Genomic DNA, 72,089 nt, shown 5'->3' with positions numbered 1-72,089 from the left:
CACAGCTAAGGCAAGTTATTTCGTATATAAGATTACTGTGAGAAAGTGAAGGAAGTTTGTCCTTGTTAGAGACAAAATAGGACAGTTTTTTTAGTGTCATAAACAGTAATAATTTTTCTGTTTTTTTATTCTAGTTCTATTTTTAGTGCAATCTTTTATCGGACACGGTAACGTAAAATTTATGTTTCAGAGTTTATTGTTAAACTGTTGTATTTATATGACACAAATAGAAGGATACTCATAAGAAATCATAGTCTACATCGATTCTGCTAAAAATAGTCGTAACAAACAGTTCCTAGCTAATTCGATTGTTCAATGAATCGAAAAACTTTACTGTCCTCCAGCTATTGCCATTAATGTTACAAACAGCTCTTCAGCGTCTTGCCAACTTCTTGGCTGTTCAATGCCAGTATTTTGAAAAATGTAGTTGAAGTATTCTTGCATCATATTATCTTCCTCGTTGAACTGCAAAAGCTTTTCCTGAACAAACTGGATTTGTGATGGAGATACAGCAAGCGACAAAGGCCTTCAGACCGCCTTTAGCTTCTGGAAAATAATAGAGTTCGTCAGGTATTCCTGGAATTGTGTAGTGACCAGAGTTTCGTATTCGATGACTGTTCCACTGTTCTTTCACATAATCAAGGTCATTTTGTATAACGTCCGAAAAACGAAACAAAAGACATTCAAACTCCAGCTCATTATTGGGGTTAAACATCTCTCTTTCACACAAATCTTTGAAGTAATTTATCCACCATGTAGAGCGGTTCTTGCGAAACTGTGCCCACCAAGACTATATTCTCTGATTTGCTGGAGAGGTAGGAAACAAATAAGCATCGACGCTCATGCGAAACTCACATTGAATAGCGGCCATGATCCCGTTTTCAGTTACGCAATCACTACGTAACTTAACAGGGAATCCATATTCCTGTATGCTTTGAAGATAAAACGATGCAGGTATCTCCGGTTTGTTGTTTGATCGTGCAACGCGCAACCATATTATCTTCCGACTCCATCCATCGATACATCCGTGTATCGGAAAACCGTACGGCTTTAGTTTATCGTAGCCGTCTGTATGCCAACAGAAGTTAGGACCTCGAACTCGATATGTTCACCTTCGCAAACGCTTTGCACGTCTTGTTTCGCAACCAACGGGATCAAGCTCTCTCATCAACTCTTAAACAACACTTCTTGGAACTTGATGTCCTTCTGTTCTGAGTGCATGCCACATCCAACGATAACCTCCCAAATTACCAGGACCGTTCAATTTTTCTAGAATTCTGATTGAACTCTGGCATTCTTCTACGTAAACCGTACTCTTAAACCGTACTCTTAAACTTCTTAAACCCTTAAACCGCTTAAACCGTTCTTAAACCGTTAAACCGTACTCTTAAACAGTACTCCTTAAACAGTACTCCTTAAAACGGTTTCGTAACGTTCGTTCCGACCTTTGAACTCCGTGTTTTTTTGACATGAATTTAACTATGCTCTTATATTTGAATATTCTAGTAAAATAATATTCAATCATAGTTCACTCGTTTTCTACATTGTTTGTATCAGATTTATGTGAAGGAATGTCAACCATATTGGCAATATTTTGTAACTTTTATGGAGAAGTTCGGGGAAACAAGAAGAAGGCGAAATGAAGAGAAGGAAGAACTAGCTACCCCAGAGAGAAAAAGAAGGTGAAACTATGATGTGATGGAACTAATGAAGACCTTAATTGAGACAAAGAAGAAAGAAAAAGAACAAGACAGAGAATTAAGAGAAAAAGAACTAAATCTTATGGAGAATCAATTAAAACAGCAAGAGGAGTTGATAAAGTTAATGGTTACCCAACAACAGCAGTTGCAACAAAGCCGTCAGGTTGTAACTATGTCCATCTTACACACTTTCTCTGAAATTACTAAGAAATTAAATAATTGAACACTAAAGATTACATGTTTTGTGTTGTTATTTTGAATTAATAAATTCTCTGTTATTGAATAAATGTAAAATTACCTCATGTTATATGATATTTATATCATTTTATTTATAATAAAAATATTAATATAATATTTTTACAATAGTAATTTACATAAATATTAAGAAATAACTAACAAAAAATATATTTGTACATATATCATTAATATATTTTGTACACATGTATGTATAAACAGTTCAATTTCCAATATTAATAAATGTTCAATTCACGAATAATTCACATGTTTCATTCACTGCAGTGTGAATGAAATAAGAAAATAATTAATAGTGAAATAAAAACAAATTAAGGTAAAATGATGCAACAGTAAAATGAAGCATCATATTGATGTCACTTCAAAAGCAAGGCCAATTGGTATATGCCAGTAATCAATGCATGACATTTTCTTTTTGGAATATGGTTCGAAAATTACGTGCATATTTATATTTTGGCCAAACTAAGTTGAAAGTTGCACACTGTTAATTCACACACTGAATAATTGTGTAATTATAACATTTGAAAGTAATCCTGCAGTCTGGGTAGAAAAACTCCAAAATAGGAGCTTGTAGTCGAGCCATACAGACAAGTTAATGCATTTATCAATAAGGCACACACAGAATACATTCTCCCAACTGCACTTAATCAAATTTTTAAATTCTTTTTAAAATCCATAAACTTAAAATAGCTCATTATGTCTTAGGTAGACAGAAGGAAAAAAACTTACCACATCGAGGGGCAATTCCACTATGCCTTCAATTTGTGCTTCATAACGTAGTAATGTTTTAACATGCCGGCAGTGCCAAATTATCTTGTATGTTGTTTCCGACACCATTTTGTTTAGCATTTTGATAATCTGTAAATTTTGTGTCAAACAGTGTTTTAAATCAAACAGTGTTTTCCAAGTAAGAAGAAACAAAGCAATAGCCTTTTTTGAAGAAAATGTTTTTGACGAACTTACTTAATGAATGGATTTTTTTGGGTTAGAAACACACATTCATGTTTGCGATTTTCATCGAGAGAAGGCGTGGAACGAATGGATTAATAAGCGCAGTGATGGAACCAGGTTGTTAGGCTCCAGCGCTCGTTTGTAGCCAAATATGGTTTGAAAAGTGGCCAAATGGCAACAAAAGAGGCCAAACTTGTTTTCTGAGCCCGCACTGTTTATGGCATGCGGTTTTAATAAGTTTTTCTAATTGCTTCTTATAGTCTATATGGATTTATCATAAATATATACCATACATTGCAAATCTAGCGATGCCAACGCCTAATGTTCACATCAAAGGACATATGGGAAGAGGTGAATACAGAACGTAAGACTGAAAAGTTATTCGCTGTTGCAAAAATATAAGGTGCTTGTTGACGAAATGAAGAGAAAAATGAACTACACGTCCAAAATTTCTTGATAAGCATTACAAGCTTAAAAGGCCATGTCAAAATACAAAGTGAATAAACTATTTTATCTGTCTTTCTATAAGATCTCGACGTGCATAGTTGTCATTTTTACTGCTCTCCATATATACAGATTTATATAAATATTTATGCATAGTTCTTATAATGTTTATTCTACTCACATTCATACATGTGTTTAGTGGCAAACAGCTCAAGCATTCGCTTAGTTACCTTAAAGTTAATGCAGCAGTTCCCGGCAAAGTGTAGGCTGGAACGAATACGAATAATGGCATTTAGCAGTTCTAAGCTCATCCTATTGCGTTGTTTGGTCTTCACTGATGTCACCAAGGAAAAGGTTCTTTCAACCACTGCATTGCTTACAGGATTTGTCAGGCAGCTTAAGGCGTAAGTTGCCAATTCCTTGAATGGTTTGACCCCAAGAGAAGTTTGGAACTGGACTATCTTTGACCAAAATGCAACTGCTGTATCAGGTATGATGCCGTTAAAAATTTGTTCCTCTTTCCAATTTCGGTGGACGATCTTCCTGTACTGCTCCTCAATTGCATAATCTTGATCCTTTCGTAGATTAGGAAACGGCAGTTGCTCAAAATCGGCTCTCGTTGTTACATCAAGAACTTTGCTTGGATGCAGGGCGCTTAAACCTTTAAAGATATTCCGGACAGCTGGTAAACGTTTCTCTACTTGATTTACAGCTTCCACAAGAAATTCTAGACACCTATTTTTCACTTCAGAAACTTCAGCTTCAGCACGTCGTTTGTCTTGTTGGGAAGAAATGTATTTCTTTGCTTCTGACAAGAACTTTCCACCAAAGTCAACTTCATAAATGGCTAGATATTTTCCTTGGTGGTCGAAAACTCTACCATATAAACTTTTATGGTGTACATTTCTTCTGGATCACCATCAGTTGCCTGGAAGAAGGCATTCACCCTGTCGAATTCTGTGACCAGAGGAGAAACGAAATGGAAATAAAGATATAGGACTGGATCATTGAGCATGTCCAGAAGAATACGAGCCTTGAATCTTGCTGCCTCCGTCGTCTCTGGTTGTGCTGTTCGAAGTAAGCTTGCAGCTCAAACCAATTTGTGAGAATGCGAAATATAACTTTTCCTCTCACAAGCCACCTCGTAGTTGAGTACTTCTCAAACGGTGCATCTTGCACATCATCTGGATTCATCACTTCGTAGAGCGTCTTGTATGCTTCTCTTCTAATAGCGCTCTTTGAAAACCATTTCGGAATTTCTGCCAGAAGAAATCCTACACTCGACGGAAGTTTCTCAAGTGCATGCTGAACACAAAGGGGCAACGAATGGCAAATACACGTCATCTTGATGCAATGAGGAGCAACAGCAGCTATTCTTGTCCACAGCAAATTGTGTTCCCCAACCATCACTGAAGCACCGTCACTAGCATCGCCAACACAATTCACTAAATCAAGTTTAATTGTGGCAAGGCAATCTTTGATTGCATTAAAAAGATCATCTGCTGAAGTGTGGACAACAGGAACCAGGTCAACAAACGCTGTAACGATCTTATTTTCAACTTCGCTGAAATACCTTACGATAATGCAGACCTGCTTCGATGTGGAAATATCAGTAGATTCATCCACAATTAACGAAAACTTCTTACCCTGGACATCAGCAATCAGTTGTTCCTTCAACGCTGGACTTATAACTTTGGTCAATAGTTTTGAGCATTTGTTTCTATGCATTTTAATGTTCTCAAGTTTGCTTCCATGAGCATTTCGGGCTATTATCCCTCCGAGATGATCCATGGTCAAGATTGCCGAATGGCAAGCCATTGTAACAGCTAGCTCGATCTCGGCGACCTTTACTTCTTCTGCAACTTTTGGGACACGTACGACTTGGATGGGCCTTGTAGTAGATACTTTAATGTGTTTGATGTGTTTATCAGGTTTTTCGTGTTTGGTTAAGTTTGCTTGTTTGGGTCTGATTGTGGCACGGCACAATTTACAAAAAGCATCTTCACTTCCGTCTGAAGCTTTTGTGAGCCAGCTAAATTTACTTTCCCAAGACTTGTTATATTTTCTTCTGCTATCATACGCTCCTTTCCATTTTGATGCCATAATATTGCAACGAATAACGTTTTTATCAGTCTTAACTAGTATTAGTAGTGGTCGAACGTGCTATTTATAGCTAGATGTCGGACGTCTACGAAGACAAAGCTGTGTGCTTGCTTGTGATTAGCTGGTTAAATTGCATGACAATTGGCTGAATTATACTTAGCTGTGATTGGATGAAAACAATTCAATGCTCAATTTGATCCTTATGATCATTTTTAGTTGTATTTCCATGGCATTTTGTACATTTAAGAGATTTTTACAAATAAAGCTCAATAAAAATTTTAATAAAATTGTTTGAGTAAAAAGAGGCCAAAAAGTAGCCAAATAGCCAAAAAAAAATTTCGAGGCCAAAGAAAGAAAAAAAAGGCCAAAATCAAGTTATTTGGCCTCAAAAAGGCCAAACTAACAACCCTGGATGGAACGTATCTTTACAAACATGAGCTATTACAACTGCTGCGAAATATTGCAAATAGCACAAGTCAAATCGCATTACAGAAAAACATTGATGTGTTGAAAAACTGCCATCTGTGGAAAGAATCGCTGCAACTGCAGAAATACTTTGATGAATTTTGGGGATTACACTTGCAGGTATTAATCTCTTCTATTTTATGCGTTTTAATATCAGTACGCTAAACTGCTCAAAACTGATACTACCTATCTAACCTATGCGTGTTTATATAAATATATACATTAATTTTCTAGAAATGGGTCCGTTTTTACAGGAATGAATCGTTGCCCGTTGTCATTTATACAAACAACGGAGTGGAAAGGCAAAATAACTGGTTAAAGCATTCATATTTAGAGGGCAGACGAAATCATTCGATAAGTGATCTTGTCAATAAATTACTAACACAGTTCTTGCCTGATACCTACAAAAAGTATTGTGCATACTGTTTTTTTTTTACAAGATGTTAGCAATCAGTGAGCTTTAACAATAATCAAAAAAGTATAAGTGTACTTACAATTTTCTCTTTACAGATATAAGGAACAGAATATCAAATCATCCGATTCGTACAAGTCTTACAGCAAACAAATCCCAAAGTTCCTGCACAATAGACCAAAGTATGTTGTTTCTCATATTATTCAACGGATGGAATCTGACATTCCAAGTAAAAACATCAAGATGGAAACGACAAAACATTTCACTATCATCAAGCTTATCATCCAATTTCTGGGATCAAACGACCAAATGCCTTCCTGCCAATGTCTTGATTACAGGAGTCGGAAGATGCCTGGTAAACACATCTGTGCTGTTGTTCAACAACCAAATGTTGGGTGGGAATCAATTGGAGTGAAGTTTTCCAGTCATCCCCTATTTACTTTAGATCCCCGTATAATTCAACCAAAAGCCAATATAAGCCCAACTCAGACTGATATCAAACACAAGTCACTGTCAGGAAACTTTGCACAATGTCTTAATTATGAAAAAACTCATTCTTCTGACTATTTTCTTACCACAACAGATTATTGCTCAAACTCAATCCAAAATGTTAGAAATAAGTGTAAAAGTCAAACAAATTCAGGATAAGCTTTACGTTTTGGATGATGAGAAAGTTTTGGACAAAACCCTGGGGATGTTACAAGAGGTAATACAATACACAAGAAAAAATCATCCTGAGGAAAATGGAATTTCATTCAAAAACAAGTCTTTATCTCCAAAAAAGAAACAAATTTCAAAGTGTAGGTCACAACCTGCTTTGCCAAAACGAAAATGCAAGAGGTGTCCAGGTAAACGAATGGGAAGAGCAGCTGATTTAAAATGTGAAAAGATTGAAGTATTTGAAGAGAAACTTGAAAAAGAAGAGAAGCACGAGAAACGCAAATTACAAGTAATTGAAAAGCAACTAGCAAAAAAGATGAAACTGAACACAATGAGAAAATTGAAAATTCTGAGGAGTGTTGGGTAGATATTCAAGGAATAAAGTTGTCATATGCTCAGAAAGACATGCTTCTAAATCTAAATGGATGGCTTTCAGATGACCATATTGATGCAGCACAGAAATTAATAGGTGATCTTGGTACCGGAGTGGGAGGTCTGAACACAGTCGTAGGAGTCACATACAGTAACAAACTCATAAATATTCCTGAAAATATCACCCAAGCAATTCATTGTCACAATATTGGTCACCGCTGGGTGGTTTCTGCATCCATAACTGGTGAAATAGTAGTCTTTGAATCTATGAGTACCAACCAGCTTCACTTTTGATTGCAAACATCTACACTGTAATTGCTCAAATTGGAGCCCCTTGACAAATCATGTATGTATATATCTGTAAATAGTATTAAACAAAATTAACATTTTCTATTTGTGAATCATGGACATGGTATTTATTTTTACAACTAAATGGGGACATATGACTAATACTGTCTAGAAAATGTAGAAATAATAAATTTACCTTATAAATTTTACACAGTTGTGTAGCGAGCCCGGAAGATCATTTGGTCGTGGTATGTAAATTTGATATTATTATCATTAAACATTTCTTTAGAAATCTGTTGTTTTTACAGTTAGTGAACAAAGAAATAATTGTACAGCAGAGCTAATTAAAACGGGCTGGATACGCCACTGTTACGTTCATTGTATATTGTTCATTGCTTCTTCGAGTATCGTTATGATGATTTAAAATCGTTGAGCATATGTCAATATATGTAAAATACTAAGAATACAAAACAATAGATGTGTAAAAAAGTAAAACTGTCCAAACGTGAAATCGAAAAAAGAATTCTCGTCATTTAGCCGCATATCGGTTAAATACGCATATGAAACTTGTTATTCTCAATGGTTATTCTATATTTTAGTGGTTTGTCACAACTTATTAAGAATAATATGTGGGCGCGTACGTTAGTTGACCATGATCTAGTGCCGACCACGTTTACACGCTTGCACCTGATCCACATAGTTTTCACATTGCTGCTTAAGAATTGTGAAATATCAAAGGCCAACTTTTTTCAAACTCTGACCTATGATTCTTTCCAAAACGCACAGCTTCATCAAGATTGACTTCTTCTAGAGCAATTTTGACAGTTACGATTAAAATAAACTCTCACAATGGCCTTCTGGATTTAGTGGATCAACACATAATTGCAGATTTTCTCTCAATTTGTCTTTATCGTTTGCAACCGAAACTATACTTTCTTATGGGTTGCTATGCGGTTTAATAATGACTCTTCATCTTTCATTTCAGATATGCATTTAATCAGATGGCTGCAAGTATGAAGACTGAACTCCGAACGAGATATTGCTGAAGGGTTTAAAGTTATACCAATTAAGCCGCCTGGCCCATGGCCATAACGCATAAACATTGTTTTGATAAATATATCCGACCAAATTCCCTTCCATCAACCAGGCTTATGGCAGATTACATGCTCCCCTTTCATAAATCTTTCTCTAAGTTTTACTTGCATTCATTGAAGATGCTCCATTGAATGCAAGTAAAACAAACCATATCTTGAATAGTTAAGATGTCAAGCTGCTAAAGAGTAGGGCATCATAACCTCCACTGCTCCAAGATGTAAAGGCCAGCCACCTCTCTATGCTCAAACAAAAATCATGATGAACAATGGTTTAATGAGGTTTTCTACCCAAATTTTGGTTTTTCTACTTTTCTCTGCCTTGCCTTTTCTTCCATTGCCAACGTCAATAGCATTGCTGAATTTGAGGGCCATGAAAACTTTGAACTTGAATGTCATGTGGTATGCTATCTTTCATTTCTTGTTTCTTGAAACGGTGGATATTCTGTACCCTTATGCTTTGATCAGTGAATTGCATCTGTGTCAGCAGCATTGCAAGAGGCTGTGTAGATAGCTGGCAATTCTGGGATGACATTTTGGCATCAAAATTATCTGCAACAACCAGGGGCGGATCTAGGATTTTTCAAACATCAGTCATAAAACATTGGAGGCGCTCCGCACCTGGTAGGGGGTTCTGAGGCATTCTCTTCTCCCCAGATAAATTTTGCATTTCAGAGCCTTGAAAATGCCATTTTCAGCGTTTTAGACCAGTAATAAATGTATTTTGTGGGCATCACATAAAAACAACACATTTTGCTTACGCTTTTTTCAAAAAAAATGAAGTGAACAATACTTGAATGTTTTGCCTAATATTTAGGCTCATTATCATGCCAAATATATGGCTCATTAGCATGTCTAGGAACGTAAAATTTATTTTACAATAATGCTATTCAAAAATAGATATAGTCTTTAAAAATTTCTACTAAGTTGTCAGGCATAGACCCCCATTCAAACCTCTATGTAATGAGTTAAGTTAGAAATTTGGTACTACAAGTGACAGTTCATAGATCTAGAAAAGCTCAGACTTCAAACCATGCAAGTTTATTGTAACCCTTTACCCATCTCCACATCAGTGCCAGCAAATTCACCTTTTGAGAAAAAACTCAAAATTTTTCTCTGCCAAAGATTAAGCAAAAATTATCAGAGTAAAAATTACATAGTGATCATGAAAAATAGTTTGCTGTTTTGCCAAATTTCAAGGTTTACCTGCATACATAGAAAGACATTTTTACTTTATAGAAAATGCTTTTCATACATTAATAGCCCTTTGGAATTTATGGCAAACAATCTGGTATGAGCCGTAGATTAACACACCTTTACATCTCTGCATCAGGTGTTCAGTTAGAAAAGGGGACAATATGTGACATGGGACAATATTTCATGTACGTTAAATACTCAGGTTTAATACCATTCTAGTCAAATTGTCAAAATAAAAAGCTTCATGGATCAGAAGATTCAAAATCACAGGTTATAGTAAACAGCTTCTCATGTAATCAATGTTAGTTTTCTTAAATCTTAAACAATATGTAGTATAACTGTCCAATGATTGAATGATCAATGATCATAAACTGAAAAGCCCCAAACATTTGTTTATGATAAAGTAAATAATAGTATGGCACCTTATGGTTATAGATTTTATGTCCATTGAAATATATTTGCAGGAATGTAGGATTTCGCTGCCATATAACGGCCACGATTCCCCAAGCATTACAGAAATCATAGCCAAAAGTCCTTCGGCAACAACAATTTTAGAAGCATCAATCTGCTTACCATTCGCCATATTGACATAAATCGCATCACACACTCGCATAAATTGACTTTGATATATTACATTCATGCATACACTTCATTTGTCCTTTACTTACGATTTTGGATGTAAATTTCTGCTGATAAAACTCAAAACAATGTTGGCTTTCTTTTGAACATCAATGACTGAAATGTCGCTCGCGAGATCACAGTTTGGAGAGCAGCATTCATGTCAGTATATGAATTTGTAAAAGATTTCCATAAATTCCATTGTAGTTTAGTTTCTATCATGCTTATAAAAATTACTATGAAACGATCAAACATTTAATTCAGACAGTGAGCTTGACTATGTTAGTTCAGTTGGCTATCAGTCAAAATCCGTCAAACCAATCACAATAAAATTGAAATGAACCAATTGTAAGATAGCAATTGGATTCCTTATACGTCGGGCCACCCTCTTATCGGTCGAGACCATTCCAGACTGCCGACTGATCTGGCCATTGACCAATAAAATAAGCGTTTTGGCGTTCATAGACCACTTTATCAGTGGAACCAGTCAAGCCACCCCGCTTATCAGTCGGTTATTTTAGGTGAATTAAAATTCAACTGATCTGGTTACCAACGAGATATTCATTGGATTAGTCATTAGTTTTCAATAATAAATAAAGCTGGATTCTTATCACGAAGTAAATGCGATAATAAAGTAAGAATAATTAATGAATTTTTAATTAATGTGAAAAGGTAATTTTTGAATTTCAAACATCAGTTGACGGAGTTGACATACTATAGATCTGCCCTGGCAACCACCTGGACAAGACTCGGGGAAGCATCTGAAATCTCCATCATTTCACAATTGTATTCACAAACCTCAAAATTTCATGATATAAGCAAGTGACCTCTAAATCATACAAATTCGATATGATGGATTTCTCTCTTGCAAGAAGACCGGGGGAAAGTTAAAGGGAAGTTGGCAGGTTAGCAAAATAGCTAGTTACTATGTTGCAAATAAGTATTGCAGGTAAAGTGTTAATGAGCGTATTGGAGATACAGGATAACAGATGCAACAACGTAGAGCTTGTTCTTTTGGTAGCAATGTTTTTATCCACAGACGTCTTGTAGGTTTCACTATCCGTTTTAAGAGTGCTACACTCCAAAACTATATGCCTAGCAATAGCATTTATAATAGCGCTGCCAATTTCCTCCTCCTGGAATGACTTTAAAAAATTGTGAAGCTTTCTCACGAAAAATTATCATGCTTGCAACTCCAGGAGATAATAGGATTAACAAATTTTTACCAAAGACATTGTTAAGATTCTCCAAAGAGCCGGTTGTGGCATCAGTTTTTTCTTGACTCACGATTTGAAATTTTAAATGACGCTTTATGTGGGTAAGTAAAGTATACGATGAAACACATGACTTATCACGTTATATTTGAATGTAATGATTCACTTCAAGCTCTTTTTTTAACTATTCATGCAATATTTATCAACATAACAGGCAAGAGTATTGTACATATACCGATCTCTCGCTCTTTTTCATGCGTGACACTCCCTGCATATTTGCCTTCATTGTATTTTCCAAAGTTATAGAAGTATTACCAATATCGCAAATTACAAAGATATAAGGAATAAGCGACTCAAACATGAAGTTTGCTATAAAGTGAATAAAACAGGATTGTTAACATACATACCATATTCCCGTTTTTGTGTGGCATGTTCATACAGTCGATTTTGCATCTCTTAGTTTTACCAATGTAAAGTTTGTTACAACCAGGGCAAGTAATTTGATATATGACATTAAAACCAGAGAAGGGTGAGATTTTGTCTTTGTTTGAAGTAAAAAAGCGACTTTTTTGATGTCAAAAGTAATATATTTAACTGTTTTGATGAGACATTTACTAATTTTTCTAAGACAATTATGAATAATTTTTGTTCTGTGTAAACCTTCATAAGGTAATTTTTCCAAATTTTGGGTTCATTTTTGTTGATGGTTGAAGTTTGTGAGAAATCATTCAATCAACTAGTGAGATTGTATTTGTGTTTAAGTTTATTAATAATTGAATTTCTGACAGAATTAGGATAGCCATTCCACAACATAAATGTTTTAATGTTTTTAAAGGGGTTATCAAGACAGTATTTAGTGCTACAAATTTTAGAGGTGCGATCAAAAAGCAATCAAAGCGAAACTTGAGAACTGGTTGTATTGTTCTACGTGTGTGTCTACTACATTGATAAAACTATGAGATGCCTTAAAACTTGACTTCACGAACATGCCACACCATATGACCTTGTACCAACAACAAAATAATTTACTTGAACGAAACTTAAACACAAAAGAAACTTTTACTAATGGAAACCCTCTTTATTAAATCACACCAACCGGAACTTAATAATGTAGTTAAAGCCAGCATAGAACTTTCACCATTTGATTTCATAGCCTCAATATCACCTAATCCCTCCAATCAGATTCCATTTCCGTTTAAATGAAATGACATACATATAAGTAGAGCATCATTTGATGATAAATCTGTAAAAAATTTGAAATATAACTATTCAAGTAACAATTTGTCTAGTTCCATTCTCAAATATTGAGTTAAACATGAACTATTCATTCGGAGTATGCTTTGTTTTGTAATATATTTCTACCTCATTCTTCTAAACACTACAAAATTGTGCAAATTCTCCTCACTCTTAAATTTAAACTTACATGGTCTCCCTAATAAAATGGAATATTTTATGTCTGTATTCTTTTAAACATAACAACAAAATGAATTTTCCCTTATAGAGACTCTGTAAATTTAAGTTTAAAATAGTTAAGGGAATGCTCAAGATGTTTTATTGCTTAGACGATTATATAAATATGCCAAAAATCAATATCAATATGCCTTACAACCAAGGTTGTATTTGCCGAAAACTGGCATATTTGTATTTCTATGTTTTTCTAGGCGATACAACACACCTTGAGCATTCCCTTCGCTATTTTAAGCTTAAAACCCGCCGGGCTTAAACTTACAGTGTACCTCTATGTCAACATTCTTACAACCATGGTTATGAATGCCGAAAACTGGCATATTTATAATGGTATTTTCTTCTAATTAATATACGTTAACAATCTCTTCACTATTTTAAACTTAAACTTCCAGTGTCTTTCTAATTCTACATTTTTACGACCATGGTTATAATTGCCAAAACTGGCATATTTATATTATATTTTTCTGAGCAATACAGCACCTTGAGCATTCCCTTCACTATATTAAACCTAAACTTACAGTGTCAAAAACAAAATTGAAGCTAGACAAAATTGAGCAACTAACCGAAAAATTTGCCAAAGATTTGGAAAATTATTTCAAAAAAAACACTAGGCATGTTCAAACAGAGCGATCTGAACGACATGTTGAACTATGTAAGGACAGAACCCAAGCCTCCAAAACAAATGAAATGGAATAATGGGTTGTTCAAACACAACAAGCATGCTTTCCTGAACTTGTCCGAAGGGCAATATTATGATGGCAACATAAAAATGAATGACATAAACATAAATGTTTTCAGCTCACAAACAGAATCAGACATTTTCATCATACTGTCGTCTTTGATGGAGTTGCACCCACAAAAACAGGATAAAAAATACTAAGAACGTTTGGATTAAGCTAAACAAATGTACACAGTTGTGAAGAGCAATGAAACAAGAATTGCAGGGCTGATGACATTAATGACTGGGGAGATACCATCAGTTGGCCAATTTAACAAAGTAAAAGAATTATTGATGGCCAACGATCTTATGCTAGCCCCTCTGGAGCTGCATGTGGGTGACAGAGAGCAAAAAAGCTTCATCACTTTTGTGAAGATGACGCACAGGGATAAATTTATAAAACCGACACCAAACTATTAAATGCCCAACAATGATGCCGACTTTTACCAAATGACAAAAGATACAAGTAATGTGGCCAAAGCTATTAAACAAACATCGATTCGATGTATCCGTGGTCGGATTTTTTTACAGCTGCTGTGATTGAGGCTAGCAAAAGACCAAATGACAACACATATCAGATATACAAAGCCCTAATGAAGGTGATAGATCCAATGAACTCGAACCGCTATACAACGTTGCAATCACTAATGTTTTCCAAAGGATTCATAAACAACGAGAGTAAAAACATTGGGACAAAAACAGCTGACCAAAAAACGAACCTCACTAGGTCTATACTTGGTTCAATACACCCCATTTTGAAGTTGAAATACAACGATTTTAATGAGCCTTGCAAATTGGAGAGGGTGCTGGCATACATATATATTCATGATGATGGATTGTGGAATAGATTAAGCAACGGTTGCTTCAAGTTGCTTGGGTTATGCATAAGTGCAAAGTTAGTGACACTGGAAATAAAAGAAGGCGTTAATTATCAAAACTTTACTCCAAACAATACCTTGTTAAAAACAACACAACAAGGAGAATTCACAACCAATCAAAACCTCAAAATGTGGATAGAAACTTTAGACAACGCATTGAGGCCTAAAGTTGGGAAAGAAGTCATGAATTTGGTCAAAAGGAAAAACGGCATACTAAAAGAATTGGTAGGGTCCGCAACAACGACAACAAAAGTTTGGCCTAGGATTTGGATGAAATGTTCCTTGCTCTGGTTATGTTGACCAAAGTCAATCATAAAGAGAATTTGTATGAATCTTTTCGTTGTTTTCGCCGCTACAAACCAAGGCACATATATATAAAGTTATACAGGTTATATGAGAAACATCAATATGGCAAAACATTTTGAAACAATAAAGAACAAATCAGGCTCGGGAAGAGCTGTTAACGCGTTTTATCTTGATATAGACGCCATGCAAGGCGAGTTGGTCCAAGAAGACCCCAAAAATGTGGTCTCTGCAAACTTCTATGCATCAAAGTGGTTCAGCGAGAATGAATATGTGCAAAATACGGTAACTTTGTTCTAAACAGCTGGGGCTAAAGAAGACTTAAAACTGTGTTGAACTATATTCTTAGACCAAACAGAGTACAAAAAAAAGCCCTTATGTCGATTAGAACAAAGGAATATTACATCTGTTGTTGTCATCATTTGATTCGATACATAATAATATATAAACTTGTTGTTTAATGTGTTGGTGAAACGATGTCCAAAAGTATGATAAACGAATACAACCCTTTTGAACACATTGGTAGTACACATTTCAACAAAATAAGGACCATGTTGCCAGAATTTGTGATCGATAGGTCTGTGAAGCTTTTGTTGTCTGTTTGCATGAAACCAGTTTCTGCAGGACAAAAAAATTCTACCATTACCATTCTGTATTCACCTGGTGGTGTTTCAAGGATACATAGGCAAAACATCCTGACTGAGTATAACAAACTAAAACACACAATCAACGTGTTCTTTTCCGAATTGGAAATAAAACTACACTTTTCTACAAGTGACATCATGAAGAGTGAATACCAAAATTTGCAAATTTATGGCGACAAGTTGATTGACAAAGTAAATGTGCTCGCAATTCTGAGTTTGATGAGTCCAAAGGCACTTTTTGGATGTCGAAAAACGAACTGTCAGGTCAGCAACGATGTAAGAAGTGATAACATGGATTGGTATTTATTCAACTAATATGATAAACAAGTGCAAAGTCCATAGTAGCAAATTTAGGAGAAACGATACCAACCACTTGCTCTTTGCAAAATACTTTGTTTGATGAATAAGGGTGAAACACCATACAAAAACAATTTGAATGGCAATTTTGGTATGATCGCTATAGGATACCAACTTTTAAGCAAGATGAAAGAAAATTATTTTGACAAAAACATGAAGATGTCAAAGGACGTTCAGCAGAGTAGTTATGCAAAAGCTTCAGTCCACAAGTTTCAAGATCTAAATCCAAACTTCAAAGAATTATATGTTTTTGTTCAGTCGATTGGAGGGGCAGTCGAGGACTTTTTGCAAACAACACTAATGGATTTGGCTTTTGCCCATGCACTGAGCTTTGACTTAGGGTTTCCACGTTTCCTTGTTTTGATTGTATTCACAGAAGAAAAAATTCTCTCTACATCAACATTGTAGAATGAATTATCTTTGTCGCGAATCTCTAAACTAGTGTATGTTCATAGTAAAATACCTTGTCCTTTATAACTGATAAGTTCATAAAAAGTTTTTAATTTTTAGTAAAAGTTCATGAAATGTTCAAAAAATTCTTTTTGTTCACAAAAATTCAAAATAAAAATCAAAAGTTCATAAATCTATGAACTTTGTTCACAATCTGGCAACACTGCGTTGGAACTTCAAACATATATAATATAATGTTCAGCTATTGGACTGATGCAAAGATCAACATGACAGATTTGGCAATACCAATGTTTAATTGCCAATGCTTTATATATAGCTTTGACCTCTGGCACCACCAAAAGTGGAATAACATTGTTGCTGCCATCAGCAACAACGTTTCTTTATTACATTTGAAACCAACAGAAACACGATGATTGGCAAAGTAAACATTTACAGCAAAACACAAGCCCAATATGCAAACCCCAAAAGAATTTGGGTTTTCTTGAAAAACAACAAAAAAGTAGAGCAGCCATACAATTATAGGAACTATATGCTCAATAATTCATGATTTTACCCCATTCTGGATTTGGCCCCAATGAGCTCGATAATAGGCAAGGATTTAATAACAACTTCAACAATTAGCTTAGTTAGGGGCCGTTTATGGTCTCGGGTACTAGGGTTACCCTACTGCCCGAGACAAAGTTGTCTAGCGTTTACATGAGAGATTGCACGCTCTCTTTTTAACTCGTTCCCAGTTCACTCTACACTCAACAAAATCCAAGATGGATAACGCAGAAATTGTATTTTCTATATGCCCCATAATTTTGAATATAGTGTTGGTTCTTTCCATGTTAGACGCATGTATTACATTGCTTACTGTGCACCAGCAAATGCAGCAAGATATTCTCCTGTGCTTGGGCACAGCTAAGGAAAATCCTCATGTTTTGCAAGCAAAACGAAAAATTACAAGTCGACGAGGAAGATTTCGTTCATGCTGGCAGAAGCCCGGTAGGACAGAGCGATGGTGGAGTAATCTCTGGCTCGGTGAACTTGATCTCCAGGAGTGGAACTTGAATCTTCGCATGAGCAAAGACGATTTCATGAAATTGGTTCAAGAACTCGAACCTTTTATTAAACCAAATTTTGCAAGTCCTAATTGGACAGCAGTTTCAGTCGAAAAAAAAGTAGCATTAACTTTACATTTTCTTAAAGATACTGGCTCTATTCGAATGACTGCAAACTCCTTTGGAGTTGCTACACCAACTGTCTCCAAAACTGTCAACGAAGTCTGTCGAGCAATCAGCAAATATCTTGGTCCCAAGTACATCAAGTTACCACAATCTTCTGAAGAAATGAGAGAATTGATCATAAGGTTTGAATCAAAGCATGGTTTCCCTCAAGCCTTTGGATGCATAGACGGCACCCACATTGCTATCCAACAACCATTAGAGAACTCTCACGATTATTTTTCTTACAAGATGAAATATACCTTGAACATCCAAGCAGTTTGTGACTATAGAGGGTTATTCCTTGACGTGGACTGCCGATGGCCAGGGAGTGTGCACGATGCTAAAGTTTTTAAATTAAATGAAGAAATGATCTTCGCACTTTGTTGGACAATTTAAGCAATCGTCTCAGGACCTGAAAAAATCAGGTGACTCAACGGGATTCAAACCCATGACCTCTGCGAAAGTTTTTAGAAACTCTAAAATAAACAAAATGCTGAGAGAAAACAAGTTGCCTAGCGTTTATCGGAATTTAGTTCCAGGCCACGACAAGGTATCATCTCTGCTTCTTGCGGACCCAGCTTATCCATTACTGCCATATTGCATGACTGAGTTTGAATGTTGCAAGAGTAATGAAGAAGTCATTTTTTAACAATCTGTTGAGATCCTCAAGGAATCAGATTGAGTGTGCCTTTGGACGATTGAAAGCTAGATGGCAAAAACTTAACACTGTACTAAACCTGAAGAATGAAAATGTTCCTTATATGATATATGCATGTTTTGTTTTACATAACTTTTGTCAATTACACGGAATTCACGACGATGATGATGGTGTTTTGAAGCAAATTAAATATGATAGGGAAGTACAACCAGATATTCAGCAAGACTTGATTTTCTCTTGTAATACTGCTGAAGGAACATCTACCAGAAAGACAATAGTTGCTTTTCTAAAGGAACACACTGAACTCAATTTTTACTTGAGTTTTAATAGTGAATAAAGCTACCAAAAGTATCTGTTTTTAATTTCTCTGATTTGATACCTGTACAAGTCAGCCAAAATCACATTACATAACAATCATAAGTAGTAACTGAAGTTTTGTTTCTGTGCATAAACAATACAATAAATTTATAAACTAGTCCTCATATAGCTATTAAACAAAATAATAATCTTCCCAGCTAACATATAAGTTACTGCAACTAATGCAATGTTTCATGAGTTTCACTTGAATAAGAGAAAGATGTGTTTGGGGTGGAAAATGACAATGGTTGATTAAAATCATATGGAAAACATGAGGAATAATTTCTTCTAGGTTGGGAGAAGCTATTTGCAATAGACAACATTGCTTGGGTCATTCCTTGTGTCATTTCTTTCAAAGTAGAAGACATGTTTTCAATTGCAGGAGCTGTTGTTTTAGATGATTCCTTAAAACATTCAAGCATTTCTCTTCTCATTTCTGTGTCTTCCTTTGCGGCGTCCATCAGCTTCTGGTGTCGTTGTGCTGCTGATAATCTCTTCTCTAGATTTTTACGCTTATTGTCTATTAGCCGTGGCACATTTGAAGATGATAGATCAATTTTTCTTTTTTGTGCAAAAGCACAAGAAAATGTAGAGCCAATATTTTCTGCATATAAACTATCCAACTCTGATTCACTGTTTTCTACATCTGCATCTAATGTACTCAAAGGTGTTTCAGGGCGAGAGCAATCTATTTACAAAAAATAAGTAACCACATAAGAAAGGAGCACTACATTAGATTAGACTCTTGCACAAAAGAATGACTGGTTTTTATTGAAAGTTATACCTACCACAGAAGATCAAATTTCTGTATTTTGTGACGACAACTGAACAGAATCTTGTAGCAGAATATTTAAAATTGTTTATTATTTATTACCTGACTGTTCTTTCCCAGAATAATTGATACTTTGTGTATCCACTCCAAAAGATAGAGAATCTGTAGAAGGAGAGCCACTCCAGATTATAGCAAGTTTGTCAAAATATTCCAAAACGATTTTCCCACTACCACTTCTACGGCCGCTAGTAATTGCTTTCGAGTAGTCTTGTCTAATACTTTTTATTTTCTCTTTTATACGGTAACCAACTTTAATTTGGTTTAAAACCAACTTTAAGGTAACCAACTTTAATTTGTTTTAAATCCAAATCATGGCCTGCCTTATACTGATCGTATTCGTCTTTTGTCATTTCTTTGACAGGTTTTTCGGGTTCACACGCTTGTTGGGGACCAAAATCTTCTTGATATGATTTGGCAAGAATTTTCCTCACTTCCTCGTACAGACGTACTTTGTTGGCATTGAAGTCAATTGAGTTAAATTCGGACATATTTTTATATTCTTGCAATGCACTTATTAATGCATCAATCATTTGGGGAGACCAAGACCATTTTTTTGACTTCTTACTTGAAGAAGCTTTGCTTGCACTTGCTCCGTTATTCCAGTTGCTCGTATTCGCCGCCATCTTGCTGCAATGTTTACATTACTTTGCGCATGCGTTATCCAAAACTTGTCCCTGGTGCCAGGGCCAAAGTGTTTATATGACAGAAACTTGTCGCGTCAAGTAGGGTTACCCTCTTTCCTAAACAGCGTAACCCTACTCCTAGGGTTACCCTGTGCGAAAGAATTTCTCATGTAAACGCTCGCTGCTAATCTAGTATAAAATTATAATAACTAAGCCCTCCCAGGGTGTCTCGGGCAGTAGGGTAACCCTAGTACCCGAGACCATATAAACGGCCCCTAAATGCGCTTTTTGGTTTTATAAAAAGAAAAAACATCCAGAGACAACAACAAAAAAATGAACGACAAAGAAGCTTTTTCTGTGTTAAATTAGTCTTGGATTCAAGAATAAACAAACCATTTTTTTTCATCCTATACAACACAGTACACTAAAATGGCCGATGCTTGGGTGACTCTGAAATTTCATGATATATCTGTTAAAAACACTCACACCATGCTTGAGTTAATAAACATAATGGATGCCAACGTGGCTCTTGTTTATGAATCAAAAATAAACCTGTTACAACCAAACCTTTTTCGGTTGAACAACAAAATGTTGGATTATATAACTATATCAAATTGTCGAGAACCAATTAGTATGTTTTCCAAAAAGTTGCAACAGAGTTGTACAAAGAGGGCTTGAAAAATGCGCCCTAAGCATGCGAAAGCATGTTGAAAAAGATTACCAATCAAGTTGTCACCCATATTTGTCATTGATCATTGTAATATACATGATGGAACGCAAGTTGGTTTTGTCTATGGGGACGTTTCTGTTCTGGAAACACCACAATATACAAATGACAGCTCCAAATTTTCTGTATTATGAGTTTGAACCAAACATGCCCAAATAATACATAATTAATGACATGAACATTTCATCATTTCATTATAACAAAAATGATGATAAACATTTTGGTAATTACAAAAACATTTTAATAATTTCACAAAACTGTAAAGAAAAATACAAACTTGTAAAACTCAAACAAGTAAATTTGTCAAATTATATGACCACATCTCCTATATAGGCCTTTCAAAAAGAATTTGTGCCAATTAATGCCAACAATAACATGTCTTCAAAAAGTTAACAATAACAAGATTATTCTTAGGAATTCCAACCTTTTTGGATCCAGTCCTAACCCTAACCCTATAGCTTTTAAATCGTTATTTTTCTGAAATATATTTTGTAAAATTCATCCGTCCAATCAACCATTGAAATATCATTTAGATCAGCGGGCTTAAAACAATCATCCTCCCTCCTGATCAGCAACATAAACCAGTTCCACTTTCCTCCAAAACATGGGATGATTTTTGGTTTTCAAATTAATCTATTTCCTGAATCACGTTCCAAAATAACGCATTTCTCATTACATGAAAACAAAAATTTCATACAAAATTTTTCCATCTTTATTTTTGCAATCTTATTCAACACATTTGCCAATTTTTCACATGATTGCAAATTCATTTGCAACTCATCTTTACAGCACAATCCATCGTTGTAAACAGATTTTGAAAGAAAAACATAGTTTACTAAAGCAATTAAAACTGCATACTTTATTTGAAACGATTGTTTTTCCATTAGAACAGCTTTGTAAAACTGTTACCAAATCTCTAAAATTTTTTTGGTAAATGATATACTCTTGAGTCATTTCTTTTTCTTTTCCTTAAAAACTTACATCGATGTGTTGTCTGAAAGTATATGAAAGCAAATTATATAAAACATGAAAAATAAGATGAATATATACCAGACAATTTTTATTTTACAAAAGGAGATTTTTTAACAAAAATGAACAAATTTTTTATTATTCACATTCCATTTTTATTATATTAAAAATGGTCCTTAAAAATATAATTCTTTACAAATATTTTTTTCTATATATTTTTGTTCATTTATATTCATCTATGGTTTTTAATGTATGATTTATATTTTAAAAGAAAATTAGTAATTTTTTATCAGTAATTGTAAATTTCTTAGTCTTTGATTAAAAAGTCCACAGCATAATTTTCAGAAAAAGTTTTTTTAAAAACTTTTTCATGAAGTTGAAACAAATAAATTCTGTTAAAAAAGCAATGAATTGTGCCAATCCCAATCATCATCACCACCAATGCAGATAATTTCTTTAAACAAATATGCGCCTTTTATAGATTTCTGTATCTCACGAATTTTCTTTTCTTGGTACTCTATTTTTTCATAAAATTCCCTTTAATACTATAGCAATGATAACAAATATACCATAATACAAATACCTTACTTGTATTGAAATTCGAGTCGTACTCATTTTCGCTCAGCTTTAAATTCGCGCGATTTAATTTCGCGCACTTTGTTGACAATTATTCGCGCAGCTTTAAATTCTCGCAAGTAGTTTTAAACTAAGCTCTTCTTTAATTTGCTTGACATAGGGGATAAGAATGCGATTGACTAATTCAATTGCTTTCGTTTCATTTGACCAATGATTTTCCGTGTTGGTAACGTGGAATTCTTTTGGAAATCTGAATTTAGGGTGACACGGGTCTCTTTTTTACCCTGGTAGATTAGCTGAATTGGCAGAAACTTTCCCCACGCGGTGACTGAGAATGTTCCAGTAATTTGGCGATAATCGGCGCTATCACTGATCGGCAAAAACTTCTCGTTAGTTTTGTCCATTGTATACTTGCTGATGAGGACAAACGGGAGAGGGGTCTGGTCAATGTTTATAATGAGATCGTCGGGAACGTCATAAGCGGTAACCACTTCCTTAATAGAACGATGAAACGTGAAGCGAATTTCTTTTAAGAAGCCAGGTGATACGGGTTGTTTTGCAGTTGTTGCTCTACGTTTACTGAAACCCAATCTTCTGAAAATTGACTGGCACCATGTATAGTGGAATTCTAGGGTTCCTCCGCTTTCTTTCAACAAAGACCGATCATTAGCCAGTACTATCCCCTTCGCTATGGAAACAGGAATGTTGTAATTGACAACACAACCGGCCGTTCTCATGCTCTTGATCATGGCGATAACTTTCTCATCGATGTTCTCGGGTAACAAAGTTTTTGCTCCACGATGTTTTCTTTGCAATTGTTCGAGTACAGTGCGCTCTTTTCGTTCCTTATTGTACGATTTGACAAGTCCACAAACAGTTGACTCTGGTACGGAATACTTTCTTGCCGCCGGTCTTATTCCATGCACATTCCCCATTTTGCAATTTCTGCTCGTTGAAAAGCATCATATGCTCCATATTTGCCCCTCTTTTCTTTGGTTCTGGAGCGTCAAGAAATAATTGCTGTTTTACTGCATTTTCTTCGGCAGCATTTAATTTGTTGTCAGACGACGCGACCGAAATATCGTCTTGGGAAACCTTGACGATATCACTTGACATTGGGCCATTCCAGTCGACTCCATAAAATCCTATACAACAAAAACGTAAAGCTTTCTATTCCATAGGAGTAAACAAACTGGAATCAGCTTCGGATCTAGGTTAAATGCAAGTTAACTGTGGTTAACACTAATTATATAGTTACTTCTGCACCATTTAACGTATCTGTAACATCCTTCCCGGCGTGCCTCATTCCGTTTTTAATGATCAAATTCCCCACCCTTAGTGGAAGAAAAATTGTCGAACGCGCAACATATGCCTAAAGGGGGGTATGCTAACCTAAATCGACAATTGGCTCGTTATGTGTGAAACTGAGAATATTGTACTAACATAATATTCAGCTTGTCATAATCACAAAATATGTACATCTGTTTGCCAAAGATCTCAAGCAATTCTGTTACTACTGTTAGCTATTTGAAGAAGACCACTTATCCATAGCTGATTTGGAGTAAGATTACTTTCAGTACTTATGGGATGAAAATTCCATCCTTCTGTAAAGGTTTTGAGAGACTTCGCTATTCTTGGCAAATACACATAGTGTAAGCAAAACAAATCGATGTCATCATCAGGATTTAGTATACCAGACTTTTCTAGGCAATAAATCAAATTATAATACATATGGACACAACCAGAAAAGAGATCTCTCCAAAGATGTTCTATTCTCTGGTTGTGCACACTCTTGCCAGTGATCATACTCCCCCTTCCACTTCCTTGTTCAGGATGTTCCAGTAAATATTGTGCAACAGCTACATTCTCTCCTTTATCAGATCTAACGCGCGAAGGAAGTCCATGATGAAGGACAGCAGAAAGAAACGCATTCAAAACTGTGTTTGCATAATTATTTGTATGGCATTCCAGGTAAACGATTTTTCTCGAAAATCCATCAATGCGTCCATGAATCACAAATCTCCACCTAAAAGAAACCATTTAAAGTATCACATACTTAAATTTGTGAGTGTTAATAACTAATAGTGAAGAAAATTTCTTACCTGATCAGTTTGTGATAACCATCGATGTGCCACAGTGATAAAGGAGACTTCACATTATACCGTCTCCTTTTAATGACATTCAATTCGTTAGCTCGTAATAAAACACCTTCAGGATCTACTCTTCGCAGTGCTTCTCTAACATGCTGCTGTTGGATGTTATATTCTCTTGCTCTTAGGAAACCTTGAAGTCGTCTGCTACCCACATTTGGAAATTCATTGACAATATCTCTAACAACAGCATCTAAATCATCATTACTTATTAAGGAAAATGTAGTGTTTAAAGAAATGTTGAACTCGTGAAGCCTTCTTTCTATAGTTCGTTTTCCAACATTTAGTAACGTTTTTCAATCAGTGGTACATTGAACCCTGATGAGACCAAAAAATGAAGTTGATCCTTTGTGATATAGTATGCTGGGCGTCCACTCCCACCAGTTTTCACAGTTGGTGCAACATATTCACCATTGTCACCATCTTCAAATGATTTCAGTATTTCAAAAACCATGCTTAAGTACTGATGAACTTGAGCAGGTATACTTATTATATCAGAACAATAAATTAAAACATGTTGGAGATGATCAACTCTAAATGATAAGCAATCATAGTCCGGGAGCTCTTCAGAATTGTTTTCTAAGATGTGCTCAATTTTCCGCATAGACTGTTGTAAATGATTAATGACTATCTTTCTACTATCTTCCTGTTCAATAGAAACATAAAATTTTACTCCAAACAAAACACTGTAAAAGATGAAACATTACATAAATATGGTATTAATCACTTGTATTATTTTTAAATGTTAATTTAACAAATACAAACTTACCGTTTCAAAAAATGATTTCGAGTTTCCAATTCTAACTATTTGTATTAATATATTCACCCGTGTGGGCAGGCATTGCGGATGTCCATAGCCAAATGAATTTTCAAAAATGTCAAATTCAACAAAATTAGAGCAATTAAATGACAATAAAAAAACCAGAAAAGCTGAAAAATAAGTATTACAATAGTGTTTGAAGCCAAGTTTCCAATTTTTATTGTCAACTTATTTTTATTCTTAATCAGGACATAAAGTATTATCTTATCGTTCTTTCTCCATTACAGCTGACTCAAAGAACTTTGTGTTCGCATTACTCATGTTACGCATATATGCTGTACATAATCACCGTGTGTTCATATGGGCTCATGTTCGCATCGCCGAATGTCATGTTCGCATCGCCGAATGTCATGTTCGCATCGCCGAATGTCATGTTTTAATTTTGGCGGTAAATGAAAGTCCTCAACAAACACATGTCAAGAAAGTTTCTCGGCACCTTGCCACAAAATCGACAAGCCCCAATAGTTTCAAGACAAAGGTACTGCCCATAACATTGCTTCCAGTTCCGGCAATGAAAGTTTGCAGATTAAGTCAGTCAGTTCTCAAGAGAAAGATACACCCCATTCCATTGCTTCCAGTTCCAGCGGTGCAACAATACGCATGTCTCTTAAAAACGCACTAAAACAGAAGTCAGGTGATGAATTGAAATATTGTTATCTTTGTCAGAAAGAGGTCTCATATGGACACCAATGCAGTGAATGCAGAAGAGTTATTTGCACCTTTCCATCCTGTTGTTCCATTCAGGAAACATCAAATAGTGTACTTCATAACTGTAAACTTTGCAATGCCGGAAGTGGTATTCAGAATAAGTCAAAACAAAAAATCAGCAACAAGAGAAAGTTGAAGAATCTCAATGTAGGTACCAGCAAAGAGAAAAGAAGTGAACATAAGAGCACTAGTATGGACAAAATAAAGGAAATTTCGTCTGGTGCAAGCAGAGATGAACAGGGCATTGGGCCAATTAAACTTTCCAATATTACAATCGGAATGTATTGTTTATCGTGTATGGTTTACATCATCAAGAGCTAGCGGTTCAAAGATATTCTGTGGGATTATACTGAATATAGACCAAGAACTAGATGAAATCGAGGTAAAGGCTTCTGGCAACGCATTCTATTTTATTTGGCCGGAAATCGACGACGAGTGCTGGATTAATATTGTTGATATTGTAGAAATTTTAAAATGCCCTGTTACAGACAGTAGGGGACATTATCACTTTTAGTGCTTCATTTACAACTTTTGGTGCTCGTTACGGTTAAACATAGTTACGTATAAGTAATGTAAATTTTACCACATGGCACTGTTTAAAAATAGACCAGTTTTACCCACTAGCAATTTGATAAAGAATAGTTTTGTTTGTTTTATTATATCCCGCAGAATTTGTTATTTTGGTCGTGGAATTTGGATTTATAGCTGCGGAACTGATTTCAAAAATTCCACGGAATTCACGTTTTTTTTCCGCGGAATTCCAGAATGCCTGATACAAACAATCTTCTGTGGCGATGTTTGTAGTTGAGCTCAGGGGCGGATCTAGGATTTTTTAAACATCAGTCATAAAATGTCGGAGGCGCTCCACACCTTGGGGGGTCTGAGGTATTCTCCCCTGAGAAATTTTGAATTTCAGAACCTTGAAAATGCCATTTTCAGCGTTTTAGAGCAATACAACACATTTTGCTTACGTTTTTTTAAAAAAAAAAATGAAGTGAACAATACTTGAATGTTTTGCCAAATATTTAGGCTCATGATCATGCCAAATATATGGCTCATTAGCATGTCTAGGAACGTTAAATTTATTTACAATAATGCTATTAAAAAGAGATAATTTCTACCAAGTTGTCAGGCATAGACCCCCCTAGAGACCCCCATTCAAACCTCTATGTAATGAGCTAAGTTAGAAATTTGGTACTACAAGTGACAGTTCTCGTCCATACGCAGTTTAAAAAGAGATTTGACTCGACTCCAATCCCTGTGGCCTTGGTAGCTCAACAGGTAGAGCGGCGGACTAGTATCCCGAAGGTGCAAGTTCAAATCTCGTCCAAGTCACATGTTTTTCATGTGTGTGTAAAAAACCGTGTTATGATTAATATATTAAGTATATACTCTGATGATGGCTTTTGAATAAAGTCGAAACACTGTGCCATCCAGTAAACTGCTATAGTGGCGAGAATCTCTCGTCCATACGCAGTTTAAAAAGAGATTTGACTCGACTCCAATCCCTGTGGGCTTGGTAGCTCAACAGGTAGAGCGGCGGACTAGTATCCCGAAGGTGCGAGTTCAAATCTCGTCCAAGTCACATGTTTTTTCATGTGCGTGTAAAAAACCGTGTTAGGATTAATATATTAAGTATATACAGTGACAGTTCATAGATATAGAAAAGCTCAGACTTCAAACCATGCAAGTTTATTGTAACCCTTTACCCATCTCCACATCAGTGCCAGCAAATTCACCTTTTGAGAAAATACTCAAAATTTTTTTCTGCCAAAGATTAAGCAAAAATTATCAGAGTGAAAATTTGCAATTAAGGACAGCTTAATGCCATAAATGTTTATTAGGCATTTCACTAGACTATTATCTTCTGTAAGTATATGCAAGGTGTGCTATATAGCAATCACTAGTAGCATGAATGTTAAAATTGGTTCATGTGTCATGCTTACTGGTTATGACAAATATCTTTTCATATGATCAAAGCTCGTTTAAATGTAAATCTTAAATAATTTAGTTTAGAAAGTATAATGATCATCAGAAAAATTACCTGGTGATCATGAAAAATACTTTGCTGTTTTGCCAAATTTCAAGGTTTATCTGCATACGCAGGAAGACATTTTTACTTTATAGAAAATGCTTTTAATACATCAATAGCCCTTTGGAATTTATGGCAAACAATCTGGTATGAGCCGTAGATCAGCACACCTTGACATCTCTACATGAGGTGTTCAGTTAGAAAAGGGACGATATGTAACATGGGACAACATTTCATGTATGTGAAATACTCAGGTTTAATGCCATTCCAGTCAAATTGTCAAAATAAAAGCTTCATGGATCAGAAGACTCAAAATCACAGGTTATAATAAACAGCTTCTTATGTAATCAATGTTAGTTTTCTCAAATCTTAAACAATGTGTAGTATAACTGTCCAATGATTGAATGATCAATGATCATAAACTGAAAAGCCCCGAACATTTGTTTATGATAAAGTAAATAATAGTATGGCCTTATGGCTACAGATTTTTTGTCCATTGAAATATATTTGCAGGAATGTAGGATTTTGCTACCATATAACGGCCACGATTCCCCAAGCACTAAAGAAATCATAGCTAAATGTCCTTCGGCAACAACAATTTTAGAAGCATCAATCTGCTAACCATATGCCATATTGACATAAATCGCATCACACACTCACATAAATTGACTTTGATATTTTACATTCATGCATATACTTCAGTTGTCCTTTACTTACGATTTTGGATGTAAATTTCTGCTGATAAAACTCAAAACAATGTTGGCTTTCTTTTGAACATCAATGACTGAAATGTCGTTCACGAGATCGTCTTTGCCAAGCATTTACAATTCATCCATAAATTTTTCACCCTCTTGAAAAAATTCACAGTTTGGACAGCAGCATTCATGTCAATATATGAATTTGTAAAAGATTTCCATAAATTCCATTTGATTGTAGTTTAGTTTCTATCATGCTTATAAAAATTACTATGAAACGATCAAACATTCAATTCAGACAGTGAGCTTGACTATGTTAGTTCAGTTGGCTATCAGTCGAAATCCGTCAAATCAATCACAATAAAAATTGAAATGAACCAATTGTAAGATAGCAATTGGACTCCCTTATACGTCCGGCCACCCCTCTTATCGGTCGAGACCATTCCAGACTGCCGACTGATCTGGCCATTGACCAATAAAATAAGCGTTTTTGGGGTTCATAGACCACTTTATCAGTGGAACCAGTCAAGCCACCCCGCTTATCAGTCGGTTATTCCAGCTCAATTAAAATTCAACTGATCTGGTTACCAACGAGATATTCATTGGATTAGTCATTGGTTTTCAATAATAAATAAATCTGGATTTTTATCACGAAGTAAATGCGATAATAAAGTAAGAATAATTAATGAATTTTTAATTTATATGAATAGGTAATTTTTGAATTTCAAACATCAGTCGTGCGACGGATTTGACATACTCTAGATCCGCCTCTGGTTGAGCTGTAAAATTGGAGGTTTGATTGCTCTGTTTGACAGGTAACACAGTATGAACATAACTCAACAAGTCTTTGCCTTCTTTATTTTCTATATTTATGAAAACATGGAGTTAAAACTCAAAACTGTTTAATAATTACAAATATAATTAGCTACTGTACCTTGATTTGCGGCGGCATCCATCCTAATATTATGAAATTTTATGAATGAAAAGTAAAACTTTGATCCCACATGCTTAGTTTACTTTGCTTTACACCGTGAACTCCATATGTTGTTTAGTTATTGAGTTCACTGGCTTTACACAGTATTGCATGCATTGTAATTGGCCAAAAAATATATTGAGAAACAAAAGATTTTCCACTTCCGTTCCCAGGCTTCATGAGGGAAACAGGGGGATTGATTTTTTAATCGGCATATTGTAAGATTAAACACATGAAAAAGTTGAGAAAATGTTTCATAAGCAAAAAAGTGAATAAATGGCGCATTTATTCATTGATGGTAATTTACATGAAGGCGATGAACATTTTAATGTTCAATCCAGAGGTAAGCAATGTGCTTTCAAGAGTTTATCGGAAGTTTTAAGTGCTGAAAATATTTCAAATTGCAGAGTGATCTAAATCAACATTAGATAATGTGTTATTGCAAGGAGACAAATTGTATAAAAAAGCTTTGAATAGCCGTTCAATAGTTTTGGAACCTGGTGTCGAATTTTTGTCTGTGGATGACTTACCTACAGTTGTTAGTGTGGCATGTGTTGGGAGCATGTTTTCTTAGAAAATTGAATTACCCATTTTGGTAACAGAAAGGAATCAATCCATCAATGAAAACAGTAATAAACTACCTGTCGTGGAAGAGCCCGTTAAGGCGCATAATTGCGTTCAATTACCCATAATGGTTGACCCTTCACAAAATAACACTCAACTACCTATTGAGGTAGTGCTTATTGAGATACAAAATAACACTCAACTACCTATTGAGGTAGGGCCTATTAAGGCGCAAAATAACACTCAACTACATATTGAGGTAGGGCCAATCAAGGCATCCAATAACACAGAACTTCCTGTTGTTGCAAAAAATATTGAACTAACGATGGGGTTAAAAACAACAAAGTACCTATTATAGTTGAGTCGTTGATAAACTGATTTGGGTTATAAATTATGAACATGAGCTTCAAGGTCTTGTAATAACTGATGGTGAAATTGAGTCTCACTACTATGAAATTCATTTGGCACTTTCCAATACATTCATCAAGCATAGCTATGCTATATTAATATTAGAAGGCTATATGATGGCAATAATAAAGCAATCAAACTATTTTTACTTATTTGATTCTCATGCCAGAGACATTAATGCCATGCCAGATCCTAATGGCACTGCAATTGTCCTAAAATTTACAGGTATTCTGGAGTTAGAGCAATTTTTGTGTTCTCTTGCAAATAACTTACATGTTAATGTATTTGAAATAGTACCTATTCATGTTACAAAAACTAATGTAAAGCCTATAATAGGTAATGAAACTGACAGTAAGCAACAAATCAGACTTAGAAAAGTGAATGATTTCATGAAAAGAAAGCAGTCAGAGGAAACTGACTCTGCTAAACAGAATAGACTTGAGAAAGATAGACTGTCTAAACGACAAAAGAGGTCAGTCGAAACTGACTTAGAATGGCAAGCCAAACTTGAGAAAGATAGACAGTCTAAACAACAAAAGTGGGCAACAATATGGTCACAATCTCAACAGAGAATAAATCAACAAGATTATTTGATTATTTTTGACACAACTATGTATGGTTGTCTGGAAGAGCAACCTTGGGGTAAAGGTAATATGGACAATTTTCATAAGTCAGTGCAATAGATTTGGCTGTAATTATCATCAAAGTTAAAGGCAAGGACAATACCTTTGAAGATGTGATTGTAAGAAAAAAAAAGTACACAATGCTTTAGTGTGGTTGAAGAACAATAACCCATATTATTCTGAAATATTAATCAATAATCATGCAATGAGTTTGTTGCCTGCAAATGGTACACCGCCAGAGCTTATGACTGTGGAGACAGATGATATTACTTCTGAGATTAGCTATTGACCTGATATGGGTCCTTGTACTGATAATTCTTCTGAGGATATTGTTTACAATGAATCTACAGATATGAGTAGTTTTTTACTTGTTGGTGAACAGCAACAACAGGAAGTTCAAGCTGTCAAAAATAAGCTTAATCCAAATGACCCAATGTTATGGCCTATAGTTGAAAGTTAACCAATAAATGAGTATCAAGTATCACATTTAGCCACAATGGCTTTTCCAACGTTATTTCCCCATGGGAAAGGTGATTGTACTAATGAAGAGATTTTAAGAGAAGTTCCTCTAAAATAACGAATAAAGCATCTTTTAAAGTTTGCTGAAATTATTGATGGTAAATGGGTATACCATTTTGAAAATCACCCGAGATTTTCATATTGGGCTTTTAATATGCTTCAAAGATAACAAATTTTACAACAAAGTGGAATTTTCCTGAGCAAAATCCAGGTGAAGCTCATCTCACCATAGATGAACTGCATGTAATGGCTGCCAGTAGCAGTGCTAATGTTTTATGTCTAAACTTTCCAGATATGCTGGGAATATTGCAGTTTCAAATGCTTACTGGAATAGAGTTTAAGAGGAGCTAAAAGCCATTATTACAAGTGTTGGATCATCAACATTATTTTTTACTTTCTCCTCGGCTGATATGCATTGGCCAGAGTTCCATGCATTATTTAATGCTAATGTTCACCAATGAGACAAGGCGAGAAAATGTTATAAAAAATTGTCATCTTGTGGATTGTTTTTTACACAAAGATTAGAAAGCTTTATTAAACACTGGCTTTATGAAACACTTTGTGCAAAATGTCACTAGTTTAGATATGAGTATCAAGGTAGAGGTAGTATCCATTGTCATGGAACTGCTAAACTAAAAAACGACGCAGGTTTGTGTCAACTTACTAAGACTGCCTTAAAAGGTTTCTTAGCACAAAAGTTTAAGGAAGAAAATGATTATTCTGATACAACAGAACTAGACCAGGACATTGAAGCTGGACACAGAGCTGCTGAGACTGTATGTCAATATGTTGATTGGTTATTACAAACCATCAATCCAAATCCACCAGATGAAGACATTTGGATAAGACCCAAGGTTCATCCATGTCAGCGACCTCATAACGATATCCCTGAATATGAAAAACAATCAGATTATGAAGATCTTGTAAACATGGTTCAACAACACACTAAATGTAGCACAAGTTTCTGTCTCAGGAAAAAGGCAAACAAAGAAGAATTGAAATGTTGCTTTCATTTTCCATTAGAACATAGTGCCAATACAAAATTAGAATTTGAAAAAATTCAAAGTTGTAAAAGACAAACTTGCAAAGTTGCTATAAATTGTTGTACCAAGAATATTTCCAACATATTCTCTAAATCCAAAAGGTCAAAACTTTGGACTCCATTGCAAGTACCAACCATGGAGAAGGTCTCAAAATAATGCCTGGGATGTTGAAGAAAACTCTACTGATGAGACTTAACCCTTGGCAAGATTTTTCGCAAACACCTTATGCACAAAAAAATGTTCCTGATTGGTTTGAGAAGTTACAAGCTGTCATTCAAAGTGAACAACCGGAAGGTAAATGTTCTGAACAACCAAGGGTAACTCATGAGGAATGCATGATTATATCAGACCTTCATACACCTTTAAACCAATCTGATGAAATGCCAGAATTTGTGAATGACTGGCATGCTGACAGTGATAATTACTCTGAAAAACAAATCCATGAATTGTCATCATGGTTAAAAACAAACATGAAAGAATTCTCTGTGGATGAGCAATATGATGATGTTGATATTGACACTTACAGTGAAATGCAAAAAATGCCTATGACATAGTCAAATCTCATTTTTATGATACAAAGCTAGATAAAGAGCCATTGTGTTTGATTATAAATTGTGTAGCAGGGACTGGTAAGAGTTACCTAATCAATGGAATTCGAAATTAATTACAAAGCAAGTGTGCTATTGCTGCCACAACTGGAAAAGCTGCGTATAATATACGAGGAATCCATTCCTTATTGAAGTTACCAATTGGATCAGGAGTTAAGAAAGACCTAACACGACAAAGCTTGTGTAGATTACAAGAGAATTTGATTTATATACAATACATCATTGATGAGTATTCTATGCTTGGCCAAGTTACTTTGGTTGGATAGACAAACTTTGCAAACAAGCAACTGGTTGTTATGCTGAAGTATTTGGAGGAATTTTATTATTTTTAACTGGCGATCCAGGTCAGTTACCACCAGTGGCTGATAAACCTCTTTATCATGCAAAACCATCTAACGCAGTTGGTGAAAAAGGCTTTCAAGCATATCAAATGTTTGATAAAGTTGTCAAACTTACAGAGAATCAACGAGTGCAAGGTATGGCACTTGCACAAATCAATTTTAGAGAGTTATTGTTGAGACTTTGCTTGACCAACCAATTGCACAAATTAACGCTCGCCATTTGTCAGAAAGGACAAAAAAATTCCTTCTGATGACATGTCTGGCTTAGAACCAGTTGTTTTCTGGGTAAAGGTGCCAGAGTTATGCTAACCATGAATTTGTGGTCAACTGTAGGCCTGTGTAATGGAGCTACGGGAAAAGTTGTTGATATTATTTTTCACAACAACCATCAACCACCAGACTTGCCTATTGCAGTCATAATTGAGTTTGATAACTATAGAGGTCCTGCTTTCCATGTAGACAAACCATTTTGTGTTCCAATATGTCCAATCACAGTCTCTTCACAATTAGAAACTGGATTTCATGAGAGGCAACAGCTGCCTCTAAGACTTGCTTGGGCTCTAACAATACACAAGAGCCAAGGACTAAAACTTCCTAAAGCGTGGATAGATATTGGCAAGTCTGAAAGAACTGGAGTTTCGTACGTTGCAATAAGCAGAGTAAAATAATTTTATCTTGTGTCATTGAACCAATGACTTATGAGCGATTAACAAGCTTGAAATCATCAGCTAATTTACAATACAGGATTGAAGAGGAAAACCAATTAGATAGTAGTTTAGCAAAGACTTCTTATAGCAGTGCATTTTAATGAACAAATTTTACGGTTACTTTACTTAATTTAATGAGTAATCAGTCCTTTACAACTAATCAATTTCATGGCCATAATCACTGTGTGTATAATGTATGTAAGTAAGATCATCAGCAAATACAATAAAGGTAAGTTATTTTTTCATGCTTATTATCTTGCTTTCTCATATTCCCCTTTTTATGATAATGCAAGAGTTTTTAAATACTATCTTTTTTGTAGATTTCTACATCTGTGTTATTAATTGAAGAATCAACAACAGACTTTTACAATACTACGATTTACGCTTTCAATAATGGAAATGCCATGAATAATGACCGTAACGACTGTACCATTCAAGTTTTTATGTGTATAAAAGTGATTCCTCGGTAAAAACAACTGAGTAACATGAATCCAGGGGAAAACAAACGATATACTAACAAAGATGCACAAGGAGAGTGAAGAGATACATATATGACACCATATAACTGTTATTATTGATGGATGTGTTGATCTTGTGCTGTTGGCAACCAAGTGAATAAAATTCTGAAAATTTCATCTAAGCTCTGGTTAACATGATTTAATTGTTATTGGCTGAGTTCTAAATGACAATATGCAAATTTTTGTAAAAATGAGCTTTGGAAAACTGTTCATCCAATTATTCCATTTTGAAATTGGCATAATTATACATACATACAGTGTTACTTCTTGCATGTATTTCTATAAATTGATTTATATGAGAATTTGAAAATAAAAGATGACACAATTAGCTTGTCTTTATGCAATGACAAAGTATACAAGTTATTGCAGTTTCTTGCTGTGTTTTATTTTGACCATTCGGTATTGTATTGTTTATGGCAGATGATAAATGGTGGAAAACATGCAATAGCAATTTGGAAACTGTTTTAGCTTACTAGGTGGAGAGAGGGGCAGCACTTCCCTTGCGATAGTAACTCCTAGTAACAGAAATATATATCACAATTCTTTATATCGTGACTACTTCAACTTTCATGCTAAATGGCCCCAGGCTGGAAAGCATGTCTTCTGCACAACGGAGATTTTTTTTTAATAATATTATTGCACACCAGGCATATTTGGGCGTGGCAAAATTACGCCATATTTGTGGGCGTGGCAGGGTAATTCAATGATACATGCGGTGCTGAGTATTCCTGAAATAACGCAGTAGTTAACTTTGTTTAAGCTCTTGCTTGTTTGTTGAATAGTTTGCAATGGCAACAAGCATTTACAATTACAGTGTACATTTACAGTGTACAGATAATGTAAAAACTAAAAGATAAAATGTCGCATTTAAAAACTATAAATCCTTGAGTGAGTTCAACTCCGTCATAATTCACCAAAATAATTTTCATGCAAAACATGTGGACATTGAGGAGGCTCATGCCTCACTCTATCCACAACTTTGCTCACTTCAAAATTTAAAGCTCTGTCTTCTTTAAAATATGGTAGCCGATGGTTTGGTAGCTTATAGTCTTCATCACCGTTTGTATAAATTTCTACAATGGCTCTCATGGTACGAGGACATGAAACGGGATGGGGAACGCACCAATCTACTATAGATCTATGAACCAAAACCTCAATAGGTTGGCCTCCAGTTTTCTTGTGAGTACACATAAGACTATAAAATCCTTCTACTATAGCCTCACAACCACTTGTGGAAAGAGCTACGTCAAGGGCAATGTGCATTTCTTGGCCAATTGACTTTATTATATCTTCATTTGTGTACATGCTGGTGTACACAAATTCTTCATTGATCCTTGCTTTCACTGCCTTTCCCGAAGAAAATTTCAGAGTAAACCACAAATCTAGTGCAGGATCCTCAATGCATTTAAGGGAAATTAGCTGCTCCTTTTTAAATTCTGTCACTGGTTGGTCCTTTTCATTGATGAACATATACGAACAACAATTACCAAGACCTTCCCAGACCATTCTCATTACAGTTTCTTTAAATTGCTCCAAGACACTATCATTGTTATGCGGCAACAGTTTCAGTAATGGTTGGTCGTCTAGTTGCTGTATGACATGAGGCAATTGGCAAACATACCTAAAACATGAAGATGTAGAAAGATTAGGTAAGAGTGTCATGTGATAAAGGTATTACACATAGTAAGGCCAAGATAAATATTCCCAAAATATACTTGAAAAAATTGGCTAACATTCTTTTCCCACGAAGATCTCAAAGATGTCTTTCAGCCCTGCTGACTTTGATCCGCCCATTCGCGTGAGAAAAATGACAAAGAAGCTTTGTTAGTCCCTCAATGTCATACACAGCTTCTAACTTAGTGATGTTTCCTATCTTAATGTTTTTGTAGCGAGATGCCAGACACATTGGAATGTATTCTGTGAGTTGATAAAGACCATCTAGGCAATCATTTGGTGATCGTGCCTCCCAAGTTATAGTCTTTCTCTTATGTTGTTTCCCAGTCTTGTCTGTGGACGGTCCTTCAAGGAGTTGCTCACTCTCATTGACTACGAGCCATCCTTAGTAGACTTGTATTCCTTGAAACGAACATTCTTCAACTTCTTCTTTTGTTAATTCTTGCCAATGTTTTGCAAGTCTTGGCAACAACTTTTCAGCTGGTTTTACAACATCTCTGTCCTTAAGTCGCTTTAATTCTGTCCTGACATCCTCCAAGATATCAATGACTCTCGGAAACCAAGCAACAATTTTCCAGGGAGGCACGTTTAAGCTCTGACATTTGATCATTAACGAAACAACTGGCTGAAACACATCAACTATTCCACATAGATTTATCGCAAAATCTTGACCTCTGAGTTGGTATTTTGTCTCCTCACAATCATCCTTTTTATCTTCTCGATTTGCACTGTATGCCGTAACCAAAGCAAGATAACTATTGTAAATTTTCTTCCATTGATCGAAAGCAGAACTGGAAAATCGCGTGGTTGCATATGTCACAGTTTCGAGCACTTTTAATCCTTGACTTTTGGAATACGTCTTGTACTCAGCATGTCCTCGACCACCTCCAAATAATGTGTGCAAGCGGTTAGAGCGTTTGATAAGCTTGATAAAATGTACTTGGAATGTACTCGCTTGGTACTGTCCATCAGCATGAACACCTAGAAGCAATTAGAAAATGAAAGTAAGCAAATGGAGAACATGTTTAGCAAATTACTCACACATCGACTCAGTCAGCTCTCATAATAACATCCTACCTCGCAACAACCTTAAATCCGAGCTAGTTAGCTGCAATGGTCGTTTTAAAATTTCAATTACTTGTACAGCAAGATCTTCTCCATAACCTCCTGTAATAGTGTCTTCGTTATCGGAATCTGCATCTCTGTACTCGTACACCAGTGGAGCATCAATTGGCATCGCAGTGCGTTTACCATTCACCGGTAAGAATATCATTATAGCCTGATTTGTGTCTCTGTGAGGATTAGATTTGTCTATTGCGACCGAAAAGTGGGGGGGCAAGCCAGTATTTACCAAAGGTTTTTGTAGATATGATGCCGTTTGCTTTATGACGTGGATATATGCAGCCTTTATTTTATGTGGAAACTGCTTTCTATAATGTTGGAAGATAGACAGCTGATATTGATGACAAAACACCTGCGATACAAAAAAACCCCTGCGATACAAAAAAACCCCTTGAAATCAAACCTTCCATGTCTGATAGTCCCAACATCTACTCCACAAAAGGAAAGGAATGCTAGCATTGACTCGTACGATAAAGCCTTGATCTTACATATTTTATCCCTTCAGACACCAGCTTAACGTTAGTGTCAATGTTTGCTTTCGTTGTTTCTGACTCAAATGATACTGTAAGGCCTTCATATTGAATTGACCAGCATTTCGCGTTGAACTACAGTTGACATGTTCGAGGATTCTGTTCTTAAAACTGTACCATTCTTGGTTGGATCCTTGTGAGTACTTTTCAGTCCGAGCAACATCATAGATCAGACCAAAGCCCCAGGATTTGTTTTGACCATTCCTAAAAGTTAAGGAAATGTGTTAATCAGATTACATCTATACACTTTGTATTCTACAATTAGCAATCACTTGCATTTTCAAAAGAGGATTTCCTTTGATATATTCGTGGCAAGGAACACAGGTTACGCGACATCCATCTGTCAGAATATCGACTTGTATTTGTTCACAATTGGACAATTCCACCAAATTGGCAGCCTTCACACCAGCATCGCTAACAGCTTCTATCTCAGTTGTTATGGGATTTTGGCTTGATTTTCTTCTAACATCTCCATCCATGTTTAATGCCTGTAATCTGACTAGAATTTGGTTGATACCATCCTCAATTCTAGCAATAGGATTGTCTGATACGTCATAAATCTCTTGCGATTCTTGTTTGTCAAAAAAATCTGCTATCGTGGATTGTATTTTCCCTGCTGTGTTGCTATCCTTAGTTACCAATACATTTGGAATTAAATACATACATTTGTACATAATACATTTGGAAATATAACATTCCAGTATAAGAAGTACTGGTCTGAGTGCTGTCATCCTCATTTGCATATACCTCATGACCAGAAAAAATGGATCGTGGACGTGCATGACGATGACAGATCTGTATTGACTGTATTAACAGTCTCTTCATTTGCAATCTGCTCTTCCCTTTGTTGAATCTTTTTTTTATTTTAACAATGCTTGAGCCTTCACATGATGTATTGGCACAATGACTGACATATAATTTCCTTTCTCTCCACTATGTTTTCTTGCCCAATGCCTTTGTTTGTACGACTTGGATCGTCTTGTCAACTCTTGTGAACAAAGCAAACATATGTGTGGATCACATTGATCCTTTTTCACCTTCTTCTCCGGTGGAGCATTGGCATTCAGAGATGGTGACAGAGGCGTAGAGGGGGGCGCCAAGGTACAGGGGCGCCAAAATGAAACTTACAAAATTTTTACAACTGTAAAAAACCGGTCACAAGCAAGATTGCAGCAGCGGCTGTGGCAGACGCAGTGAACTCCACATTTAAATAAGTGGAATGATAACCGAAGCCCAAAATTGAAGCCAAAAAAATATTTGTCGTCATCATTCGTCATCACACGTCAGGCTGTAGTCTCTCGCGTGTTCATTTTATTTTTTTTAAATCATTTGTTCCTTGGTAATGGTAGAGTTCGGAACTTGATCAGAGCGTAAAAATAACGAAATTTTTGGAATGAAAAGGTTCACGGAAAGTGAATCAAAGTGATAAATCAAGAAGCAAGGTGATGTGAACTTAGTCAATCTGCTCTTACGCTGCGGTTTTCCTTTAAAACATATCAAAGTCTTTAAGGATATTCAATTATTGATATCGAGATGACAACCATTTAGTATTTCAAGCACTATCAAAATCGATTAAAAATACAATCGCTCTGTAAAAAGTAAAAATGCGAGTTATAGACTCAATATTTTTTATTAAACTGGATATTCAAGTTTCTTTTTCTTTGGAAAAACAGATCTTTAAATCCACTGAAATGACAAAAAAATACAAACACTGTCTGATACCATTTGAAAATTTACCTTCCGATGTAAGAAAAATTTTTGCTTGAATATTTTCTTGTCATATTTTCTTATTGTATTCTCTGTTTAGCATACAGTGTAATTTTCAGTTGGCTTCCTCGTTACAAGTTGTAAGTTACAACGAACTCCCTGTATTAAATTTTCAGCTGTAAAAAATAACCTTTTGCAAAGAGTTGGCCTCGTGTGTTGTTTGTCGTGATGTTGTTTATATGTTTATGCTTTTGCAATTTTTATTCAAATTTATATTAGCCGTGTATGTTTGGCACTCAGGGAATGAAACTGACGTACAAACCGAGTAAATATTCGACTTTGAAGGATTGGAACTGACGTACAAACCGTGAAAGAGACCAGGACATTGGCTTCAATTTTATATCTATAAAATGTGTTGTCGTTACCATTCCAGACATATATATATTTGGAGTTCTCTGGGCAGACGTCATCTGATACGCTTGCCCAATGACTCTCTCTCTCTTGGCTTCGCGAACTAAGATTTCATGAAGGGGGCTGTCCACGTCGACTACAGGCACGCTCGTGGCTGACAAGTCCGATGCTAGACTTGAACGTATCCTTCGAGCCTGCGCAGATGAGTTTTAAAGTGAAGTGCAGTGTGCGCAGTACTGGCCCCACCCTTTACACCTGGGTTCTCCTGTCATGGCCTAGCGAGCTGGGACGGTGACAGCGAGATCCACGGGTCTTACATCAGACTGTCCTTGTCCTAGCCTCTGGCTCAAAACTCTACCTCGGAGGCACAAGGATATGATGGCCGTTGATATGGCCGTTCTGTGCAGCCGTGGGCGAAATTTGAGATATTCACATCCAATTCAAACGGAAGTTATGCGTTGAGAAATGACATTTTTATAAACAGTAGCTTCCGATATTTTAATAGCAACAAAGGCTTACAAAGCAAGATTCAGTCTCTTGCAATATCACACACTGTATCATCAATATTCCTTAAATTACTATTTTTCCTTCCAAAGATTTTGCGATGTACAACATGTTTGACACAACAAAACACTGAAAACAGCCTGTGTACACCGAGATTAGCGATACTTCGTATATTAATTTAATATTATTATGCTTTGATCGTCATATGCGCACTAGTGCACCATAAAATTTCTTTTGCACACCAGCACACCAGTAATTTTATAGTGCGCACTGGAGATCTCGTCGAAAAACGACATACTTTCCAGCCTGGCTAAATGCAATCATCAATCATCCGGTAACCACATCATCAATGCAAAAAAATATAAACTGCAAAATATCTAAAACTAAATAATAAGATAAATCATTTTAATCATTATAAAACTATAGTTCTGTTAATCACCGAACTTATGCACACTTCATAGAGATGTTTATAGGTGGACAAAAAACATTAGATATTTATTTATTTATAATACTATGCACAATAATATGTAATATCATTAATATATTTTATGATATATATATATATATATGTATAAAAGATTAACGTTTCTCCGATGAAGGCTCGAAGCAACGAGTCGAAAGCTCAATAAAAATCATTTAAAATCCGGAGAAACGTTAATCTTTTATACATTCAATGCCTGGATTACAAATTTTCAAACTTATATATATATATATATATTCAATAGGAAGTTTATAATTTATGATTTTCCGTATAAAACAGTACTCGATGCCCGAGAGCAGAGCGTAAATATGTGTAGTGGTGTTGAGAAAAATCACAAAACTACAGATTCATCTCGACAAGCCTGTTTCGTGATTGCTCACTCTTCAGGGGATTTAATGAATAAAATACTTAAATGCTTAAAATATATATACAAGATGACGGAAGTTAGTGTATTAATCAAGGTGTATAGTTTCAAGTTAGATGAAAGTTAGAGAATTAATTAAGGTGTATGGTTACAAATTACATAGGAGTGTTTTGGATCTATGGCGACAAGAGGAAACAAGTTTGTTGCGTTTATTGAGGGATGATTTGGATGGTTGGTAGAGGATGAAGAATTTTTCTTTGAGGCAAAGGTTGCATCTTTTACTGGTGCTGTTGTATGGTTTGCTGTGTGTAATGATGTTCCATGAGATGTCGTGGTCGATATTGCTGTCTTTAAGGGTCCAAATGTGCTTACTGAGCTCGGTCGAGTTTCGTAGTTTTTTGTGGTGGAAAGAGGCTGTGTGATTTCTATGTCTAGTCTTAAATTCGTTTTCTGTAAGTCCAATGTACGTCTCAGTTGTGTTATTGTCTTTGCGTTTTACAGTAGCTTGGTAAACAACGGATGACTGCAGGCAGTTTCCGTTAAGTGGGCAGTTTTGTTTTTGTCGGCAGTTGCATGTTTTGTAAGTGTCTTTTGTTCGCGGTGTTGTCGTTAGTTTTGTCTGATGTTCTCAGTATATGTTTGTTATGGTTGTTGATTATTTGTTCGATATTGTTCATGCAGCTGTAGCTGAGTTTGATGGTGTTACGGTTGAATATTTTCCTGAGTTTATGGTCTATGGGGAAGTGTTTGTCGATTAATGAAAGGAATTTGTGGCCAATGTTCGTGTAGACGTTTTGCTGAATGGAGGGTTGTACCAAAGTATATTTTGTCGAAGTCTGTTTTTCCGTTTGGTAGTAGCGTCTGAGTCGAATTTTAATGTGTATTGGTATCCGTTTTCGAGTGCTTTTGGTATGGTGCAGTTATTTGGTCAAATGATGCTTTGTCGGATGATAGTGAAGATAGACGTTTGTTGATGGCGTCGGGTATGTTCTTCGTTATGGTTGGTGGAAGGTTGCTTTCGCTGTGGACGTATTGCAGAGAAGTGTTGGGTTTTGTGTAAGGGCGATATGAAAATTGTTAAGATTGAAGGTGATGTCAAGGAAGTTGATGATTTTTTTGTTTGCTTCAATAGTTATGCGTAGTCCATTGTTGTTGAATATCCGGCATATTTCCTTTTTAATGTTCTCTGTTTCTCGTGGTGTGGTGTTTGAAATGGCAAGTCCGTCGTCTCAATACAGTCCTATGTCTGTTGTGATGTTTTGTAGTTGAGAAAGGAGGTAGCTTCCTACGAGTTCGTATTGTATATATATTCAATATATCTTTATTATATAACTAAAATTTAATATATATTGTATTTTATACTTTATAAAATATAGGTACTATATACTATATAGTTTAATATTATAAAAATATGAGAATGCAAAGCTCACCCTGTTGAGGACGCCATAAAATTTCTTCGGAGGATTGGCTGGGATTAGTACAGCGTACACACTTCACAATCCTTAGCTATATTCTTGTTGCTAATAGACATCCCCTCAACTACACCTTCAAGAAAACCAGCTGAAGACAAGTTAAGAAAATCTCAACAGGTTTTCTTTTAAGAGGTAAAGACATTCCACCTGAAAATATGCTCATTATTGAAGAAACAAGTGAATCTAAAGCCAAGACAATGTTTGTCATGAAATGATATTTATGTCAGTACCTTTCTCATTGCTTTTGCTGAGCCAAGGAAAGTTTCCACCAAGAAGGTCTTCAGTGGAAACACATTTGCCAACCATATTCTCTTTTTTCACAAATCTGTTAAGGGTGTTATAAACTTTGACAGATTTTTTCAAACTTTTCTTCTTGGTAAAATCTTTTTTGAATAATTCTGAGTGCTGCTTTGACAAATCAAACAATTCAAAACAAGAAAATTTTAATAGCTAAATGCTCTAAAATGCTGAACAATCTGAACAATTTGAAAACTAATTAGTATTCATGTGTTTTATTAGTAAGCTGTGACACAACCAGTTTGTTTTATGGACATAGTATAGTGTGCAGTTGTAAGCTTCTGTCAAGAGATGCCCAAGCTGTCAAAGCTCTTGAAAAAGTAGCTGGAAATTGAAGAATAGTTTGCAAGCAATAGAACTTCACAAGAATCTGGAGGAGGTAAAATGTAAGATTTACCAACTTAATGCCTGGCATTGGCATTAACATGGCTAGATACAACTTGCCTCCTAATAAAGATTGTCTGTAGAAACACATCAAATGTGCCAATTACCAAGCAGCAATATGGAAATTGTCACTGTGCCCCACCAAATCTGTTCAACCATGTATGAAAATTGCCAAAAATAGGTCTATCTCCATTGATTGGATAGATGGCATTTGTGCACCAATCGATGTGCTAAATATTTACAACTGTATAAACCTAAATGCACTGCTTGTTGCTCAAAAATAGATGTTTTGTAATTGCATCCATTTTTGCACTGAACTCTGTTAATGCCTTTCTTTCTTTACAGAAGAGTTGGAAATGGATGTGTATGGAGAGGTTTTGATGCAAAATTACCGACAAAGAATTGTCAAGTGACAATGAAGTAAATGAACAGTGAAAATCAACAAGTAGCATCGTGATTTCACATCTTTCTTAATTGAACCTTGTCTTCGTATTAAAACACCTTTTTATTAAATAATTCGTAAATTGATTTGACCTTGTGGCAAGCATTCTGTCATCTTGTATAATCTTTCTTACAAGAAAACTGTGTTTTGCTTTGTTTACCTCTCTAAAGGCTTTTCAAGGCTTTTAAATTTTCATCATGTATTGTTGCATTTCATGGTTTGGCAACCACAACTTTCCGTACATGGACGATTCTTATTCCTACAATAACATCGGCTTGTAGCACATTTTCCCTTGCAAAGACATACTGTGTCATTTATTTTATCGTCGGGCAAAGCAGGCGTTGTAAATCTACTGTGTCTGCGAAGAATGACTTCATTTTTTGGCTGTACTATTTTTATGACTATACTATTTTAGAATAGCATTATTGTTAAGTAAATTTTATGTTCCTAGGCATGCTAATGTGCCTTATATTTGGCATGATAATGAGCCTAAATTTTTGGGAAAACATTCAAATATTGTTCATTCCCAAAAAACTTAAGCAAAATGTGTTTTTTTACGCAAAAACAATACCCACAAAAACTTTTTTATAAATGTTAGGAGAAAGAGCATAAAACGCCGTCAGACTGAACAAGAATTTGGCTCAACTTCAACTTCTCTAAAACACTTGGAAGATCTCTACCAGGTTAAATTTGTCAATTAAAAATATATTATGAAAGATTGTTATATGCAGTGCAGTGTTTGAAATTGAATGAAGATATAATCCTCGCACTTTGCTGGACAATTGTCTCATTAACCTGAAAAATTCAGGTCAGTCAACGGGATCAATAAAAAGATATTAGAACATAGACTTATACCCAATCCTCTAGATATCTAACTGCCGTTGTCACGGTGAGGCAAATTTTATTCGCGGGAGCCATCTTGAAAGGTGGCAAAAAACATAACACGCAATATACGGTAGTATAGTTTACACGTCAAACTGACTCAAATATATGGTTGAAAAACGTTGAAAGCAATCAATCTTAAAAACAAACACAGGTATAACATCCTCAACTCTAAAACAACGTTCAAGAAGCACATTTTAGCTGCAAAGCGCGTAATTTTCGATTTTTCATGGTCAAATCGTGCGCCGCGTATGGATGTACAAATCGCTTTTCGAAAGAGAGTAACATAGCTTTTCACAAATTTCCCATTGAAAATAAGGACCTCTGTAAAAGATGGGTCATTGCTATGAAACGAAAAAACTTTACCCCAAACGCAAGCAGCTTTCTTTGCAGCGATCATTTTTTGCACGTTGATTATAACACTGAAAATGCCTATAAACGCAAGTTAAAGTTAGACGCGATACCTTCAGTGTTCGCTTTTCCGGAGAGACTATTATCTAAAAAGTCAAAAAGAAAGCCTCCTGCTAGAAGAGAGACAGAAACATCATCACCAAGCGCTAAAAAAGCTAGAATAGATTTGCTCGAGGAAAGTCTAATAGAAGAGACAATACCAATGCAAAATGCTGTAGCAAGTAGTCCCAGGAAAAAAAAATTGCGAAGAAAAATAAAAACTCTTAAGCAAAAGTTACGACGTAAGGAAACGAAAATTCAGTCGCTAAGTAGTTTGGTGAAAAAGCTTGAAAAAGAGAAATTTATTTCATCAGACGCAGCTTCAATTCTCGATAACAACTTTTCAGGAGTAGGTGGGGAAATTTTAAAATCAGACCTAAAGAACAAAAATCGTGCTGCTACAGGCCGTCGATACTCAGACGAAGTTAAAAAGTTTGCATTAACACTTAATTTTTACTCTCCACGAGCGTACAATTTTGTACGCACGATTTTTACATTGCCATGTCCAAGCACTATCTCAAACTGGACTTCCAGCGTAAACTGTGAACCAGGTTTTTTTGATGATGTGTTTTCATTTCTACAAGAAAAGCAAGAAATAATCCGGAGTATAGGGACTGCGCTCTTCTTTTTGATGGTATGTACATTAAGTCAGGGGTTGTTTACAACAGAAGTAAAGGAAATTATGAAGGGTTTGTCAATTTTGGTGCGGATGTTGTTGCTTTTGATCCAGACAAGGTTGCTACTGAAGCTCTTGTGTTTATGTTAGTTGGTTTACGAGGACATTGGAAATGTCCTATTGGTTACGTGTTATGTAGTGGAATAAATTCTTCAAATTTGAGTGCACTGGTTAGCAAATTGTTTCGCTTAGCATCTTCACATGGGCTAAATATGTACAGTGTGACTTGTGACGGTACTGCCACGAATTTTTATTGCATGAAAGCCCTTGGTTGTGAGTTTGGATCAAATTTGTCTGACATTAAATACTCTTAACTATGAGTCATATGAACACCACTGTTTTTGTTCCTGATGCTTGTCACATGCTAAAACTGGCAAGAAATGCATTGTCCAATCTTAAAGTACTGGTTTCGAGTGAAGGTAGTTTGATCAAATGGGAGCATATTGAAGTGCTGCATAAAGTTCAAGAGGGAGAAGGGTTAAAATTTGCAAATAAGCTGTCCACTGGGCACATTGAGTTCCATAGGCACAAGATGAATGTGAAAGTTGCAGCACAAACATTCAGAAGTTCAGTTGCAGATGCCATTGAATACCTGATGCTTTCTGGTCATCCAGCTCTTAGTGATGCGAGTGCAACAATAGAATTCATAAGGATTGTTGATCAACTTTTTGACATATTAAACATACGAAGTCCATTTGGCAAATGTTTTAAAACCACTTTTTATGTGATCACAACACATGGAAAAAAACTTTGGAAAAGTCAATTGAATACCTTTTTTCCCTTAAAACAAACTCTGGTGTTCCTCTGATCAAACATAGAAGAAAAACATTTGTTCTCGGTTTTGTAGTAGCAGCATCGAGCATTAAAGAGTTGGCTCACATTCTCCTTACAAGGGAACATGATCCTTTCAAATACATTCTGACATACAAAATGTCCCAAGACCACCTTGAGCTGCTGTTTGCATGCGTACGTGATAAGAATGGCTTCAACAATAATCCAGATATTGTACAATTTAAGTCCAGTCTACAAAAAATTCTTTTAAGAAATTCCATCATTGGTTCCAAGCATGCAAACTGTTTGACTTTCGAAAATGAATCTGCTGGTTCTATTTTTTCATTAAAATGGAATAAAAGAAATGCTCCAGCCTTTGAAGTAGAAGAGATGACACCAAAGGACACACAATATGTCAGTAGTTTAGTTTCTGGATTAGAATCATGTTCACTGTCATCATACAAAGAAGCAATACTTGGATATATTGCTGGGTTTGTTGTAAAAAAGATAATCAATAGAATCACCTGTACTGAATGTGCAAGAGCTCTTTTGCTTAAGTCAAAAAAATCATCATCAGTTCATGATCATAATTATTCACACTTCCAAACTACTACATCTTTATCTTTAATCAGTTTGAAGAATCGTGGTGGTCTTGTTCTCCCTTCTAATGGTGTAACCAAAATAATATTTGCATCTGAAAGAGCTTTTCAAGTCCTCATTCATGAAACTCGTTCAAAAAAACAAAAAATTTCCAGCAGGAGAAACTTGAAGACTATAATGGTTCATCTTATTAACCAAGAGCTTGCAGAAAAGAGCTTGTTTCCTGAACTCAACGAGCATGATGTTGATCATGAAGCAATAACTTAAGATCTACATTCATCACAGCTTATCAAACAGATCGTTGAAAAATACATCAATTTACGACTTTCGACCTATGGTAAGCAATATAATAAAGATATCCTCCACAAAAACAAAATTGGTGTTCGCCAGCAATCTACGAAGCTTGTTTTATTTCAAGGAATCTAGTCGACTTCGATGAACATCCACACCACAACCAAGGAAATGTAAATCCTAAAAAAATAATTAATTGTGGTTTTATTGTAAATAGTGAAAATAAGCGCATTTTACGATGCAGTCATATTGTTAATAGATCTAAAATTATGTTGTTCAGGTAAAATAATTCATTTAAACCGTAAACGTTGTGTTCAAATCAAAGTTCTGGATAGCTGTTATGCGATTTTGTCGCTTTTTTCTGTAAATATGTTTTGGTTTACGATAAAAGCATAGAGAACAGCAAAGAAGATGTAAATTAATAAATACTCACGATTAGTAGTTCATACTTATGTAACTCTCAGCCTTTAGTTTATGGTTGCAAAATACACGTTAAGACCGCTCTATCTCAAGTATTTAAAAATTTTACACATTTTAACAATATTAAAGAAATTACTCACCATTTTAATGCAACTTCAGTATAACAGCATCATAAAACGCTCTCAAAGTCGATTTCTCTCAACACAGACTTATATTTTCAATATATGAATGTCAAATATTTTCAATATATGAATGTCACCTTTCACTCTCTTCACTGCATTCTTTCCTGTCAAAGATATAGTTTTCTATTATCGTCAGGAATTTTCTTCACATATCCAATAGAAACATTTACATGAGACATTCAATTTTTTATTGACCTGATTGTAGTTGCTGGCTTTTTTCTTCTAGTCGGTCTCTTTTCAGATGTTTGCTCAATAAATACATAACTATTTTGAAAAGTTTTGCCAGCTGTCAAACTAAAGTAGCCTATTCCTCCATTGTCCATAACTTGGCATAAACACGGAAAATAGATATGGAATAGTTCAAACTGGGGACTCCATATTTCCAATGACGCACGAAGTGCTCCAGCAATTCATTGAACATGCGTGTTAGTAAGGGTAACCTCTAAAAAAGGGAATAATTTGCTTGTCATGTAGGTTTTCTAAATTTGTTTAATATTAAAGAATTTTCTTCGTGATTTGAATTTTGAGAATGTTCACCTTCAGTGTTGAAATCTCGTATTTCTTTTATAATTTCTTCATTTAAAATTGCTTTACTTGTTTGTCGTGAGCTAGAAAAGATGTGTTTCTTTTATAAATAAAAAACTTAGAGATTTACAGAGCAAAATATTACTGGATGCCAAATGACATTGATGTGCAACTCATTATAGAAATGAATCGAGTTGAAGTCTATTGGGATCAATGCTTAAAGCGTTGAAAATGTCTCCAGGACAACTTGTGTTGTAATCATGTGGAACGCCCATGAGGTCTTTTTCGTGTGACCTACTCAAATATTATTAAGGAATCAACAAATTGTCATTTAGATTAGAACCGTCCAATCAGTCAATAAACATTAGCATTTCATACTTTAAATTTTTCGTAATAGGATGTTGATGTGTATCAGCTAAGTCCAACAATTCGTAGGCTGTTTCAACATATTTTAGGGGGTCTTTTAACATTGCGCGAACAATACAAGCTATTTCTCTCTAAAATGGATTGTGGTATCGTTTTGAAATTTAAAAAAATAAATGTGAGTTTCTAAAAGTTTTCTTACTTTTTCGTGCATGTCTCTCATCTGTTGTAAATGCACTAATTGTGTATCCTCTTCCTGATGGGTATAGAAAAAAACGTTCATTTTTGGTACGCTGTTTTTTGTAATTTCCTGGACGTTCATTTACCCTTTCATCCTCTTTTATGTTATTTAATGCAGCTTCGTTATCAACAAATTTGTTTTGAAATCTTCTTTTCTCGCTCTCATCACTTCTTTTATCTTCTTCGCTTGTATACGTATCTTTTCCAACATTCGCATCTCGATTAGTTTTCTTGGGAATAAAAGCAAATAGCAGTTCGTGTTTAAATGTTCTTATATTATTTCTTAAAAGATGGTTAGTGTGTACCTCTTGTCTTCCTTGACCAAATGATTGTGTTGTCTCTTCATTTTTTTCATGTCCAGTAAACTAATTAAACAAAAGTTAAGAGAAGCAGTGAGTTGTCTTCTATATACTAAATCTACAACAATAATACTCACTTCATGAACGTATTCTCCATACGATAGAGCGATCTCTATCAGTTCTTTCTTATTTAAAATTTTTCTCGAGCGTTCTGTTTTATCATCAAATTCTTCTTCATCGTAATCATCCTCTGAGAATGGTGTACAATATGTAAATAAAAACAATGAAAATATTGAAGATTGATTCACTTGATTTACCTGAAGGCTGATTAATCCTGGCAGATGGCGAAACAAATGGGATGTGAGGAGGCCAAAACAACGGTTTCTCTGCTTTAAAGGACATGGGACATATATATTTTCATGTCGCGATATCATTCATTGCAGTTTAGTATTCCGTAAAACATTATTTTTCCGGTTTGAAAATATATATTTAAAGCGCAATTTAGAATGAAAGTTTGCTTATTTCAAGGGCTGTTCCGCCATCTTGAAATGAGCAGCCAAAATAATTATATTTCATATGTGACGTCACAACAGGGAGACTTTGTCGCTGATGAATATTGTTTATATTGCAAATTGACAAGCATTCTCATTTATTACGCAAAGTTTGGGACTTTACACTGCTGTTACTGCACTCAAAATGGAAAATATTAACAAAGATGCTATGGTTCAGTCATATATGTTTGAGTCAATGCCAGATGAATTTGTAGAGAGTGAGAATTCTGACTCAGAAAGTTCTTCGTCGAGCGAAGTAGATGATCAGATAGACGAGGAGTTTGAAGCTATGTATAGTTGGCGTAAAACTTCACTCAGTTGCTGTAAATGCGGCCATTGTGAGTTTATGGCAAAACGATTGAATGCTTTTGCTTTCATGAAAAGCGGTTGAACATGACGAATATGATGGCAAACTTAAATCGGCACAGGATGCAGGCTTGTCTTGTGACTGAACTTGCTTTCTTCAATCAAAACATATCGGCAAATGTCCTTGAAATAGATACTTGGCAGTATATTGAAGAAAACAGTCCGTTAGGTGATGACGAACTTGCAGTCATACAAAAATATACCGTCATGTTGCGTGATCGAAGATGTTCGAGATGGATTTTCCATATTCTTGGCAAGAAATGTCGAAGGCCATTTCCATCTTGCATGTACAAATGCATACGAGGGAAGTATTGGTCATCTGATGCACTTTACACTCATTTCAAATATGCCAAGTAAATTGAAATTGGATTTGAGGTATTTGCGATTTCAAGGCTTTTAAATTTTCATCATGTATTGTTGCATTTCATGGTTTGGCAACCACAACTTTCCGTACATGGACGATTCTTATTCCTACAATAACATCGGCTTGTAGCACATTTTCCCTTGCAAAGACATACTGTGTCATTTATTTTATCGTCGGGCAAAGCAGGCGTTGTAAATCTACTGTGTCTGCGAAGAATGACTTCATTTTTTGGCTGTACTATTTTTATGACTATACTATTTTACATCAACATAATATCCGTTATATCTTATAATCTATAATATGACACAGTCACACACTACACAACATAACATTACAATTTACAACAAAATCTGCTGTCTACAAAAATACAATTCTTAAAACTTTCTTTTATTTGTAATCATCTCTCAGACTTTGGCGAATATGTTTCATGAAGCTTTAGCTGTCATATTTGTTGATGTTTTTAATCGTCTACGATTTCCTACGAGTGGAAATGAACATGGACACGAACAAGCTCCGATACAACCATACAAAATGTAGACTGAATATATAAATATATAACTTATTTTTCTTTATTTATTTCATTATATATATTGCATGTACATGATGTAAAAAAAGTGTGAAAAAACGTTTTTTTAAGAATAATTCACAATGACTTCATCAAAACACATATAAAAGTATATTGTGTTACCAGATATGCCTCCCAGTTGTGACGTCATTGCATAAATCTGCATATCACATTATATTCAAAACAAATCAAAATGGCCATGGAACTTTTAAATTGGAGTCAGAAAATCTTTGTTACATGAAGACAAAAACTTTGGTTGAACTAACAAAGGTATATTATAAGTCTATGCTATATTTCCCGTTAATTAAGCCTAACTTAAAATATACGTCCCATGTCCTTTAAGCCAAAAGTCTCTCACTCTAGCCACTTTCCACTTCCGTTTTCCTTTCTTGTCTAAAACCAATCTTGAATTCACGAGGTCTGCCGTTGTATATCAGAAATTAGTTACTCAAATATACAAAAATAGTTTTACCGATGTCAGCTGTTCTTGGGAGAACCATATTTAAAACCAGTTTCCGTAGCTCTTTGCACGACCAAGTCCCTTGTTTTATTTCTTCCAAAGCATCAGGATCAACAAGATCAGAGCGTATCTCCTGCACTTGATAAACGTCTTCACAGCTTTCTAATATAAAATGATACAGACTTTATTGCAGCATTGTGACACCTTTATTTGTTTTTTTATACAATTTAGAAACAACAAAATAAAAGTTAGTACTTGGGGAGTCAGTTGTAATCAAAGAATTGTCTTCAACATATTTGCACACGGCATCTCGGGAAATATTCAAGATTTCTCGACGAAGGCCGGGCGTTCCTTTTTAAATGAATTGATTACATTACTTCTATACCGACAATCGTATTTAAACACTAAAATAATCCAATTCAATTCTTAACTTCTACACAAGTCTAAAATATTTTTGATAGAAGAATTACCTGCAGCTTTAACCGTTCCATGTCCATCAAGATATAGCAAAACCATCGGATTGAGGCTCTACTCCGATGACATTAGATCAATCTAAAAATATTTATAGAGCATGTGATTTATAGCTGTTACATTTCAAATTTAGTCAATATTTTCTGCATTAATCAAAGAGGGTACAAAAAGTTTATCATTCTTTTACCCTGTCTGCAATACGTTTTTTCTTTCTGTACACATTGTGCGCTTCACTTTGAGAAATCGATAGCTCTTTTTTCTTCAAAAATAAACATGACGTTCAGATAGAACTCTGGTTGAGAATTCATTTACTGTCAACGTACACATAATCTTACCGGTCTCTTGCTTTTTAGAATAAACTTTTCACCTCGTGAATTTACTTTACTTTTTATATTAGAAGACATCTCAACAATAATTTGAAGCAATTTTCAGTAAATAGGCGACCTAATCAAATTCTAACAAACCTTGCAGAAATATTAAAGCAAATGTTTTCGGTGCCAAGTAATTTATAACGGATTGAGATGCAGCTATTTATTTATCCTGCGTCAAAGAATTTAAGTGTGATCTGTCACATTAGTGTTTTTGTAAAAGGAAATGACAAACTCCGTGACACTATTGTGTAAACCAGGTGAGAAAATTAGTAAAATTTCAGATATTATAAAACATACCGGAAAATGGTATGTATAACCATGATGAAATGATGGATAAAAAACAAGTAAATTTTTACGAGGACTGAAAATTTCGTGTTTGTGTGTCACTATGGTGTAAACCAAATGAGAAAATTAGTAAAATTTCAGATATTATAAAACATACCGGAAAATGGTATGTATAACCATGATGAAATGATGGCTAAAAACAAGTATATTTTTACGAGGACATAAAATTTTGTGTTTGTGCGACACAATGGTGTAAACAAAATGAGAAAATTAGTAAAATTTCAGATATTATAAAACATACCGGAAAATGGTATGTATAACCATGATGAAATGATGGCTAAAAACAAGTAAATTTTTACGAGGACATAAAATTTCGTGTTTGTGCGACACAATGGTGTAAACAAGATGAGAAAATTAGTAAAATTTCAAATATTATAAAACATACCGGAAAATGGTATGTATAACCATGATGAAATGATGGCTAAAAACAAGTAAATTTTTACGAGGACTTAAAATTTCGTGTTTGTGTGTCACTATGGTGTAAACCAAATGAGAAAATTAGTAAAATTTCAGATATTATAAAACATACCGGAAAATGGTATGTATAACCATGATGAAATGATGGATAAAAAACAAGTAAATTTTACGAGGACTTAAAATTTCGTGTTTGTGTGTCACTATGGTGTAAACCAAATGAGAAAATTAGTAAAATTTCAGATATTAAAAAACATACCAGAAAATGGTATGTATAACCATGATGAAATGATGGATAAAAAACAAGTAAATTTTTACGAGGACTTAAAATTTTGTGTTTGTGCGATACAATGGTGTAAACCAGATGAGAAAATTAGTAAAATTTCAGAGATTATAAAACATACCGGAAAATGGTATGTATAACCATGATGAAATAATGGCTAAAAACAAGTAAATTTTTACAAGGACTTAAAATTTCGTGTTTGTTTGTCACTATGGTGTAAACCAAATGAGAAAATTAGTAAAATTTCAGATATTATAATACATACCGGAAAATGGTATGTATAACCATGATGAAATGATGGATAAAAAACAAGTAAATTTTTACGAGGACTTAAAATTTCGTGTTTGTGCGTCACTATGGTGTAAACCAAATGAGAAAATTAGTAAAATTTCAGATATTATAAAACATACCGGAAAATGGTATGTATAACCATGATGAAATGATGGATAAAAAACAAGTAAATTTTTACGAGGACTTAAAATTTCGTGTTTGTGACACTATGGTGTAAACCAAATGAGAAAATTAGTAAAATTTCAGATATTATAAAACATACCGGAAAATGGTATGTATAACCATGATGAAATGATGGATAAAAAACAAGTAAATTTTTACGAGGACTTAAAATTTCGTGTTTGTTTGTCACTATGGTGTAAACCAAATGAGAAAATTAGTAAAATTTCAGATATTATAAAACATACCAGAAAATGGTATGTATAACCATGATGAAATGATGGATAAAAAAACAAGTAAATTTTTACGAGGACTTAAAATTTTGTGTTTGTGTGTCACTATGGTGTAAACCAAATGAGAAAATTAGTAAAATTTCAGATATTATAAAACATACCGGAAAATGGTATGTATAACCACGATGGTTATACTTCTATAAATCAAAGTTCTAATCCCTTGTAACCTCACGTACAGGCGTTTCTTGTTCATGGTATCGATCGTTTAAATTTTATTGGATTAAATTATTCGTGTTTTTTAGGTTCTATATTAGTGATTCCAGAGCTTTTATTAATGATCGAATTCATACGATTCCTGTTTTACTATGTACTATTTCTGAGTTGTCTTTACCAGTGTACAGCGGATACCTCCTTTATTCGCGTGGTTCTAAGTGAAGTTATACCTACAAGAAAATGGACGCAATACAAACTTCGTAGAAATTTGCCTCACTCATTACTATACAAATTTGGCTGAGTCAGGTATCTAGTAGAATGGGTACTAGATCATTGTATTAGAAGTTTATTTTCTTCTGCAATTGTCTCATTAACCTGAAAAATTCAGGTCAGTCAACAGGATCAATAAAAAGATATTAGAAGTTTATTTGATGGTGCAAGTAGAAAATTTGCTTTTTTTTAAAAAAAAGAGCCAGTCTTAAATGAATCTGACCATGCTGGAATGAAGCAGTGGATGAAAGACAACTGTGAGCCTATTTCAACTTTAAAAAGTTATATGCAGAAGACCGTATTAAATCGATCAGAATGGATTAGAAAAACGCCACAACTTACAATACGAGAGGTTATGAAAGAATACCCTCATCTTTTTGACGTCCCTGGCATGGTAAAGAGAAATTCTTAAACGTTCTTTAGTTATACATCGTCTTGTACGGCTAACCAAATCTTTTTCAAAAATTTATTCAAGTTGAAATAGACTTTGCAACATTGTATCCAGATGTCGTGGATAACCTTTTTCTGCGATTTACACCAGAAACAGTGGAGAAAATAATTTGTTACGCAGATACACAAACAGAAGAATGTTCAAAATACTTGAATATTGCAACAAGTAACCTGAATTACGGTAAAAATTGCAAAAACGGTTACATGATGCATGAAACATATATGATACATGAAATACTTTCTTCATCTAAACTCCAAACACACTGACTTTTATTTATAAACTACTTTATAGATGAAGAGAAAAGAAATGCTGCGATTGGTCTCCTTCCATGCAATTTTCCTATTGGAAGAAAGAATAAAAAGAGGTGTACAACTGATGAAGCATTGTGTGCTTTTATCGATTGCTAACCGGTATCCATTAAAAATCTTTTCATAACTTATTCACAGTACCTAATTATACAAACTTTGTCAAAAAAGCACGGACATCAATCCATTGTTAATTGAAGGGGACCATATTATATTCTATCATGCCAGCCTGATTTCTTTTGAAAGGGAAATTGTTTTGAAAAGAAATTAGACTGGTATATGAGTACATGAATATGGTTGTTCCCCCGCATTAAAGCAGGATTGATGCCATTGCAAAAAAAAGATATAACAAAACCATTAGTGATTTTTAGTACTTTATAGCATTGTCGCGTGCTGTTGGCAGTAAAATGTTTGAAAACAGCAACATTTTTTTTCTCTGTGAAGGTTTCCTTAAGTTCTATGAAACAGTGACAAAAATCAATTATTTAAAAAAAAACAAGAAAGTCAACACATGCATGGACTTTTATGCACAAAATGCTACATCATCACCATTTTAAAAAATTTAGGTACCAGCTGTGCTAGAGAACAATAAAGTAGCAAAATCACTAAAAATTTGTCTTAGTTTTTGGATTTTATTTTTTCTGATCGTTTCTTCCAAGAGAAGCTATATATTGTCACTTTTAGATACACCATATAAGTAGTTGCATAATCAAACTCGTGTATTTGATGTAAAGTCTCATGTCTACTGTTTAATTATTTTTAGGTCGGTACAAACATACCTAAATTTTTAGAAACAGCCTCAAAGTTAAAAGGTTTAAAGGTTTGAGAAATTTATCGATAAGATTTTTTTATTGATAATTCTGCGTTAGTCAAGATCTTTGTCTTTTAACTTTGTCTTTTACAATATCTTCTTTTTTTAGATTCTTTTTGTGTTCTTTTAGTACAATAAAATAATAATTATGAACGAATAAAAAAAAATTACAAAATGGATGGTGCTCCACAGGAAAACTTATGCATCTTTAAACACATACTGGTTTCTTTACGATCGTATATTTTAAAGATCTTAGCTCAAACAGATGTTTATCTTGTGTTTGACAGGTACCATGATTATAGCATTAAATCAGATACCAGACAAGAAAGGTTATCTCAATTCCGACGATCTCATAACCTTAGTTCTTCAAGTCCTCTTCCAGCAAAAGAGGTAGCCATGAAAGTGACAGATACTAAAAAGCAATTAATTGAGATGGCAAAAGATGACTTGCTCAAGAATATTCCAAACTATTCAAACAAACTGATCATTACAGCAGAAGCTGAAACACCATATCAAGTACATTTAGGAGTTCAGACGATAAGAAATGATCTAAAGTCAAGACAGGAGGAAGCTGATGTGATTATCCCTTACCAAGTATCAGAAGCAATAGCCGATGGAAAAAAATCTGTTAAAGTAATTTGTGAAGACACTGATGTTTTTGTTTTGCTTTGTCACTGTTATAACATTAAAAACTGGAACATAGATGTTTATATGACTGATTTCACAGAAGGAAAAAACATTATATCAATAAACGATACAGTAAAGAAGCATAAACCATTGATCCCTGAATTGTTATCTGTACATGCTCTATCTGGTTGCGACACTGTACCAATGTATTTTGGAATAGGAAAAAAGAAAGCTCTAAAAGTCGCTGCAACGTTGAAGTTATCTTTTCTTGGTGAAATAGATGCCACTGAAGATCAGTACTTATCAGAATCAAGAAAATTTATTGCTGCATGTTATAGTGCAAAATATGAGAGTTCCTCAAAAAATAGGTACATCCAACTATTATAGTACATAATTTATTTTGAAGATAACTTATGTTTCTTTCAAAATGTAATAATAAGCCTCTAATTATTACTGTACTAATCTAAACAAATTTTGTTTGGATTGTCTTTCTAATAAACTATAAGTTTCTGTTTCGCTGTAAAAAGATTAGGACGCTATTAATTTTGCTTCCATTGATGTTGAAAATAAAACTTACATCGTAAACATATAACTGAGAGCTGACTATATGTTTTAGCTTTGGTAATTATATGTTTTGATATGCTTTTTCTCCTATTTTTAACATTAGACAGGTAATTTGGCAACGAAGAACCAAAGGAGCCAAAATAACGTCAAAACCTCCTGCTTTGAAATCCTTGCCACCAACAGGTGACGTCCTTGATTTCAATATCAAACGTGCAAGATACCAACGTCTGATTTGGGGCTCCTGCCTTCAGTGTGATCCTCCGGCATATGATCCATGTAAGGTAGGGAAAAAAGACTTCTTATATCAATAACATATTGTGTCATGGAGGTGGGAAAAATGAATTCTACCCACAAATATATATGATTTAAGAATTCTTTTGTACTTTATTATCTTAGTATGGTTGGTTAAAAGATACTGAAACCAAAACGTTACAACCAATTATGATGCCTAGGGGAATGAAAGCTGCTCCTGATGAAGTGCTCAAAATTAACAGCTGTGGTTGCTCAGGTACTACTTTTAAATATGAAAAGCAATTCTTAGAAAAAATATTCCCAATCAAATACCTTCAATTTTAAATTAACTTGCAAACTTCAACGTTCATAAACATTGATTAAAGTTGTTATTATAGTTTTTCTTCTGAACGAAGTGTCATTAATATTTCATAGTAGGATTGACCATCACAACTAAGCATCTAAGGTAAAATAAATGCTGGGAAAATATGCTTTAAAAATTATATTTAATATTTAGTTTCGAAATGCAAGTCAATGGCCTGTTCTTGTGCAAAGTCACAGATTGGATGCACAGAACATTGTAAATGCGAGGGAGATTGTCGAAATATATGGAATGCCGGTGGCTATGCGGAAGATGATGGTGATAATTCTGGAGAAGAATCAGCAAGTGAAGATGAAAATGAAACATGATAGACAATGTGATAGGATAATGTTTTATTAGCCTGTTTTCAAAAATTAATGAAACATATATTGTAAATGTCACTTAATCGGTGTATATTTGGGTTTTTTAGTGAAAAAATGTTATGAATTGGCCTATCCAAAAGTTTTAATATCATCGAAATATATTAATTTGCATTAAGATTCGCTAAATAAAACGTCTTACACGAGCTTATGCTAAAAAATGATATAAGAAGTACTTTTGACTATCAAGTATTGAAATTTTGGTACCAAGGAATACACGGTTTTTCCGATTTTTCCCATTTTGCTAGTAGGTTATATTTTGCACTTGCCCAGGGTTTGGGAAGTGGCAACATGTCCTAAAATACTTTCATATGGTCCCTGAACACATTTCTGGAAAAAAGTTGCACTTAGTATTTTTGTCGAGGTACCCTTAACTCAGCCCCTGACTAATAGCTGACCTAAGCTGGGCACATGCTGGAGTAGACAATACCCACACGACACGTTGCCGTTCGGTCATTCCACTTCCGCGGGTCAGGCCACCTGTGGTTTTAACAGTTCTAATAAGAACTTGTTCTATAATTAAATCAGTGGACAGGCCAGCCTAGTAACGTTCACTCCTTCTGACAACATGGAAACCATCTGAAAATGACTTGTACACTTCAGGAAACTCATCTTTAAGATTCATCATAGATTGTAAATAGAGGGTAGAACTTTCTGTGTAAAGGTTGTGGCCAGATGCAGCAAAGTATGGTAACATTCTTCATAGGACTTGGAGGTGCATCTCCCAATTTCCAGTTCGTTCAGCTTTAATAAATCCACGCACAATGTCAATCATCTCTTGATATTGTAGCCAAAGAGTGGCGGTTCGACTTTTGGCTTTCAGCTCTCTTCGCCTGTTGCTAACCTTTTCCTCGATTTCTTTCAGCTTATTTGAAGCAGCCACTTCTTGAGCTGTTTTTCTTTTCTTGATCAAGTCTTCGTATTTTCTAGTTGACCAGTTGATATTAATTAATAAAATATTAACAAAATATTAATTAATTTACAAAATATCATTATCCACTTGTTTTTAATCTATAATATTTATATTTGTGCTTTACTAAGTGTTCTAAAAGGGTAAAATCTAAAACATTAATTTTTGAGCCTCGTTTCCATGTCGCTCAGATTTTCAATCCAAATGCCTCAAATAAAACGTAATTTACACGATGTTGCCGTGCTAGGATTTTGTGGGACTTTCGATATGTTGTTAAGGGATATCAAATATACCAAAATCAGTTGGAATTTCTTTTGTGGAAATTTGTTCAAGCTTAGAGTGTTTTTGGTCGTAGATTGACTGGACTAATTACCTGCACCTTACAAACGACTTATTAACAATACAAACAAACGATGAACTAAAAGCATTACACTTCACACTAATTCACAATGACAATACACAATAGACACCCACACTTTTCATGTACACAAAATACAATGATGTAAGAACCAGATAACAAATACGGCTAACCTGTGAGGGGTGATTACTGCCAAAATCCTGCTTTAAATTCTGTAAAAGCGATCTCAATTCTGTTGTACCAAATTAATGTTCTATCACAATAGAATTTCAACGAGTGCAACAAAATTTACATTAACCGAACAAAATTTGATTTGAAACAGAATTTACAAAAACAAAACAGAATTTACTGCAACACTACAGGTTTTAACCAAGTACTACATAATTTAAAATAACATAACAGAATTTGAGTTGATCCTAAATTCTAATATGTTGTTTCAAATTATATTCTAATTTGATTTGAATGTCACCGGAACCGAAAATTCAAAGCTGTTTCCGCTTGTATATTCATTTGATATTTGTTTTATCATTGTAATTCATCTCAGGGTTGCCAGTTTGGCCTTTTATCGGCCAAATAACTGAAATTTGGCCTTTTTGAAACCTGTTTGGCAGGGAAAATTAAAGCTAGCCGGCCAAATCGATTTTGGCCTATTTTGGCCTTTTCAAATTTTGATGTCATGAAATTTTATTATTAATTATATTACTCGTAATTGACTGATAATGACGTATCAGATGAGTACTGTTGTGGTTGTACCCAGTACTTATGCTCTTCCTCGGCCTGATTTGTTATTCAATATTCAGCTCTGTTGCATTTTCACATGAAAATATGTTTAATTGTGTTGCATGATACACTCATAGTTTTCTAATTAATGTTTAATGTCATTCTTGTACAAAATAAGGGAAACTTGCTTTCCATCAACCAGTTCAACATCAAAACGTGCCATACAGGAGTCCGAGATTATGATCGCTGTTCAGACAGCTTGCCATGGATGCATCCGGACAGTAGATCATTTTGGTGAGATATTGGCAAAATATGGCAAAAAAGTGATTTGGAACATATTAGATTGCACCGCACCAAATGCACGAAGATCATCACCGAAGTCGTATGTCCAGCTTTAAAGGAAGATCTCAAAAAAGATGTTGAATGAAAGCATTTTTTTTTAATTGTGGACAAAACGACGGATATATCAGTCGCTAAGGATCGGGCAATTATTATTCGTTACTTCAGTGAGAAACAGTGCAAAGTAACCGACTGCTTACTTGAAATTGTTCCAATGTCTTCTGCAACTGGGGAGCTGATTTTTAATTCCATGAAGAAAACACTGGACTGGTACTGTTTAGATTTGAAGAATTGTGTGGGATTTGGATGCGATGGTGCCAGTGTAATGGTTGGGCAGCATAACTCAGTGTGGTCCAGAATCAAAGAAATGAACCCAAGTTTTATACTTATGAAGTGCATTTGCCATTCGTTGGCCTTATGTGTTCAGCATGGTTTCAACAAGCTGCCCAGTAACCTTTCATATCTTTTAGAGGAAATTCCTGCTTGGTTTTCGCAGAGCACAATTCGCCATGATGAGTATAAAGCGTTGCACGATGAATTGAATGATAGCACAGGATTTATCGGTTTTTCCGGAACTACGATGCCATTTGTGAAGTTCTGTAGTACGCGTTGCCTTTCAAGAGGCAAAGTTATTTCAGCAATTTACAAGAATTGGGACGTTCTGCAAAAATATTATGAAAACATCATCACTGAGAGTCAAAAGTTGACGCCATCCCAAAGGTACAAGGTAAGAGAGCTCCTCCTCATGGTACAAGATAATGTTAACCAGAGCCCTCTATAGTATAAGAGTTGGGACAAACGGTCTGGGGCGAGCGCGGAGCCGCCATTTTGGTTCCCACTTGCAAAGAGAAACTATAATAACACTATTGGAAATTGGGTTTATATGCAAAAGAAGAAAGCAATTTAAGCTTATTCCATGGTAGTATCAAATATATTAGGAATAATAGCAAGCTCTGCGTTTTTTTAACGATTTGCGGCAGACCTGATTTAATTTCTTTGGTTTGAGCTTCGTTTGCGGTTTACTAGTTCGTGCTTCAAATTGATCGTGACCCATTGTAAGAAGTATTTTTCGTACGTGAACGTGTTTTCTCGGCTTATGTTCCGACTCTGTAACAAGTTTTCAAGATCTTTAAGCTTGGTGGCAAGCGGCAATGTTATCCTGGCATCAGTGTTATCAAATACTTTGACAAGACTTTGTTCGAAACTTCAATCATAGTAATCATGCAGATTTGGTCCGAGATTTGTGTTCAAGATTTGTAACAATTTAATGGTAGTGAGTGATTTATGCCCCCCCAATTTAATCCAAGCATGATATTTTTTATTCTGAAAGATCACAAAATTTTCTTGCTCAGCAGAAAATGACAGACTTTTTTACTATTTAGTTATTGAAATATGCAATGATTTGACCAAGATGCATTTGACCTTAAACGTTTTATTCCTTTATATGAAGTTATTTCGCCTTTATCACTTTATAAAGTATTAAAGTTTATTTCTAATAAAGTTTGTTAGGGATTCTGCTGAAAATTTTGGTGAAGCATTTCTTTAAAATGAATATATTATTTCTATAATATGAAACATTTCTGTTGTTGAAGAACAGTCTGTTTGCTATAAATGCTACTGTTTGTAGTCTTTTATACAGCATATGAGTCTGATCCGATCTTTAATTTAGCAAAGAGTTAAATTTATTGGTTGAGGAATGACAAAACTTCTATATGTGTTTAATAATCAAACAGGGGTGTGTTGGAGGGAGCTCAGCCCCGTTTGTTCAAATTCTATGCCTTGTATTGCCAGTGAAATATATATATCAAAAAGCTAGCAGCACCTAAATATATATCAGAAAGCCGGCAATATTTTAATATATATGAGAAAGACAGCAACAGTTGTAATATACATTAAAAAGCCCAAATAGCTGAAATTATCGAGATATGCCTCTGTGATCTTATAAACCAAAACCTACAGTTAAAATATCATCAACAAGTCTAGAAGAGAAGTAATGTTCTACTTTGAGCTACAGAAGTAGGGTACATTTGTACAATTCAATACCAAAAATATATTGTACTCAGCTGTTTCATTGAATATCCTAATTATAATTACTTCATTTTTAAATGATGAACTAAAAATACAAAATACAACATGGAAAATCATAAGAGTTTCTGTGATTTGGTGTAGTTGTTTTAGTATGGAAGTGGCTGAGAATTGAGAGGTTTGTAGATTGACCAATTTCAGAACATAATGAGAAATCATCTTCGATTAAAAAACAAGCTTTGGAGTAAGAAAACTATTGAAACTGCATCAGCACGAACTTTGCAATGTTATTTGGCCCAAAAATGTTTCTCTACTTGAGTCAGTTAATTGAACCTTATATCAAAAGCAGTTCAGCACAACAATCACCATACGCAATCAAATTTCGTAAGTTCGACGTAAAGGCATTTCTTTCATTTTTTTCGTAATCCTCGATTTATGCGATATGTAATCACATTTAGTAGCCTTCAACAATCAGTTATTACACACTTATCCATAAAAAAAAACGCAATATTATCTCAAAATACTGTATTACTAGCAGCAATTGCTATATAAACACAAGCTAAAATTTCAAAACTAGGAACCAAAATGGCGGAAATTGATCAGGTGATCAATATTGCCCAATCAACGTAAGCTAAACGGATAACAATAGATGTCCCAACTCTTGTACTATAGAGGGCTCTGATGTTAACCACTTGTATCTTACATTTGCGCTTCCAGTGGTTACTGAGTTTGAACGAATAAATGCACTTTTCCAGTCGAGCAAGTCCAGTCCTGACAAAGTGTTGAGAGAGCTTGATCTTCACCATCGCACAATGAAATCAAGAGTGTATGATAACCGCGGTAATAAGAAAACTCTGCACCAAATTGATTTTGGAAGTAAATTTATGGCCGAGTTCAATGCTCTCCAAAAGGACGACAGCAACAACGAGAACACCCTGCTGGCTGTAAAACAACGCTGTCTCGAAATGCTGATGACTTGTATTTCTCAGGTAGAGGCACGTCTTCCTGATCAAAAAAATGTGTTTTCAGAGCTTGTTGCACTCACCCCAGATGTAGTTCTCAACCAAGTTCGACGAGTGGATTTTGGAAAGCTACCGTACCAGCACCTGATGGGAGAGGACAGTGACAAAATTGAAGAATACCAGCAAATGATTACAACTGATACTGAATCTTTTTGGCTTCTGGTCCGACAAATGCAAAGATCTGATCTTGAAGATGCAAAGTTTGCAACTTTAGCAAACTATGCACTGTCTTGTTTGTCAGTGCCAATTAGTAATGCTATCGTTGAGCGTTTATTTAGTACTGTGACATTTATTAAGAATAAGCTTCGCAACCGAATGTCTTTTAAGACGCTGGATGCGTTGACACGAATCCGAACAACTCTCTATTTCCAGTCCAAATGTTGCAAAGATTTCACAGTGACAGAAAGAATGTTTCAGCTGTTCACAACCGAAAACATGTACCAGCTTGATGAAGAACGGAACCAAAACACAAACCGGGAGGGCAAAGAAGAGCAGGAGGTTGACTGTGAACTGTTACCGTTGTTTGATGATGTATGAATTTTATAACTTTTCAACATTCCAAGATTTGCAAGTCTTTATCAACAAAAATGTAAACTGACTTATTAGACAAAAATATTTGTTAATCTTTTTTGTTATATCTTTTTAATGATATACATACTTTCATCTTTTATGTTTTTGTTTAACTGTTTGGAACGGTTGTTGAAATATAGTCACTTTACAAAGTCATTGTTTTCAATATGCATTGTACATAATTTCAAAGGTTTTGTCATGAAATACAACACAGCACTCAAGCGCGCATATGTTTCGAAATGGTTTCGGTATATTTAAAAACTTAACATATATAGTTCAGTGGCAATGAGCAATTTGGCCTTTTATAATCCAGTTTGGCCGATTTTGGCGATCAGTTTGGCCGATTACGTCAAATACGACCTGGCAACCCTGATTCATCTCATAATTTTTTAGGCTGTATTCTGTGGCCGATTATCGTTCAGTTTCGTTGCCCCCGATCGGGCACTACATTTTACCACGATAGATAAGTGGAATATATCATACAAAGTGATACTTCACTTGCTTACACCTTCAAAAATAAAGACCCATGTTTTTGAGTATTTCACCACTGAACTTTCAATAATTTGATGTCTTTCGCAATTAGGCATTTGCCGATTGTGCTAGTAAAAGTGGCATATTATGCTAGTGGCAGTGCTCTTTTTTTACTCAAATTATGCTCGCTTTTCAAAATTATGCTACTTTTTTAAAAAATTATTCTGTACACAATCTTCACAACTCACAAGACAAGTTTGAAAATGTATTTTATCAACCCTGGCCAGACGTTCTGGGCTCGGTTGTTCAAAACCTTGGTAACTTTATCCGGTGGTTGGGCCTATACGGCGAATAAATCTGCTATCCAGCAAACAAAAGTAGGTTGCACAAAGCCTGGATAGTGTGGTGAATAACTATCCGCGGATAGCTTGCTAGTTGCTAACCATCGCGTGTAACAGAGCACGACACAGTTTGCGCAAGGTTTTGCACTCAAATGGCCTCCAGTTACCATGGTAAAGTATGCAAATTTCGAGTAAACAACGAACGCGCGCTAGCAACAACGAACTGCGCGCTGGGTTTCAAAACAAATAAAACAAATACAGTGAAAACTTAACCATGCAGTTTCTGACAAAGCCCTGGATAACAAATTTAACATTGAATAATCTCGCCAAGCTGAACCACGCAGTCCGGCTTGACTTCTCTAATTCGCTCAACAGTTAAATAGCTTTTATATTGAAGCATCACACTTGCTTGCAAGTAATCTGCAAGTGCACGATCTTGTTGATCGTTGAATGAAGCTGCCAGGATGCTGAATACTCTCTCTGCGGCAGCAGACGATAGTTGGACCAACAGTATTTTCTTCACTGCAATGGACCAATTTGGGAGACGGTCTGCGTGGGCCTGCCACCACTCCACCTTCTTTTCCTCTTGTTCAATGACCACATCCTGAGCAGCAGCGACGTACTGTGGAAGCTCTCTAATTAGGCCATTGATAGTTGCATCATTGTCGAGCAAAGGGAAAATCCTTAGGGCTTCTATTGTGGCGGGTTAGATCCTGCCATGCCAACTTTGCTTTATGGCTGTGACTGAATAAGAATACCCACAGGTTTCCAAACTCCAAAAGAGTAGGAATTTCCAGATGTTTGCCAACATTATCGAGCGTGTGGGAAAAGCAGACAATGTTCAACATCTTTGGGAAGATGAATGCTATCCGATCCAATGCTGCTTGATTGACACTTGCTCCATCCCTCATCGCTGCAAGCAAAGAGTTCGCCTTGATCCCAAATTCAACGCAAAGGGCTTCTTGAAAACTGTTGCTAGTTCTTCTGAATTCACCGACTTTGAGCAAATGTCAATTCTTATAAGACGCTGTGTTATCATCCACTCATCATTAATAAAGCGAAGGATTATAGCAATAGCCTCACCTTGCCTGGTGCTCCCGTCAAATATTACTGAAACGTCCCTTGTCATATCTTCTCCTGGCAAAGACAGTTCCTTCTTTATTCTCTCAACCTCTTGCTTAAAAATAAGAGAAACATACTGTCCGAGATGCGCACTATGAGTGAGGCGATACCCATTTTTCTCTAGCAAAGGACGTAGCCTGTCTACCTTCCCGATTGGAATCCCTGCTTTCAAAAATTCCTCTACTACTTCCTGTCGGTATGCTTGCTCAGCCAACGGCAGTGTGTTGTCTTTACGAGTCTTCTCTCTGCTGAGTGCCTCGGCTATCGTTTGTTCTCTTAACCTTGATCTCTTCAGTGCATCTTTCCCTTTGGCATGTTTTCTTGAACTACAATGTGATGCCAAAATGCTCTTTTTGGATGATACCATTTCTCTGCAGGCATTGCAAAAGATCGTTGTGGCTCTGACACTCAGGTGCTGATCAGGGAACTGATTAATAAGATCTTGCAAAGGGACATTTTTCGCATTAGTGACATTACTCGTCCCCCTCCTCCTGTATTTTCCAGTGGTGGATTCGAGGCGTCTATCCCGGGCAAGTTGTGCAGGCTTTGGTCTATCCTCTCTGTTCTTGCAACCTTGTAAACTATCTGGATGTAAGTTCACTGCACTTGACTGGTTTGGCGTGGCAGCCGCCATTTTGAAACGAGCACTGGGAGAAAGACTAAGGAGTCTGGGACCGAGACACAGACCTCCGGTTCCGTTTCATCGAACTCCCCCGGTATCTCAACACAAGTAAAAAAAAATCGAAAAATAGGAGTGGAAGCAACTGTTAATAGTAATCTATCGTTTTTAGTAGCTGAGATCTTCGTTTTCTTGAATTATTCTAAAATTGTGCTATTAAGACAAGAAAATATACGGATTATGCTAGCAGTGCTACTTTTTGAAAAAGGGCAAAAATTATGCTCAATTCCTCAGATTATGCCAAAAATTATGCTAGCACAATCTGCAAGAGCCCATTCGCAATCGACCAACGCCATTTTGATGACGTATTTCCGAGATACCGGTTTGTTCAAAGTTTGTTCCAGATGACAGCAATTACCGGCACCTGAACCAGATAACAAAAACAGTCCTTCTCAGGACTATGCCAACCTGGACTATTTACATTTACAAATATGTAACGATACTCCCGGGTTCAAACCATTTACTTTAATACGACTGTCATATAATGAGCAATTGGGATTCGGCAAACCAAGCCAAAAACCATCAAAACTCAAGAGTCATTACCTTTTTTGTCGTTTGAATATGTGTCCATCAACTCCACAATTTTGCACTGATTCAATAAACAGAAACAAGTATTTCACAACCACGTTTCGAAATAAAAAGAACTTGACCACCAAACCAAAAAAATTGTCTTTTACTGTTTACATACAAGTACTTAGTTGTCTAGTACTCAATTTAAGCGTAGCAATGGGGTGTGGGGTGGGGTAGTGAATAATAAAAATAATTTTTCATGTTAACGTTTTTCACCCAAAATTTCCTTGTGGCATCATGTCTTTGATACCCGGTTCCAGACCCCTTTTACCCTCCAGGTAATTTAATGGTTAACAATTAGATAACATTTAACCATTGTCTATACAGTTATAGATACACAGGTATCTCATCAATTGTGATAAAAATGTTTTTGAAATTTTGTTATCGAAATTTGGGTTTCTCCTTTTCTTTTTGCTCAAATATGTTACTGCCTCAACTAGGTCTTTGTGAATATGTTTATTTTCCAATTCAGGGAGGTATTGCAATAAATTTTCAAATATAACCGCCCTTTGTTTGTTTTTATAAACAAGAAATTTTCTGTGACGTCAATTCCATGCATATGTCTTCTTATAGATCGTAGCTCTCGACCGATGAAATTGCTCAAAATTTTCTGGTTATTATATAAAACTCAATGGTAATAGTCAGGCAGATACTGGTATAAACACTTCTGGTTTTTGGGGACAATTTTGTGGCAAATTTATAGTTTAACCCTTTAACCCTTTAAACTATACATTTGTCACAAAAATATGTCCCCCAAAACCGTAAGTGTTCATACCAGTGTATCTGCCTGACTATTACCATTGAGTTTTATATAATAACCAGAAGAATTTGAGCAATTTCATTGGTCGAGAGCTATGATCTATAAGAAGACAATTCACGTGCTTAACACGATTCTGCATGTTGGATAGCTTGGATTTACTCTAGGGATGAACAACATTTTTCGCTCTGCTTGTATACAAATTAGTTTGCCGCCATGATTTATGTCTCTTTCCTGACAAGAAGCAACCCCACAATGCATTTTGACCAGCACCTGAAACATCATATAGTAAGTGCACATTGATCAGATATCGCAATTAAAACATAAAAATGTGCGTCGATAGGATTTCACTATTGAAGGTGCAAACATGTCCAAAAAGCGTAAATCAAATCCATTTAATATAAGTTTAACTTTAGTTCCACCTTAAAAACGAATGATGGTCAAAAGCAATGCTTGCAGCACGCATTGTTGAAACCAAACGACCGAACCGAAAATATAACAAATTTCAATGAAATATCCTGACGAGCAGTTAATAAAGCTGCCCAGGTTAGGAAAAAGAAAAAGGGATTGAAATACTTTCCTCCTGGTGAGAGGAATTGCAGGGCTTGACTACAGTTTTTACCGAAATGCTATCAGAACACATGTATAGCAAGACAGTAGCAAAGATTAATCTTGGAGAACAGGGATGATGTACAGATCAATCAAATCAAGTTTATAAAAGTTAGTCTCAGTCTTCAATGTCAACGAGCAACACTGACCACCGAGGCATAGTTTTTGTAATCCATTTTTGTGTTTTTGGAAACGTTTCTCGCATTTATTCATGCGCATCACTTTCCACCATGCACTAATAACTTTTTTCTCGATAAAAGCAACTAGTTTCCTGGGACATCACGTTGTTATGATCCTGTTTAGCGTATCGTTGCGGATTATTTCGCCGTAAAAAGTCCCATGATAATATAGTTCCCGAGCGATTATTGTCTGTGTGTCACTAATTGTCACCTCTGCATCACATATATCAGTTCTTAGAAGTCAAAATAGCCTCTTCCTGCAAATTTCGAGCACTATTTTCAGTTTAACGATTTTGTAATGCTTTGTATTCTTATCATCCTTGGCGGTTTTAATATATATACATAATAATAATAATGGACTCCGTCGATTTCGACATATGAGGGTTCCACAAAGTGGAACATCCTGGTTACTTAAATTATAGTGAAGGCAGCTGACCAGACTACAATCACTCGTACCTTTCACGCAACTACAACGCTGATATCAGCGTGACACACAGTGTGACAAGGCTGCAACATTGCAGATGCAGATACAGTCCATCCGAGGACATAGTTTCCTCTACCAAATTTCCCTCACATGGCTTTGGTCAACCCGGGCTAGGTTTACAGACACATTGCCAGATGTGCCACGAGCCGGGATTGAACCCGCGCCGTCTGGCTTACATAAATACATAAATACATAAAATGTTATATATACATACATATATATATATATAGGAAGTTTTGTTTATTTGAGTCTCCGTAAGTACAGTGCTCGATGCTTAAGAGCAGAGCGTAAATATTGATGAGAAAAAGAAAATACACAAAAACTACAATTTCATCCCGACAAGCCTGTTTCGTGATTTCTCACTCTTCAGGGGATAATATTAAATGAATACAAAGCATGTGCTAGATATATATACAAGAGGAAGTTAGGTTAAAAATTGAGATAGAATTACATAATATATTGAGTGTACGATTACAAATTACATAAAAGTGCTTTGTGTCTATGGCGACAAGAGGAGATAAGTTCGTTACGTTTGTTGAGTGATGATAGTTGTGGTTGGTAGGTGATGAAGAGTTTTTCTTTCAGGCATAGGTTGCAAAAAGTACACAACGCATTTCTCACCGAAATAAAAGACAACACTACTGCCATCAAACACGAAGAAAAGCTACTTATCGCAGCCGACAAAACAACAAACTTCTACAAACTAGACAAGCCAGCATACAACGACCTCTCTACAACAAAATATCACGAAATCATACAAGAAAATAAACGCCGACAATACAAGCCATCCACGCCAAGACAAAAATATCACATCACAACTGGGTATATCTGACAGAGTAGACTCCACCGCTAACAAAGACGCATTCATAACACTCAAAGATCACAAACCGAACTTCGCAAATAAACCCACGTGCCGACTAATCAACCCGACGAAATCTGAAATTGGAAAAATTAGCAAAAAAATACTTGACAGAATAAACAACAATATCATAAAAGCCACTTCGCTGAACCAATGGAAAAACTCGTCATCTGCCATCAAGTGGTTCAACTCCATCAAACACAAACAAAATCACAATTTCATATCTTTCGACATTGTAGACTTCTACCTGTCTATCAACCAAGACCTTTTAAACAAAGCACTTGAATTCGCCTCATCCTACGACAACATCACAAACCAAGAGAGAAACATTATCATACATGCCAAGAACTCATACCTCATTCACAACCAACAACCATGGCAAAAGAAATACAACTCCACATTCGACGTGACAATGGGCAGCTTCGACGGCGCCGAAACATGAACTCGTAGCTATCTACTCACAACTGCAACACATCATTACTAACATAGGACTCTATCGCGACGACGGACTAGCCATTACTAAAGCAACACCTAAAGAAACAGAAAAATTAAAAGAGATATGCCGCGTATTTAACAACAACGGATTGTATCACTATCGAAGCTAACAAAAAGTCATTAACTTCCTCGACATTACGTTCGATCTAAAGAATTCTTCCCATCGACCTTACACTGCCCAACACCTCTTTGCAATACATCC

General features: G+C 35.3%; 2 protein-coding genes, 2 long non-coding RNA genes and 1 other non-coding gene across 5 annotated transcripts; 2 read left to right on the top strand and 3 right to left on the bottom strand.

Annotated features, from left to right (window-relative positions):
• Positions 1-18,944: 18,944 nt before the first annotated feature.
• Positions 18,945-20,223, bottom strand: LOC124456380. Its single transcript, XM_047006840.1, has 3 exons — positions 19,884-20,223; positions 19,643-19,831; positions 18,945-19,456 (listed from the first exon to the last, which is right to left on the bottom strand). The coding sequence occupies exons 1-3, from the start codon at positions 20,221-20,223 to the stop codon at positions 18,948-18,950; spliced, it is 1,038 nt and encodes a 345-aa protein (XP_046862796.1). The 3' UTR covers positions 18,945-18,947.
• A 7,463-nt stretch (positions 20,224-27,686) lies between these two features.
• Positions 27,687-27,758, top strand: Trnat-agu. Its single transcript has one exon. It is a non-coding gene; the product is annotated as a tRNA-Thr (tRNA).
• Positions 27,759-45,820: 18,062 nt separating this feature from the next.
• On the top strand, positions 45,821-46,914 carry LOC124456379 (THAP domain-containing protein 2-like). Its single transcript, XM_047006839.1, has 2 exons — positions 45,821-46,356; positions 46,509-46,914. The coding sequence occupies exons 1-2, from the start codon at positions 45,821-45,823 to the stop codon at positions 46,912-46,914; spliced, it is 942 nt and encodes a 313-aa protein (XP_046862795.1).
• A 3,278-nt stretch (positions 46,915-50,192) lies between these two features.
• On the bottom strand, positions 50,193-50,668 carry LOC124456414. Its single transcript, XR_006952264.1, has 2 exons — positions 50,298-50,668; positions 50,193-50,222 (listed from the first exon to the last, which is right to left on the bottom strand). It is a non-coding gene; the product is annotated as an uncharacterized LOC124456414 (long non-coding RNA).
• Positions 50,669-52,473: 1,805 nt separating this feature from the next.
• On the bottom strand, positions 52,474-52,899 carry LOC124456415. The gene is made up of 3 exons (XR_006952265.1): positions 52,853-52,899; positions 52,610-52,759; positions 52,474-52,530 (listed from the first exon to the last, which is right to left on the bottom strand). It is a non-coding gene; the product is annotated as an uncharacterized LOC124456415 (long non-coding RNA).
• Between the last annotated feature and the right edge of the window lie 19,190 nt (positions 52,900-72,089).

This window comes from Xenia sp. Carnegie-2017, unplaced genomic scaffold, assembly GCF_021976095.1.
Source record: "Xenia sp. Carnegie-2017 unplaced genomic scaffold, XeniaSp_v1 HiC_scaffold_47, whole genome shotgun sequence".
Taxonomy (NCBI): Eukaryota; Metazoa; Cnidaria; class Anthozoa; order Malacalcyonacea; family Xeniidae; genus Xenia; species Xenia sp. Carnegie-2017.
This window is presented reverse-complemented; position numbering and strand designations above follow the sequence as displayed.

What these genes read in the sequence shown, in the direction of transcription:
- LOC124456380 (XM_047006840.1), bottom strand. Translation starts at nt 20,223, where the DNA reads ATGGCGGCGAATACGAGCAACTGGAATAACGGAGCAAGTGCAAGCAAA. An exon ending in TTTAAAACAAATTAAAGTTG is followed by an intron (nt 19,832 to 19,883) that starts GTTACCTTAAAG and finishes ACCGTATAAAAG; the next exon opens with AGAAAATAAAAAGTATTAGA. An exon ending in TTCTGGGAAAGAACAGTCAG is followed by an intron (nt 19,457 to 19,642) that starts GTAATAAATAAT and finishes TTTTGTAAATAG; the next exon opens with ATTGCTCTCGCCCTGAAACA.
- LOC124456379 (XM_047006839.1), top strand. Translation starts at nt 45,821, where the DNA reads ATGAAACGAAAAAACTTTACCCCAAACGCAAGCAGCTTTCTTTGCAGC. An exon ending in TACTCAGACGAAGTTAAAAA is followed by an intron (nt 46,357 to 46,508) that starts GTTTGCATTAAC and finishes CATTTCTACAAG; the next exon opens with AAAAGCAAGAAATAATCCGG.